General features: G+C 41.4%; 3 protein-coding genes across 9 annotated transcripts; 2 read left to right on the top strand and 1 right to left on the bottom strand.

The window, feature by feature from the left end:
- Window positions 1-11,982: 11,982 nt before the first annotated feature.
- LOC108619127 (uncharacterized) lies at window positions 11,983-45,069 on the top strand. 7 transcript variants are annotated; one of them, XM_089476179.1, is made up of 12 exons: window positions 12,121-12,527; window positions 12,804-13,183; window positions 31,408-31,584; window positions 35,845-36,057; window positions 37,418-38,236; window positions 38,312-38,491; window positions 38,588-38,983; window positions 39,057-39,537; window positions 40,857-41,369; window positions 42,353-42,454; window positions 42,525-42,683; window positions 43,738-45,069. In XM_089476179.1, exons 2-12 carry the CDS (start codon window positions 13,081-13,083, stop codon window positions 43,949-43,951), a joined length of 3,357 nt encoding a protein of 1,118 aa, XP_089332305.1. In that variant the 5' UTR covers window positions 12,121-12,527; window positions 12,804-13,080; the 3' UTR covers window positions 43,952-45,069. The 7 variants fall into 7 exon arrangements, 2 of the variants coding, with proteins under 2 accessions (XP_089332305.1, XP_017870975.1); XR_016271434.1 differs by lacking the exons at window positions 12,121-12,527; window positions 43,738-45,069 and adding an exon at window positions 11,983-12,114 and having other exon boundaries at window positions 40,857-41,666; window positions 42,525-42,541; XR_016271433.1 differs by lacking the exon at window positions 43,738-45,069 and having other exon boundaries at window positions 12,089-12,182; window positions 40,857-41,666; window positions 42,525-42,541.
- A 207-nt stretch (window positions 45,070-45,276) lies between these two features.
- On the top strand, window positions 45,277-46,090 carry RpL37a (ribosomal protein L37a). The gene is made up of 3 exons (XM_018015505.2): window positions 45,277-45,400; window positions 45,602-45,737; window positions 45,809-46,090. Exons 1-3 carry the CDS (start codon window positions 45,398-45,400, stop codon window positions 45,949-45,951), a joined length of 282 nt encoding a protein of 93 aa, XP_017870994.1. The 5' UTR covers window positions 45,277-45,397; the 3' UTR covers window positions 45,952-46,090.
- Window positions 46,091-47,766: 1,676 nt separating this feature from the next.
- On the bottom strand, window positions 47,767-59,022 carry drd (drop dead). Its single transcript, XM_018015489.2, has 9 exons — window positions 58,227-59,022; window positions 52,465-52,611; window positions 51,403-51,656; window positions 50,121-50,409; window positions 49,705-50,050; window positions 49,227-49,589; window positions 48,791-49,107; window positions 48,574-48,722; window positions 47,767-48,474 (listed from the first exon to the last, which is right to left on the bottom strand). The coding sequence occupies exons 1-9, from the start codon at window positions 58,714-58,716 to the stop codon at window positions 48,229-48,231; spliced, it is 2,601 nt and encodes an 866-aa protein (XP_017870978.1). The 5' UTR covers window positions 58,717-59,022; the 3' UTR covers window positions 47,767-48,228.
- Window positions 59,023-59,477: the final 455 nt, after the last annotated feature.

Genomic DNA, 59,477 nt, shown 5'->3' with positions numbered 1-59,477 from the left:
CGGAAACTAGTTTTGCGGTCGGCTCTGACAGTTAGTTTCACTTTTATTAAGTAATTTGAACGAACGGCAACCGCAGCAGCAGCAGCAGCGGCACTTGTCAATAGCTCAGAGAAACAGATAAATATGTATATTTATATACATATATATACACATATAATATGCTATGAAGCGATATATTAGATACGCGGATGCGGAATGCTGCCAAAGATACAGCAACAATTGAAGAAAGCACGCGGCAAATGGCAAATGAAACAATTAAGCATCGGCCACACTCGAAGGGGGCCGGTGCGTATGTGTGTGTGTGTGTTAGTCTTAAAGAACGTATGCCTCATGGCTGCACATTTGGCACACTAAAAAATGCCATCGCATTTGAATCAGGGCAGCAAAGCGCAGAGGCTGTGACAGGGCCAGGGGGAAGAAGGGTGGGGAGGGGGGGGGGAGTGCAGGCCCACGTGAGTCAGTGAGCTATACAGCTATTAAATGTACGTGCACTAGAGATAAATATCATCAGCATAGATTGAACCAATTTCAGGCCAGAGTAAATTTCTAAGTGTCTTGCCCCCGTGCACTTTGCCCCCCTCTCTCCAACCACCTCTCTCTCTCTCTCTCTCACATACACACACACGCACACACTCACGCGCTCTTTCTGTCCGCTCTTGTCACAGCTACTCTGCGAACCACATCAAAGTATTTTTGCCGTTATAAACTCTCGTTTTCCAGCACTTTCTTTCGCCGTCATCAAGAGCCCAATCTTAACTCTTCGATCTGCAATCGCATTTTTTGTTTTCGGTATTCTAAGCGAAAGTTTGTTTTGTTTATAATTTCTAAGGCCTGCTCCACTCATAATTTATAGAGCATAATGGAATCAGTTTTGCGCACATTATAAACAAAATATCTATATATTTGATCGTTAGTAAAATTACGCTCAACTCTTTCTTTTTACGGAATGGATGCTTGGCATTAATAGACATATATATAAGTCATGCTTAGGGAATTTCAGATGAACCTAGCCTAGGATATGCTCCTTTTTATTTGTAATTTAATACCTATAGTACTTGTTTATTATAGAGCTGAGACTCCACCTACATTCCACATGTTCCCATTTTCATCTCAAGTGCTTTATGGAATATAAATCATCTAGTGAGAGGTTCAGAAATTCCAATTTGGTGCCTCTATGCGAAAGAAAAATAAAAACTCGTAGACAAATTTCTTTTAGCTAATTGTGGACTTAGCTTTTCACCATTCCTTCATAATTTATGGAGCATATTACGTTGGGGACCCCACGAAAAACTTATTTTTCTCACGCATTTGTCATGATGATGATTTTTTCTTGTTGTTGTTGTTGTTGTGTTTGTTTTCGTTTTTTTTTTTTTTTGCTTTGCTGGGCTGTACTGTGCTCTGCTGTGCTCCCCCTTTCAGTTTTCCAGTTTCCAGTTGTTTCCACTTGTTCGGCTCGTTTTTGCCACAGTTTTAATGAGCGGGTCATCAAGGCGACATTTGGCCATGTCGTAAATTATATTTACTGCATTTCGCATATAAACACCAACACACACGCACACGGACACACGCATACACGCTTAGCAATTGTCACTTGCACAATGTTTTTTTTTTTCTTTTTCAGATTTCATTTTCAGTTTCATTTTTCACATGTGTATTTTGTGGCATTTGCCGCTTTTGTTTATCGCTCCACAGTTCCATCGAGCCCCTCAAAATCGGGCTAGTCCAAACTTCGCGTGCAGCTTGCAATGCCAAGGAGTTTGCCATATAAAAGTCAAATTTTAGCTAACAAAATATATATATATAGCAGCATTAAATTGAGGTCTTTTAGCTGGAGACTAGCCAGATGGATAAATTGACTATATAAATCAGCTATCTCATCCATGGATGTATCGTCTATGCATCGGCTATGATCTAGGAACGATATATGACATTGATCGATTTATTACTTTATCGATATTGATTGAATATCTATTGATGACGTCATCTTGTGAAAATATAGATCATTAGATAGATTGTTTTTCAGTTGTAAGGATTATAGGCTGTAGCTTTTCTAGTATCTGTGAATCAATATGTGTAGTTTGTTGATAAGCATTCAGCGATATACTAAGATGACATCGTATTGCTATGTAATAGACTGAAAGGCGCCATTAGCTTGTATGGCTATTATCATCTTCAAGGAATAATAATAAGTAATAGGTAGAATAAATAGAATGCTCGTTAGCAGTTTAAGCGATATTTTACTAAATATATGTGACAAATCGATTACTATTCGATAATAGTCGACAACTGATGTCGAAAGTCTCTGAATGTGTAATATCGATATATGACATTAATCGAATTCTACTCATGACTATTATAAATTTGCATTCTTTTGAATATTTAAGATTTAAATGACTTGATAATTATCGATACTGGCCGATAGTTGGCTAAAAGATAGATATATGATATATGAGATATGAAAAGAAGTGAATCAATTTATATATATGTATATGTATATGCTCTTACTCAGCTCCATTCGTATTCGAGGCACAGTTCTCAGAGATCATCAGCAGACATCTGAAGTAATTTGTGTAGAGCATCCACTGTGCGTTGCATTCGCATTGTTTCGTTTCTCATTTTCATCTCCATTTCGGCTGTTATTGATATTGCAATGATAAGAGTTGCAGCTAGTTAGTGCGATTGTTGGTGCCATAGCTGTTGCTGTTGCTGGTGCTGTTGGTGCATTGTTGTCGCTGTGTTGTCTGTGTTTGTCTTTCCCAGCATTTAGGGTCTTCGAGGCGAACGTATGCGCAATTGCCGAGCGGTGATTGCGGCTGGGAATGGCCTGGCTGTGGCAAGGGGCTAGGCGAGGCCAGGGCGGAGCTGGTCGAAAACACGTTGACATTTTGGCAACGGGATATTTTGCATCTGACCTTGCGGCCCATCTTCAGCTGCAGCTTTCACGGCTGCCGATGCGGAAATGTTGCAATCACAATTGCTGCTACTGCTGCTGCGGCTGCTGCTGCTGCTGCTGCTGCTGCTGCTACTGCTGCTCCTCCAGCTGGCTGCACTGGCTGCACTTCCAGGCCATTCGTCACACGTCTCGATTCGCTGACAACTTGCAATCCTCGGCGCAGCAACAGCAGCAGCTAATCATAATTTTAGCCAATTTAGCGACAAGCAACAAGTGCTTGCTGTTGTTGCTGCTGTTGCTGTTGTTGCTGTTGCTGTTGCTGCTGTGCAGTGACTTTCTCCCGACCTCGTTTAGTTCGACGCGATTCCAATTCCGATTCCTAAAATAAATTATTGACACACAAATTGTTGTCGCTGTCGCTGTCGCTGCTGATGTTGATGTTGCTTTTGCTGTTGCTGCTGTTGTTGCTGTTGTTGCTGTTGCTGTCGCTTGACGTGCGTCTATTGACCCGCAGCAACAACAGCGCCGAAAAAGCGGCTTTTAGAAACTCTGTGGCTTATGTTGTTGCTATTGCCTTTTGGCCAGGCCATAATCATAAGTTCCAAGTAGGCAGCAAGCAGCTAAGCTCGCCACGCACACACACACGCAATATCAAAATTATTTGCATATTTCTTTGTCTGCCCCCTTTTCATAAACATTTGAAATTTTACAGGGTATACTGATGCATATACAGATGCTCTCAGTTCCCTCCCAGCTATAAGCGCTCATTGCACTTCACCTACAGGGTACAACCTCGTCAGGAATTTGTACATGCCTTGGTACCTTTCTATAGGGTATGATGTAGTCGTACATATATAGAACTCAGTGTTTAGTCTATAAATAAATGAGCACTCAGTAGACACGCTCAACAACACAGTAATTAAAAGCTCATGCCCAATAAATAAATTATAGGGCATTGTTGAGTCGTGCACACCCTCTAAACAGGGTATTTCTTAGTCCGTCTCGTATTTTTCATTGAATTCATATACAAAGTGCTTGATTCATGTTATAGAAATGCTCTCAGTCTGTCATTCATGCATACAGGGTATGAGTTAGTCGTGCATACTCTGTCAGACACATATGTCTTGATGGACTATATATATAGACTATACTAGCTATAGATGGACTATATTCTTAACCTTATTAAAGCTGAAGCTCATTATAGGGTATTACCTAGTCAGGCAAACTTTATAAAACCAATATTTCTTATTTCTTGCCAGAGCTAAATTCATCCACAGTTACTCTCACTACATCTACCACCGATTGCCAGCTACAGGGTATCAGCCCGTCGTGCACACTCCGCAGAGTGCACTTGCTTTGATTTCATAGCGTTTTTAAGCAAATGCTGAGCGCTCAAGAGAAACATGGGCGGGGGGAGGCGTGCCGGGCAGCCATATGGGGGCACGGGTCACTGGGCAATGCGTGGAATGCGTTAATTGCCCGGCCAGTTGGCCAGAAACCAAGCCAGAAAAAAAGAAATATACCAAATAAAAAACGAAACGAAATGAAATGAAAAGAAATGAAAAAACAGAAAAAAAGAAATGAAAAACAAACAGTTAGGCTGCAGAGCTTGAAGCGCGGTCAGATCGCATCAGGTGTTGGCAGTCCAATAACTCAGCTCTGGGCCCAAGCACTTACCAGCCTAACGAACCATAAATTCTAACTAGGCACAGCAACAACAACAGCAACTACAACAACAACAACAACAATGGCTGTAACAACAGTTTGGCAACGAAAGTGCTTACAGAAATTGCACGAAAAATTTCTAAAATAAGTGAAAAATATTTTCATTCCACCAAATTGAATTAAACGAAATGAAAGTTTGGCCGCAAGTCGACCGATCCGCACGTAGCCAACATCAATAAAATTGTCAAATTGGCAACAGCCGTGGCGCACATAGGGGTTAAACGGTTAGCTGCCACTTTTTTGGGCGTGGCACACGTGCCCAGCATGAACAACCAGCTAGGCGCGTCACAAGGCAAAAAAAAATAAAAATCAAAGTATGAAAATAACAAAAGACTGAGGCAACGAACTTGCGCTGAACGAGCCTACGTCAAACTCAGCTGGCCAGTTTCCTGGCCAGCCAAAGAACCGCAGCAATGATTAAGGCCAGTGCCAGAGTTAAGGCCCGAGCCCAGGCCGAAGCCCATGCTGTGAGCAAATGCCTCAACATGTTGCAAGTAACGCGAGCTGCATCGATTTTGCAAGCTGAGTTACGAGTGAAATGTCAGAGAGATAGACGAACTGTACAAATAGTCCATATTTATATATACATAGAGAAGGACTATATAGTACATATATGCATGAATATATGGGAGTTGGTTGAATCATCGAAAAGAGCAAACATGACAGATTCAATATTGGGGAAGTTAAGAGAGTAAACTTTCGTTGCCAAGAGCAGCCCGGCTTTATCGATAACTTTCTTTAAATTTTATATTAAGCAGCTTTTCTAAGCACTAAGCGGTCCAAGTGTTAAGAACAAATTTGTAAGATCTGAAAAACACCAGTGATATATGGAGGAGAAGTCAATTATATAATAAGCCACGGAATGGGCACAGCTCATGTTTATCGATAAATTTAATAAGCAATAATCAGGAATTTATAATATAGTATTTATAATACAGTGTAACTGATATATGTAAGTATAAATGTATTTTCTTCCATTTTTAACTATCATTCAGGCTTATTGTATGACTATTTATCGATAACAGGAAACATAATTTTTAATGAGCCGAAGTCATGAATTTATAATATATTATGTGTATAACAATATAACTAAAATATATTATATTATATATTATAAATATACACACATCTTCACTTCTATATATTTTCATCTATTTCTCTCTTATAAAGGGCATACGCAGTGCGCTGTTTATCGATAACAAACATCAATTTCAATGAGCAAAAATCATGAAATTTTAATATTGTTTATATATAACTAAAATATTATTTAATTGGCATATGTATATATCTATGTATTTATTTCTGGGCTATACACAATGGCTATTTATCGATAGCAATCCTAAATTTTAATGGGCAAAAATCATGAATTTTTAATACATATAAATGAAATATATTTTTACATGTATTTCATCCCTTTCTATCTCTTACTTTCTGGGTTAGGGCATACACAATGCGCTGTCTGTGATTCTGAAATGTGATTTATGGTTTTTTTTTTCTTTCTTTTTCGTATTTGTGTAAGAAAAACAAAACCTAACAAAAACAGAAAAGAAGACTAAAAAAAATTGTCATCTTTTTGTTCGAAATGAAATGAGTTGCTGTTACAGTTGCTTGGCCCATTATTAACTATGACACAACCAACAACCAACAACTGCCAGCGACAGCAATAGCAACAACAAGCACTGCAAAATTTTAAGTCAATCTAGACTCCGACGCAAGTTGTGGATTTGTCCAGCCGGCCGGTGGCTCAGCACCACTCTGCACCACTTGTTGCCTACTTTATTTTATGATATTTTTGCAATGTTTTGTTTATTGTTGTCGCTGTCACACGCAATTGTTACTGCTGCTGCTGTTGTTGTTGCTGTTGCTGTTGCTGTGGTGGTTTATGTAACACTGTTGAATTCTGCGCTGGGCAGGCATTTCACTTGGGTGGTTTGCCTGCTCGAGTGCCGCTGTCCAAACGCTGAAAATGTTTGCAAATACTCACAGTTGTAACAGGCAGCTCGAGTGGTTCAGTGGTGCAGTGGTGGCTGCTGTTGCTGCTGTTTAGGGCCTAGGCAAAGGAAAACAAAAAAGCAAAAAGCAATAATAACATTTTTACTTTCGTTTCATTTCACTTGAATGTGCTTTGTGCAACAATTGCTCTTTAAAGTGCAGTCACTTTTTCGGGTTTTACCTACACTAGCCCCCCCCCCCCCCCCCCCCCCCCACACACACACATTTCATAAACTGTTTAAGTAATAACCAGTTGGCCCCACTTTAGCACACGCCCAGCCACCGGGAAGCTGTGGCTCTGAATTTCAATTTTCAATTTGGATTTTGGCATTTGGAATTTGGAAACGCAACCACAGTGCGGCCAAAACGCTTGCCACACATTGTGGGCGCACCGTGGTGCAAAAGCGAGAGTCCATAACAATTTACCAGATGCGTAGACTGTATAGAGTATAAATTAAGTCTTTCAGTTAAATTTGTGATTTTCTAATACAGTTCCAAGTAGATATAACCTGACAGATACCCTGTAACAGGCATAGCTTATGTGCAGCAACACCCATTTAATAGGCGGAGAAGGCGTGGTAGACACCCATATAGTATATAGATCAAGGCATTGCTCAGTGTCGTTCGATGTCCATCAGTTTGTCCGTCTGTCTTTCTACCTGTCTATATGTATATGTAGATCCACCAATCTCTTTGCTGTCGGTCTTTCTGTCCGTTTGTCCATTTGAGTGATAACTGTTCGCATGGTCTGCCTGTCTATCTTTCTCTTTATTTCTACAGGTCTGTTCTTCTGTTGTTCGTTCTCCCATTCGTCCTGCCGCCTAACCTTTTTTCCTATCCTTCCGCCTAGCCTTCCGTCCGTCTTTGTGTTTATCAGAACTTCTTACTGTTATTCTCTTTCTCTCTCTTTCTCTCCCTTAGAGGTCTCTCTCTCTCCTTCTCAGCCACTCTGTCTGTCTCTCTCTGTCTTTCTATCCCTTTCTTTCTTTACCAGTCTCTCACTATCTATCTAACTGTCTTCCTTTCTTTCTTTCTTTTCAGTTATTTACTCTCTCAGCCTATCCCTCATGCTTTCGTAGTAGCTTTAAGGGTATCGTCTAGTCGAGCATGCCTAACTATTTCGCTCTGCTTCTTATTGAGTAATTGACTTTAATAAAACTATTCGAAATGCATATTATTTTCTTTATCTTCTGGACACTGTCCATTCGGCATTGTTCAACACTAAGACTTCCATAGTAGATAGAGCTCGCTCTCTAAATATCTAATATATATACACCATATGTGCAGGAGTTCTTTCTTGTATTGTTCGCTATTTTAATAGCTATGATATAAGCTGCCTCGGGCATAAGCTACGATCTATTTGAAATGCACCACAAAACAATTCACAATAGTTTCGATGAGTGTTTTACCCCCTCCCCGGGAATGGAAATGTAAATGGAGCAGACATTGTAAGCCCATTTTTTGTTGTTTTTCTCCGAAAGCATTTGGCTCGTGGCAATGCAGCCAGTGGAGCTACAGGGCAGCTGCTGTTGCACATGCACACATGGGAGAAAGACAAGCTAACAGTCAAGAAGAGCTAGAAGGAGAAGCAGATCTAGTAGCAGAAGCAGTCGGAGTTGGGAGCTGTTAGGCAGCGACTCAGAACATTAATCTTCAGACTTTGCTCGAAATTAAAAATAATAAAGCACTAAATAGAAAATGAAGCGAGGATTGGTTGAAAGAGGGGGGACTCACTCTCTCTCTCTCTCTCCCGCTCTTGCTGTGCACAGAGAGAGAGAGGGAGAGAGAGGGATGGGTAGGGAGAGTTGTGAAGTCAAAAACGGGGCTTACTCTTAATTGAGCATCGTGAACGCAAATGCAGCAATTCGTTGTGCTTCGCCGGCTGCGGCAAAGTCGAGTGGCACAAGCTGGGGACGGGGCAGGGGCAGTGGCAGGGACTGGGGCAAAGGCATGGAGTGTGCTTGTAGTGGGCCTTGGTTAAAATTCTTAGCCAAAAGATGTTGCGTGCGCAGTTCACTTGATTTCCTGGGTGGGTGTCGATGGGCGCACTTGGTGGACTGCAGACAACCACAGTGGCCAACCACTGACCACTGACCACTGAGCGGCACCACCAGTACCAGCACCAGCACCAGCACCACCATCGACAGTATACCAAGCGTAACAATTGGGCGGTGGCACCACCAGCCCATCAACAGTGACCGCCCCTGCCCCCCCCAGTCACTTGACTGTTACCAAGACGTTTCCTCATTGTCTAATTAAATGGATCTGCAGTCATAGACACAGTTTGATTAGTTAACTGTTAACTGGGCACTCAGTGTGCCTAACCTCAACCTCAGCGGCCGACAACAGGTGGCGCCACGCACTAGAATCCGCCTAGAACTGCATGCAAATTTATTCCATTGTTTGATTCAATGAACAATCCTTGTTAAATGCCTAATAATCAGATTTTGAGCATAACAGAGTCAAGATAACGACGAAGAATGTGCCTCGTCTTCGTGTGTAAATGAGGTTAGCTACGACTGAAATTGAAATAATGTGATAAGTCGAGCAGTCTCTGTAAATTCTGAATGAACTTAGATATAAAGTTGTAGCTGGGAAAAGTTACAGCGCAGAATATGTGAGGTTAGAAACGATTGAAACGATATGTAATGCCATACAGCAGGAATGATGCGAGTTGATATATATGTGAAACGGATGAAGATGAAATGTGAATAGGAACATGGATAAACAATGTTTCCTAAGAGTTTGGTGGAGTTTATTGAAGTTAGGAATGATTTGAAATGAAACATTTTGTTGGAAAAGGTTATTTTAATATTCCATCGCATACCTTTTGTTTAGGTTAGGAATGCATGGATGAAATATGTGCAAACTGCTTCATTTTTCAAAAGAAACTTAAATTTGTATTTATTGGCACATGTCAGCCTTATCGCATAAAGTTCAGCATGTTGCACTACAGAGGGCGCCACTTACCAATTGAGGCTAGGATTGAATGGAACTGGGGAACTTATAGTATGGCCCACAAATCGATTGCCATGTTGCTAAAGCGAAAAAACTTAACCTTCTTCAGTATAGTTCAGCTTAATGTACAACAGGTAGCGCCACTGCGCAGAATGAGGCTGGAATCGAATGAAGAGCAGTTTTTTCTTTGTTTGCTGTTTTTTTTTCCGTCGAACTTTAACACTGAAATGGAGCAGCGACTGCGCCCAGTTCTATTGGCAGTCGGACAGCTTGATGAGTGGCTGCTGGCTAAACAAAATGTTGCAATCAACGAGGCGATTGTTGTTGTTGTTGTTGTCATCACTTGCGGCAACTTTGTCATTGTGTAGTTTTTTTTTTATGCTTGTCTCGCTGCAGCAGCAGCATTTTAAACTGGGTTAAAAGCACAAACGACACGCAAAAATGTGATGACAATTCGCCAAGCAAGCGACTCGAGAGCTCCAGGCCGAGAGCCGAGAGCCGAGAGCTGAGAGCTGAGACACATCCAAGCGGAGCAAAACTCACTTACTCAACTCAAATCATGATGTGGTTCATTCCTGTTATTAGAACAGATCCAGCAGCACAGAACAGAACAGAACAGAACAGCCCATAACATAAACACATTAGCACATTAGCTCAATCAAATGACAGATGATCTCTGAAGGGGGTATGAGTCGGCGCTTTGGCAGCACAAGAAGTTCTAGTACGTTTCAGAGTTGCTTATATGGAGTAGCCGGAGTTGTGTGTGTTCTCAATGCGTTGAAAAAGAAGCAGGTGAGGTAATTTACTGTAGCTTGCGAAGAAAGAGAAAAACGACCGTAGACACACATACATATATGCGACTTGTTTACTAAGTACCTGACAAACCTCATTGCAAATAAATCAAGCATTAGACTTGGATTTTTCTGACTTGAGAGCATATTATTTAATGGAAGGTTATGGGCAAATAAAATTTTAAAGCTAAGCATATAATTGCTACTTGCAAACTGACTGGTAAACTCCATTGCAAATAAGCTTAACAATATTTCAAATATTATAGACATTATAAGCTCTGGAAACTTTGGAAACGTAGAAGAAAGCAACAAGAAAATTTAATGTGTAGCATATCCCCCTGTAAACTGACTGGCAAACTTCATTGTAAAATAACTAATAGATTGATAATGAAATTACATCTCCTAAATAGATCCGCTGATTTTAATTGTATGTACATATACATATATGAATAAATGTGTATGCATATAAATTTTGTTTTATAGCCTTGGACTAAAAGACGAAGAAACGCTGCAGCTTGAATATAATTACACAAAACTTACATCTACATCTGCCTTGTAAGTTGTCTGGCTTAATTACAAATTATCTTGCCAATTTTTCAACCACTCGATGGTTTATACGCTTTAGCTGAGAGAAAACGAATCACTTAATTATTTAACTAAAAATAAAAAGGCAAAGGTTGTACTATGTAAACATATTAGTTAATTTTAATTTTTAATATAACTAAAATAACTACAATATTATTTTATTAACTGACAATTTATTTCCAAGCTCAAGTCCCAATCATGTATTTAGATATAAGAATATCTTATTAAAGCAATGGAGTAAAGACTCATATTCTCCTGTTCCTTGAGTTTAAAAGAAAAATGCTCTGCTGAGGCAGCGAGGTAATTAATGGAAGTGTTTCAGATCTATCTAACCTGTACTTGTCTTATATCTTAATCAGTTCGCTTAAAGTTCTAAGCAGCTGCTATTGCCACACTTGAGCCCCAAAAGGCGCTACAAATGCAAGCAACCAAAATCAGTTTATATATGGCCATGCAACATGTTTGGCAACATGTTTTGGTTTTTCGACTGCGAGGCGGGCGCATCCATATTAGCAGAGGGCGAATGGGCGAGGGGGCAGCTGGCCCACATACGACGAAAATTGTGCGTCGGTTGAAGCGGGATTTGTGGCACGATCCACTTTGTGGCATCGACGGCTGCTGCTCCAATTTGCTGACCATTTGGCATACTTAAAGCCGTTGTTGTGGCATGCAAATGCTTGTGCAACGGCATCACAGCATGCAGCATGCAGCATGCGGCATGCGGCATGCGGCGGGCAGCATCTGCTAGAGTCCAAGAATTATTTGAGCTGCAACTGCAATTTGGTGCACTTGGCGAGCCGCAGCCACAGTTGCCACAGTTGCCACAGTTGCCACAGTTGCATAACCTGTATTAGTTGTTATTACCGTTTTGTGGCATCCACGGCAACTTTCTTGGCCAGCGAATTGCCAACGATTTGCCATTGATCGATAGACCAAACGCATCGAAAGCCCTAAGCTTCGTGCTCGCAAGCTTTGCCACTTGCCAAAAAAAAAACAAAAACACACACACACACAGAGACAAGACAAGAAAAAAGCGCAGCAAGTGGCTGCGCAGCTGGCAGCGCAGCGCCTGCAGTCAGTGCGACGCTTAGAGCTCACAGCTTACAGCTTACAAGACGCACAACGCGACGGCGCAAACTTTCAGTTGCTTTCGAGCTGCACAAGACGACGGTTGGCTTTTTTTCTACCAAGCACTAGTTGCCAAACTATATAGAGAGAGCAAGCGAGCGAGCGAGAGAGTGAGAGAGTCGAGAGAGCGTAACGTGAAAAGTGAAAGAAATCGTCTTCGTCTTCGTCTTTAACTTCGGCTTCGGCTTAGCTGCGGTTGCGCGTGCGTCGCTTCGTCTTAGGCGCGTGAAAGAGAGGGAGGGAGAGCTTGAGCCGAGAGCTGCGGCGAAGTCGCTTTAAGCTCAACTTCGACTTCGAGTTCGACTTCGGCTTCGACCACGAATTCAGTTGCCGTGCAGAACGCGAAGCGAACGGAACATCGCGGCTGTTCGATCACAAATTCCATTAATTTTTTTCTTGTTTGCTCATTTTGAACACGAATTTCAATCGCGTCTAACGGTCTGACGCGCCTAACGGTACGCGCCTGGTGATCTACAAATTGTGCTCATTTAATTGCCAATTCTTTTTGTTTTATTTTTTTTTTTTTATATATATATATAAATGAAAACATCAATATATAAATATATATATTTTTAATTTTTTGTTTTTGTTTTTGTTGAGTGCCAAGGATAAACGAGTTGAGCGCGAACTGACACACTTTCCAGGTGCGCGCGCACACCTGTTTTCCCCAAATTGTACTCGATTTCGACTTATTCCTGTGTTTCTTCCATTTACCAATTCTCTCTACCCAGGCATGTTGAAACATTTATAACATTTGCACATTTAACAACGAGTTTCGTGTAAACAAAGTCAGCGAAAAGCAAAGCAAATTAAATTCTGCAAAAAAAAAATACAACAACAATAACAACAAATTCATGTGAAAACAAATTGCAAATTCTAAGAAGGAGAAAAGTTTCCCAAAAAAAAATAAATAAACAAAAAAAAAACAACGAAACTAAAACAAACGTCAGAAGAAGAAGAAGAGGAGGTCGCAGCAACAGCTGAAGATCAAGTGAAGTGAGCGACAAAATGCAACGCACGCAGTCGCGGTCGCTGCCGCTGCTGCTGCTGCTGCTGCTGCTAACGACAGCACAGACGCAGACGCAGGCGCAGGCGCAGGCGCAGAATATAGGTGAGTGTGTCAAGCGAAAGACGAAAAGACGAAAAGACGAAAGCCGAGAAGCGGCGAGACCAAGAAGCAGCTGCCTAGACGCAAAATAACAAAAACAAAATAAGCAAAAACTAACAACAACAACAGCAACAAAAATACCAAACAAATTTTCTCTTACGGCTGCTGCTGCTGCTGCTGCTTTGGCTGCTTCTGCTGCTTTCGGCTTCATCTTTCTGTTCATTTTTGGGAAGGGGGACTTAAAAAAGTCAATTTTTTTGCATACACTTTTGTCGCCGAGTTTTTTTGGATTTCCGGTTCTGGTCGAAACAAAAGCTTGTGCACCTTTTTTCCCACGTTCATAAACCGAGCAGCAGCAACAATAATAACAACAACAACACCAAGAGTCCAGTCAAGTGCCGGCGACTGGTCAACTTGTTGTTGCTGCTATTGTTGCCGCTCGCTTTATATCGGTCAGCTTTTGTGCTCGTTAATTGTTTCGTGGGATACGCGCGACAAATGAAACGGAGAAACGGCCAAAACTGCCCCGAGACTCATATGCATATTGCAAGCACAGTGGGCACACGCTAGCCTCAACAAACTTTAAAGAGTATCACTATGAGGGAGAGAGAAGGAGCATTCCATTTGGTATATGCGTACAGTAAATATATTGTATAATGTAAACATCCTGTAAAAGTCAATGGATCTCTTAAGAAAAATGTTTTTAGATATATATTTAGTTATTAACTGTTTTCTGTACAGTTTATACTCACTCAAAACATGCCAGCAAGTGAGGGACATATTATTCCAATTTGAACTTTTCTTTATTTGTTTTATAATATTTCTTGAGTAAACTTTTTATTTAATTTACTACACAATTTAATCGAAATCCAATCACAAAAAAAAATTGTAAAATTAGAATATATAGATACATTATCTAAAAAACTGAAACTGTGGAGCTTCTAAAGATAGTTCAGATGAGACAATCTTTTATATACAATATCAATTCATATATAATATCAATTGAATCATTTGAAAGTATTTTTTCCATATATAGTATCTCTCTATATAGTCTATAGTCTATATCATATATAGTCTCAATTGAAGCAATTGCTCTTTCTTCATCTCTCTCTTTCTTTCCCTCTCTCTCTCTCTCTCTCTTTCTGCCTCGCTCGCTCTATTTCTAGTCCATTGCATATATAGTTTCAATTGAAATGATCGTTAGCTCTCCTTGCATTACTTTCATCATTTTGTCATTGATATTATGAGTCTCTTGACTGGCTTCTCCTGCCTGCACCAATTCACTTGTTTGTCATAGCCAGTGTATACTGTGCATACTACGTAAGCGCAGTCTGTTTGGCTAGTGGGCGTGCCCGGCAATGTTGACCGCAGGAAACGGATGTTTGTTTGGGTCAACAAGCAGAAATAACAGAAATAGCTGCAACAGCAACGGCTGAGAGCTGGACAACCAAATGTGTCACAAGCGAAAGAGAAGGAAAAAACAAAAGACTTAGGCAACAAACTTGCTGCTGCTGCTGTCGTTGCTGTTGGTGCTGTTGGTGCTGTTGCTGCTGCACGTGGCAGCGTCACCTGACTGAAAGGCAAGCAGCGCAACCTGTTGTGCCGTTCTTGTCTCCAATTACCAAACCGAGCTGCTGCACGTGGCAACAGATCGAGTTACAGTTAAACGTGCTGCGCGACAGGCAGGGTGGGCGGGGCGCAGGGCCGACGCCTTGAACTTGAGAACAAAGAACAACTTACGATCGTCTCAACTTTTACTGTTATCCACAAAAAAAAAGCCTTTTGTTTTCCTCTGTTTTGTTGGGGAGGCTCGTAACGAGTTCATTAAGCCATAACTCAATAGCCGTGGCATCATAAAAGGAAATCAAAGGAACGCTAAGCATACCTCGAGCTGGAACAAAACTGTCCCAAAAAATTAAATGTTATCAGTGAGGCTGAATTACCGTTAGGGGCAGGGAAACGCACAAAAACTAAAACGGTGGGAAATGCTTTGTAAGAGATTAATTTAAATTACAAATCAAAAACAAGAGACGGAAAAGCCCGCAAGAAAATGCTAAAGCAATCAAGAAGAAACAAAAAGAGGTAGAAATGAAAAATACGCTGAGCGTTAATAGCAACAACAGCAACAATAACAAATTGTACAAGATATTAAAATAAAATTTACGACCAGCCAAAAAATTTCACAACAACAGAAAAACAGAAGGAGAGAAAAAAAGCTTCGGGTTTGTTGTTGTTGTTTTTGTATTTGCCTCAAATGGGAAAGTTTTTAATATATATGATATATACTTTTACAGTGATATATATATATATATATATATATATATATATATGTGTATATCTAGTTTTTTTTCTCAGCACAATTGTATTTCATATTGTGTTGACAATAAGAAAAGTAAAAGTGCAAACAGAGTGAAGTGAAAAGTCGAAAAAAAAAATGAAACAAACGAGGGGGAAAAAACATTGTGGAAGAAGCTGCAGTCGAGGCGGCGCATTACGTACCCTCCACATTAGATGATGGGATGACTGGGCTGCGATGGGTCTGCCTATACGATAATGGCCAGGGCTGATGTACAACAGCTCATGCTGATCATTAACGTAATGATCATTAAATTGCATTGCGGAAGCTGTGCGATTTTAATTGCAATGCGAAAAGCGAAGCTCGCATCTAACCAATGCAAAGATACATAACTCACAAGAGCTATTATGTTGATGCTCCATGTCGATGCCACGGCTCATTTGTGCAACACACACCACACACACACACACTCATACACACATATATCGTCATCATCTATTTGGAGGCGTGGCACATTGTGCGCGCATGCGTGCAAGCATCAGCCTTTTGCTTTTCATCATATTATTAATATTATTTTTGTGGTCTGAGGCTAAAAACTCTCCCAAACGAGGCGGCGGCTGCCCGTTTGCCCTTACATAAGCGCGGCCAAACAACAAACTGGCCCAACGAGGAAGTCAAAATAAACAGAGTTGAGGAAGCCAAAAAGGCGGCAACCGTAGGCGTGTATCACGCACTTCAGCGAGACAAACCGCACTTGCGTCTCTCTCTCTCTCGCCCTCTCTCTCAGTCTATGTCTCTGTCTCTGTCTCAGTCTCTCTGGCGGCCACCGCAACCCAGACTAGAGCTGGGGATAAGCCTCAGACCAGATGTTAGAGTATCCTTTACCTCTCATCCATTACCAACTAGTTGCTTGCATAAGCCATCTCTTATGCAATGCACAAATAAACATACGCAAAAGTATTAACTATCTGCTTACCATGTTCATAAATTACTATTTGCCAAGCTATAAAAGCCTCAACAGTTTTCGCATACCGAATTACATGGCTATAACTCACAATATTCTTTCGTTCACTGATCACGATTAAATAATTGAATCTGATAGAAAAACTTTCAAATTGCACTTAGTATGCATTGATATATCAATATTCAAAACTCTAAACTACAACAGTTTCTTGGAAACACAAACTTTTTATTATTAAAATTACAGTTATTATCAGTTTTTCTTCAAATTATCGTAAAAGTTAACTTAAATATTGGAATGGTACGTCCTACTTTAATTTCCATAGCTTTAGCTCCGACATATGCAGAGTTTCTTGAGAACATTAACAGCTTCAACTGAAAATCTTAAGCAAAATGCAAAAGCATCTCCACATCGTATTCACATAAAAAATTTGATAGCTCCAGCTCGAATAGATGCTGAGTTCTTTGAGAACATTAATTATAATCTCGTGTATTATCACCTGTTCAATAATTTTACAGCACTAGCTATTAACCAATCTTTATACATTACTCACATTCCTAATTTCTTAGCTCTAGCTCAAGCAGATCCCGAGTTCATTAAAAATATTATTGAAAATCATTATATTATCAGTTTTCCAATAAGTTGCCTAACTACATCTCTTTATACGCTATTTAAGTACCAATTTTGATAGCTGTAACTTTAATAGATCCTCGGTTCCATGAGAACGAACTTGCGTTTAACTCACTTTGCTCCATCGTTAACCTTGCACAAGACTTCAGTGTTTTATTTGGGGGAGTTACGTTAATCAGCGCTTAATGAATTTGATTAGTGTTTTCATTGATAATGAGCTCATTTGGGGAGTGCGACAAAGTGTCGAGGGCACAAGCATTGCGCAATTGTCGCGCACTTGCTCCATGGAATGGCTCTCAATAGTCGCGCATGTTCGACATCACAACTTTACGCAATTCGAGTTCATTTTTGTTATTTTTCGGCTTTTGAATAAATTTCAGGTGCAATCATCAGACGCCTTGGCACGTAGCGAGGGAGTGGGGCACGCTCTCTGCTGTGTGTGTATGTGTGTGTAGAGCATGGAGTGTGGAGTGGGGCAAGTGTTGAATGAAAATGGAAATGAGACACTGCACAACTTGCGCAAGCTGCAAAGTGGCCTTGCCAGAGACTCCACACCAGGGAAACAAGACGTCACTTATTTAGCTGACAGTCTGTGTGGGTCGCTGATTGAGACGAGCTCTTAGAGGGAGAGAGCGAGTGGGATTAGTCTTATGGAGGCTTACAGATCAATGCATGAGATGGCAGCAGGAAAACACTCTAGTTCAATCAAATAAATGTCAGGCTAGACTCTTCTATGAGAAGCCGATCGATCGAAAAATCAAAGATCAGCAGATTCGAAGATCAAAAGATCGACATAAAGATCACATTGCTTTTTCGTAGTATTCTCTTTTCACACCTGAGCTCATACGAGAAACAAACAAATACAAGTTAGACAATCAACGATGAAAGCCTATAAAAACCAAAGCTGGACATAATGAAACATTGATCACCGATCAAAAGAATCACGATCAGTCTGTCAGTTCGACAAAAGCTATGCATAGAAATGGGTTAATAAATGAAAACTCGAGCAGTTATACAAATGTAGTCTTTGTTCATGCAGATCAAAGATCACACTAGCTATCACTCTTACGTCACGATCCTCAACGGGCCTTTAGAAGATTATATAAACATAATATGTTAGTATAGTAAAACTAAATATATACATATATGTGCATAATTTATAGAATGTAGAAAATTTTTAAATTGAGCTCAAGAAACTTTAATAAAATTGTAATTATAATTTCCCATAAACATTGGAAGAAGAGTATTAAAGATAAACACATCCCGATTGCAAATTTGCTAAACATATATAGATATTTAAGATATCTATAGACTGACTTAATGATTATGGAATATTTATAAATAGATTTTCATAGAAATTTCTGGCTTTCATATAATATATATAAATTATTTGCCAGATTATCAGACAGAAATTTTCTACAAAGCTGCAGTTACGTCAACTCTTTAGAGAAGAAGCTTTAATGCATATATATTACTTATATACATATATATTAAATCTGAATACATATAGACATACATTTACACATTTATATACATGAGTTAATGCATTTGCATTCCATCGAGTTTTAGGTTTTTTATTTGTTATTTTGCTTTGTATTTTTGTGAGGTGCAGCTCATTTGTATGGAATGCTCATTATAGCCATATGAAATATCAGCTGCAGTTGAATATTTATTTCGATGAGCACACACATATGCACACACGCACACCTGCACACAGAGCCAGTGACATGTACACACGCATGCATAGTAAAACTTTCGCGTTCGTTGCCTAAGTCATTCGAAGAAATTGTAATGTGTGTCGCAGTGAAATGCGCGGAAAGTGAAACTAAGCATCTAATAAATAAATGAAATTGTTTGCTATTAGTAGCGCATTTAAATGACAACAACAACAACAACTACAGCAACAGCAACAACAACAAGCAGCCATGCCAGCAACATGAAAGCTGAAAGGCAAAAAAGGTGTAGCTAATGTCTGGACGACAGAATTTATGCGCTTTTTAATTTAATTAATTGTAATGAATGTGAGTGTTGCTGTTGTTGCCGTTGCTGTTGCCTTTGTTGCTGTTGTTGGCATTTTGAAATAAGCTGGCAACAATTGGCCCGCTGGCTGAGTGGCACCTGATTCATGACTCGTTTCGCAGCCATCAATGCCACAAGGCGAACGCCATCGAAATTGTTATAAATAATTGCCTTTTGTTAATAACTTTAAATGCTCGCTGTGCGTGTGTGTGAGTGTGTGCGTTTGTGTGTGTGCGTTTCGTCACTGGCCCACTAAAAACTAAAAACTAAAAAATAAAAAATAAATAAAAACAAAGCAAAGCAAAGCTGTTGCAATTGCCATAAAATCGACTGCCAAATGCGTTGCAGCTGAAAATTGAACTTGAAGTTGAGGTTGAAGCACAGCAGCTGCCTACAATTATCGATATTTATCGATTGCAATGAATGCATGCACTTGAAGTAAAAGAAATCTTGCTTCAATTACCAGCAGAAATTTGAGTCTAAGCTTTTTAATTTTTTTTCTTAACTTAATTTTAATTTTAACTAAAATCACATATTTGGTTTGCTGTCAACTTTCGCCTATAGCTCAGTCTCCATTCATTGCCTTCATCTCAGCTTTGTGGAGTTCAGCTGAATTCGAAAAAATAATTTATATTTAAATCAAATTTTCCCAACCTTCATATTTATTAATGCAATTTTCTAGTATGTCAAAATTAGTATAAAAATAAAGCTTTGAGGCCTCTAATTAAAAAAATGTAGTTTAGCAAGATCCCGCTTGCCACAGAGCTTAGATCTTCAGCGTAAACGTTTATATCTCTGTTTATAATTTTAAGATAAATAGCTGTATCTAAATGGCCTTCTCTCTAGTTGAATACTAGTTCTACCTTTTGTTTACCTTTGTAGAAACAATCAAAACCTATTTCATTCAAAAAGCATTCAATTTCGAATTCAGCAAGAGCTGAACTCGCCGTTTGTTTTTTTTTTTTCGCATTGCTCAAGATTTTTCGATATCGCAACTTTCACAGCAACAGGTAGCAAAAAAAAAAAACAAAAAATCAAATAAAAACAAAAATTATATATTTATATATAAGCACATATATACACAGAAACAATGCGAAGGCAGCGCCCACACTCACACACACACACACACATGCCAGAAGAATGTTGGGCCGCACTTGTTGTGGGAGAAAGCCAAGCCCATGCCACAGAGCCACACAAACACACACTCACACACACAGAGAGTCGCACACATGGGACTATTATAGACATGGCCATAACTTGATCAAGCATAAGCCAATTGATTTTGCACCACTGTGCAACAACAGCAGCAGCAACAGCTGCTGCTTGAGCAACTCGGGCTATAACAATAACAATTGCCATAGATTAGCGCCCGAATAGGACGTTGCCTTAAGAAGTGCATTACAGTATATATCTATGGGTATGTGTATAGGTGTGTGTGTGTGTGTGTGTGTGTGTGTATGCATATATGCCCATGCATGTGCCCGACTAATTGCATAGATGCTCTTGCACTTGGACTCTAGCTAATGCATGGCTAATGCTGAGCAATGGCTCTTGCACTGCAACATCATCATGATCGTCATCATCATCGTCATCACGATCATGATGATTGCTTTTGTTCATTATGTTAGCAAGTTCAATGGCCGTTGGCTTATCCACAGCAATCGGAAGTGTGGATGACGCTGCGCTTCCAATCAATAAACGCGGCAACAACACTTGCCACACATGAGCAATTGTTGCTGCTGTTGTGGGGCGTTTATGCTGTTGTCTGTTCAGCTGCAGTCAGCCAACAGCAGCGTGTTGTTGTTGATTTCATAATGTTTGCTCTTGTTGCTGCTGCTGCTGCTGCTGTTGCTGTTGCTGTTGCTGCCAGCGGCAACTGTCTAGCGGTAAATAGCGAACGATTGGAATGCCAGCAACAGCATGTGGACACAGAAACTGAAGCGCCAGCAACAACAACAACAACAACAACAATAACAACAACAACAGCAGCAACAATGAAGGCAGCGAAATAACATTTGTTTTATAATCAAAGCACGCCAGCAACACAAGAACAGCAACAACAACAACAACAACAACAGCAACAGCGACTAAAGTGAAATTTTCATAATAATTCGAAACGCTGTCCGCTGACTGCTAAACTGCTTCTAATTTTCACTCCAAGGCGTTGCCAGTTGTTGCTGTTGCTGTTGTTGTTGCTGTTGCTGTAAATGATATTGCTGTTGTTCATTTGCATAGCGCGCGTTGACAAAAAGTTTTTACTTTATGAACTTTGCCGAGGAGAAAGGCCAACAGCAGCAACAACAAAAATACATTTGTTATATTTATGTTGCTGTTGTGGTTGCTGCTGCTGCTGTTGTTGTTGTTGTTGCTGCCCTTTTTTTCTATTGTAATTCTTAATGCCTTTTGCTTGGCTCTTATGCAAATGATTTGAGCCAAGCTAAGCCAGTTCTACAGCCAAATTCATATATGTTGTTGCTGCTGCTCATTCCCACATTTAAGAAGAAAAAAAAAAAATTTGTGCGGCGGCTGCCAAAACAAAACCACAAAAATGCCAGGAAAAAAAACAACAAAAAATCAAGAGTTAACCAAAAAAGTATCCGAGCGACAACAACAACAACAAAGCGCAAAAAATCTTTGCGGCGTGTGCAACAAATTAGGCACAAACCAAAAATAAATGCAAAAAAAAACAAGTAAGAAAACTCTAGTCGAGAGTGCTCGACTAGATACTACCCTGAACCCAACAAATAAAAATGCTCATTTAGTATGGCTGAAATTTAAATTTCGATGTATTTAAAAATATAAATAAAATACCAAACTCATTTAATAAAATATAAAAATATTTTGAAACAATTAAAAAAGTTAACATCAGTTGCACCGATCGGGATTCGAACCGCGACTTCTCGATCGAGCGTCATGCAGCTAACACACTAGGCCACCTCACTCCTGCTAGTGGCGCTGGCAAAACTCAAATAGATTCACTGCTGCAGCGCCATCTACCAAAACTAAACGAAACTAACTGCTGATGTGATTCTAAGAATCTGCTAGAATAAACAAACTATTAAAAATGCACATAAGGTATAGTTAAAATTTCAATTTCGGTGTATTTAAAAATATAAATTAAATAGAAAACTCATTTATGAAAATATAAAAATATTTTGAAACAATTAAAAAAAATTAACAACAGTTGCATCGATCGGGATTCGAACCGCGACTTCTCGATCGAGCGTCATGCAGCTAACACACTAGGCCACCCCACTCCTTCTAGTGGCGCTGGCAAAACTCAAATAGATTCACTGTTGCTGCGCCATCTACCAAAACTAAACGAAACTAACAGCTGATGTGATTCAACGAATGTTTTTGTTGTAGCTGCTGCACGTGCGTTTGTTAATTGCCAAATATTTGATTATTTTTTATTAATTTTTGACTGAACGGAATTTAATGAAACTTTCAGTATATGATCTACGTATTATATTGAATATTTGAGAAATTTAAAAAAAAGAAAAATCATTCACAATTAGCTATAGTGGCATCTGATTTGAACTTGAATGTTTTTACTCGATAAAAACATAACGGGATGATTTATATAATTTTAAAAGCAAACTCGACGTCCGCGCTGTATATACGGTCATTTAAAAAAAAAATTCAAGTCTCTAGCTCTTATATCTTCGGAAATCGACGCGTTCAAACATACGGACAGACGGACAGACGGACAGACGGACGGACGGACAGACGGACAGACGGACAGACGGACAGACAGACAGACGGACAGGGCCAAATCGACTCAGCTCGTCGCCCTGATCAAGAATATATATACTTTGTGGGGTCTGCCACGCCTCCTTCTGCCTGTTACATACATTTCAACAAAACCATTATACCCTGATTTCCCATTTTCAATGGGTTCAGGGTATAAAAAGACAGCAACATCTAATGATATATTGCTAGCGCGCAGCAGCAACAACAATGCGGCACACACAGCAACTGCAACGAGAACGATTCTCAACAACAACAACAGCAACGTCACACACACATATACACACACACACGCAGAGCACGAGCCGTGAAGTGAGCTGAGCTTAGATATTGCTGCTTTGCTTGCACCGCATGTTGCTGCTGCTGCCTGGCTGCAATTGCAGGTGTTTTCGCAGCTGCTGCTGTCAGACACACACACACACACACACACACACAACAACACACATACGCGTGCATTTGGGCTCGTCTTGACCCAGTTTGTGTCAGAGAAGGACGAGTGCAGGCAGCAGTCGCAGCCACAGCCGCAGCCGCAGCAACAGTTGCTGCTGCCAACACCTTTCTTTCCGCGCTTGCACATTGATTTGTTGGCTTGACTTGGAATGCGGTCAACTGGCAAACGGCTGCGAGCAGAACCAACAACATCAGCAACAACAGCAGCAGCAGCAGCAGCAATCGAGCTTTGGTCAATGTCGTAGCCAATTGTTGCCGTTGCTTGGCCTTGCTTTGCTGCTTTAGCGGCAATCAAGCGTTTCCTTTGGCGGCAAAAGTGCCGCAAAATCGTATCGAACCTGTTATATGCCCATATCCCCATCTCTCTCGCTCTCTCCCCGCCAATCTTTCTCTATGCCTGTTAGTCTCTCTCTCTCTCTCTCTCTCTCTGTCTATCTCTCTCGTATTCTGTCTGGGCTCTACTTTCGAGCGAGACCTTGTCAACAGTTGTGGCACAGGTGAAAGATGTTGCTGCTGTGCTCGATGCTGTCATTGTCTATTGCTATTGCTATTGCTGTTGTTGTGGCTGTTGCTGGTTCTTAGTCTGTGCGTTTTATATAACTGTTTAAGCATGAAAAGTTTATTGTTGTTGTCTGCGTCTGGCCGCCTATGTTGCTGTTGTTGTTGTGCGTACCGTTACATAAATGCCTAGAGCCAGCAGCAGCAGCAGCAGCAACAACAATGAAGAAGAAGACGGCTAGAAGTCAAGACAAGTCAGCGCATGTTTATTTAATGCGCTTAACAGCTTTTAGCCGGACAACGACTCTTAGACATGCTACAAAGTGACTAGCTAGCCCTCTCTCTCTCTCTCTCTCTCTCGCTCTCTTTCTGTGCGCTGTTCTCGATTGATGTCTCAATTCTGAACTTGAGCGGAAGTACAAATCAAAAGACTTAGGCAACGAACTTGCAATTACTAGCACACACACACACACACACAAAGAGAAACAAAAGCCAATTGCGAAATGGTTTTTTAACGAGCTGCTGCTAATTTTTTTGCCCGCCAGCAACCAAATGCAGCTGCAACAGCAACAGCAACAGTAACAGCAGCAGCAGCACCACCAACCACCAACAACTTCTACTAACTGGGTCAGGCAGCGTCTGCTTCAAGAAGCAACTTAAATGAAATTCTCGAAAACCGGCCAAGTGAAGCAACGCGCCAATTTATGTAAATCCAAAACCAATCAGCCTCAAACAGGCAACAACAGCAACTGCGGCAACAGCATCGTCATCATTATCATCATTATGAGCGCTGATAGTCTAACGGTTTAAACCGTTTCTGATTTGACAAACAACAACAGCAGCCGCATTCGAAGTGGAATGAATACACAAAGCTGAAGCGCGTAGCTAGCATTGCCTAGGAAAATTATTTTCCATATACCCTATAGACTAGTTCTAGAAGGTCTATGCGTGACAGCAGCCGTGCCAAACTAACTTTGTGATATTCGACTCGTTATTCAGTTCGAGTTAACTTAATTCGCTCAGAGCTCATTGACACAATGTTCTTATATAACTCGTAGCAGTTAATAGAGAGCTTCCAGTGTTAACTGTCGTGGCAAGCTAAGAAGAAGAGTTGGCTTAGCTGCCCGAATAATTAGGCCAATGAAAAAGGAGCAACCGGTTCGCCAGACTGCCTCATGGATGTAGTATTATATAAACTGAAAGCTAGGGGCAATAATTTGGATGATAATGAAATTAGCAATGATGATGATAATCTCAATGGAGCTAACAATGAGAATGATAATGAAATTGACTATGAGAAGCACAAGGATATGATATGGATATTGACAATGACAATGACAATGATACTGATAGATAATAATAATGATTAAATTAATGGTAATTATGACTTTGATAATTGTCAATATAATAATGATAAACATATTGATAATTACCAATTATGATAATAATGATAATGATAGTGAAATCCAGTCTGAGACCATAATAGATTGAAATTGACTATGATAATGACGCTGATGATAATGCCAATGCAAACTATAATGAATTTGGAATTAATTATAAAAATATTAATGATTATGATAATGACTATAATAATGAAATTGACAATGACAATGATGATAATGAAATTTATACTGATAATGAAATAGCCAATGATATATTACAAAGCTGATGATTTTTAATGCTAATTAATCCTTTTCGTAGTTCTCCTAGGGCATCCGCTAGTCAGGCATGCCTCATGCCAAGCTGCGCGCGCAGCTCAGCACGATATCTTAAAAATTAGTTGGCCCATGAATCATTGCGGCTTACAAGCAAAGCTCCCCCTGTTCCCTGGCCCGAATTCGTAGCTGGCCCCAACTAAGCAGAGAGCCGACTGTGGGCAGCCCAGAAAAGAAAAGGGAAAACCTTTGTAATGGGCGCATCTTTTTGGACATGCTGCGCTTTTCACTTGCCGCCGCCGTTGCTGTTGCTGCTGCTGCTGTGTGTTGCTGTTGCTGTGTGTTGCTGTTGTCGTTTGGCTGTTGCTGCTGAACTATCTCAATTAGGTCATCAGCCAAGGCAAATGTTTGCTTTCCTTTGGCCGCACTTGCACTTTTCAATTTCGTAATTGAAGCCAGCAGAGAAGAAACTGAAGCACACAGCAAAGAAAACGATAACAGAGAGACGCAGAAGACGATGAAGCTGAGGCAGCGGAACTGAAACTTTGTGCTGCTTCTGCAGCAGCAACCGAAGCGTGGGCGTTGAGCAATCAGCGCATGACGCGACCTACTGCAAGTCGCACAGCAGTTGCCCTCAGTTCGACACACACCCCTTCTCTCTCTCTCTCTGTCTAAGTGGGTCCCCTATCTTATTAGCCCGCGAGCAGTATGTTGAGGTGGGCGTGGTCAAGCGAGTTGACAATTTCACACGCTAACCGAAGACAGCGGCCAGAAAAGCTGCTAATTGCAAAGCAGAGACAGCTCCACTTACGCCTAGCCCTCCAACCACTGCCCCTTCCCCGCCCCCGCCCATTATGCACTCTGCAGGCAATTAGGCTGCATTTCTCTTATTGCTGTTGCTGCTGTTGTTGTTGTTGTTGGAATTTAGCGACCCATACGCAAATTGTTGTCGTCGTCGCACGGAATGCGAATTGTTTTGTGCATCTCTGCCACAAGTTGCATTGCCCATTTGGCTGCAAATAGAAAGCGTCGTGCAGCCAGCAATTAGCTTATGAAGTGGTTGCTATAGCAGGGGAGGAGGAAGGGGGGCAAAGAAATTGGGGGATAAATGGCTCTAACCACACAGCTGCTTATTAAAGTTAAGCGTTCAGTGCTCAGAAAATGCTTAAAAATGCAAGCTGAGGAGTGGCTGTTGCCTAGTCAGCTTGAGATAAAAGCTCAAATGAACTAGTTCATCTGCTCAATTTGCTGTTTTCTGAGCACACAATTACACTAAATTGCTTATATTTCTTAGACAGATTCGTTTTGCTCTAAAGTCGAACTGGAACTAGCTCATTATAGTTAGTTAGTGATAGAACTAGTTCATTAGTTACATATCCAAGCTTAGAAAGATCATGAACAACTTCATTTGCATAAATTTTGGTTCTTTTGCCCAAACCAGTAAAGCTGCCAAGTTTTAATCTTTGGCTCATATGAACTAGTTCATTTGCAGATATTCTTGGCAAACTAACTGTGTGGAAAACTTGTGACTCTTCCGCTAAAACCTTTTGCCTAAACTAACTAGTATGCGAAATATCATATTGTTCAACTAAACTAGTTCTTTGTTCTAGCTCCGTTTTTGCTAGTCTGAACTTGGAGTGAGCTTAAGACATTTCATTGCATAGACTGACTGAGTGAGTCATCATACAACTGGTTGTGTTTCACACAGTTGGGCGCATAGTTCATTGAACTAGTTCCACAGTTCACACTAATTGACTGCCTGATCAACGTGCAATTCAATTCACATGCAATTAACATTTCACCTGCGAAAAGAGCAACAGCAACAGCAACAACAACAACAACAACAACAACAACAACAACAACAACAACAACAACAATGGCAACAGCTATAGCTATACACACTAACAACACACCCTTTGCGCCCCTTTGGCCACTCCCCCCTTGCGGCCCCATGTTCTGCTGCATTGTTTGTGGCCTTGCTGACCCGGCTGGCCGGTGTGCGAAGCTTTCGCTTTTTATTGGTGCTTCTCTAGCTCGATGAATGCTTTTTATCTGTAATTTGTTTAACTGACTGCCCAGTGCCCACCCCCCCCCCTCCTCCTATGCCCTCCCTCCCTGCCTGAACACTCACACACACACACGCACAACTTACTTTGGGCTTGTGCAAACAATTTGATAATTCAAAGCAACTGTTGCTGATGGCCAATTTGTAGCAACAACAACAACAACAACAACAGCAGCCACAGCTGCCTCTAACTGTTATATTTTGATGGCTCATTATTATTGTTAGCATGATTAACATTATTATGACGTTTATTGTGTTTATTATGAATAATATGCGTTGATTTTTATTGCATTTATGAAAAACTCGAAAGAAAAACGTGGAAAAAGAAAAAAAACGTTGTTGCTGCGTCTTTTGTTTTCTACAAATTGCTCTTGTTGTCACTGCCCACTAGTGTGTGTGTGTGTGTGTTTGCTTGTTTATATACGTATATATTTATATATAGCTATAGCTTTATATGCGGGGTATCACTTTCACTAGGCTGGCGCACGTAGAAAGCCAAATGAAAGCAAAGGCAACAAACGAAAACCAAACAAAAAGCTGACAACAAAACGTTGCACGTTGCGGCAGGTAACAACAGCAACAACAACAGCTAGCCCTATGAAGCACGTATATATATATATGTGGAGATGTATTTATAAGTATGTATAGGTATACATATATCTCTTCACAATTTCCATGCTTGGCTGACGCCTTGGCTCAACCTTTTTCCTAGCTCACATCGGGAAGCAGTTCACCGGCTCCAGCTTCAGTTCCAGTTCCAATTTCTTTGGGCTTTTTTGTTGTGTGTGTGTATTCGGCTCGTTTGAGCGCACAGCGTGGGAGTTACAGTGAAGCCTGGCTGTGTAACTGAAACTGAAATTGAAAATTAATTCATGAACTTGATTTCTTAATTTTGTTGTTGCTTTTGCTCAGTTTCTGCCTCCCTCTCTCTCTCTCTTTCTCTCTCTCTCTCTGTCCCTCTTTCGCTTTATTTTCCGCTATATTTGGTTTTGTTTTGTTTCATGAATTTAAATTTAGCTGCACTGATTTGATTAGTGCCGCCAGCAACAAGCAACAAGCAACGGGCAACAGCAACAGACAACTTGCAACAGCAACAGGCTGCATTGGGTAAGGGGCAGGCAACGGGCAATAGGCAACCGTTATGATGAAATTGCTCGACATTGATTGTATAAGCAGCGGCTGTCTGCCACTTGCAACTGGCCATAACACGCCAGCAACAATTGCTGCTGCAGCCGCAGTCGCAGCCGCAGCTGCTTGGAAAGTTGCATTGGTCAAATGATGCTGCAGTTATTCGAGCATTTATGGCATGACTGAATGCCCAAGACTGTGCACAGTCCATAAAGCAAGCGCTGCCTAATGAGCTGCCAGCTGTGTGCAGCATGAAATGACATACACAGCAGCAACTGCAACAACAGCAGCAGCAACAACAACTGCTCAGAACTTCAGCTCACTGTCTGCATCGGTTGAATGATAATGTTTAGCTTGGAATTTGCAGTCGACACGACAGCAACATCTAACTGACTCACATATGGAGCAGCAGCAGTAACAGCAACAGCAACAGCAACAGCAACAACAGCAACAACATCATGATCTATGGCCAGCGGTCAGCAACAATTCAAAGCCGAATGATGAACAGACGCCTCAGACGTCATGACATGCAAATGCGCCTGGGAACTAACTAAATTGAAAATATAATCACTGAATAGCAATAGCAACAACAACAACACCAGCCACAACAACAGCAACAATTGTTAGATATTTTGCATACGTTACGTTGCTGGCAAATCTCACAGCTTTTAAGTTATTCAGTCTGGTTGCTGGCTGCTGCTTGCTAATGAAGTAAGAAAGTTTTTTATTTGTTAAAAACAGCAACAGCAACAACAACACTAGCCATGCAATTTTAGCTTATAACACTTGATAAGACGCTAAGATTAATTGTCATTCAGCATTAAAATTTACAATTTGCCAACAATAAAATTTGCTGAGATCAAAACTCTCTTGGACTTGTCGAACTTCCACTTAAAAGCGTGGAATTCGAATGGAATTTATTACAATAATTTGAAAAAAATTTTAATAGATATTAGAGATACCCTATATCTCTTACCAAAGGTCTTAGTAAATAAATGATTAGTATAATTTATTATTGGAACTCTCTTAGAATATTCTTCCTGAATTTGAAGTGGAATTGAAGTAAAAATGAAAGTTTAAAAATCCATTCAATTCCAGGTCCTTAAAAAAAACCCTTCGAAGCTTAGCAAAAATGTTTTAAGATACTACAAGCTAAGCACTAACTATACGTTTAACTAACTAAAGCTACAGCTAAAGCTTCAGCTGAAACTATCGATTATCTGTTCTCTTTGAACTTCTAAGACAGATGTGAAACTCGAAATAAATTTCAATAAATACTTTATCACAGTACGGCATTCCGTCACAACAATTCCAGTTGATCTCTCTTATTTTTACAGGGTGTATTTAGCTTAGATCATTTCAGTCACTCTCAAGTATCGTTGGATATGTGAATATGTTCAATGAAGTGAATCGAGCACGAATATTTAATGTTTCTAATGTATGCATTCATAATTCGCTCCAGCCACGCCCACACAGCAGCCCTATTCATATGGTGTCTAACAGAGTACTGCACTGTTGGAAGCTTTCGCCTTGTGCTTGACAATTGTTGTTGTCACTGTTGTTGTTGTTGTTGTTGTTGTTGCAGCTATATTCTCACGCTTTGCATTGACAGCAGTTGCAAGCGGACAGACAGCAACGGCGAGCTGAGAACATTTTGCAATGCTGAATTGTTGGCATTTTTGAGGCGTTTCGCTAACGCCAGCGAGTCGGGCTACAAAATGCCCAGCAACAACAGCAACAACAATAACAACAACAAGAAGAACAGCCAAACTGGAACGGAACTTGCTTAATTGCCCAGCGCAAAGCCATTGGGGAGCTCTGGCCACAGTTAGCCAGTTAGCTTGGCCAGCTTGGCCAGCTTGGCTAGCTTGGCCAGCTTGGGAATTTGACAGGTTGTTGGCCGACAAATGTCGACATCGTCGCATTTTATGAATTACCCACAGCTAAACTAAGCCCGTAGGATCTGCATTGGAAATGCATTTGAATGCCGAACACCTGTTGAAATAATATCCGCCATGAAATTAGCTTCGCACAACTTGGGTTTTTGTTTGCTCGGCAACTGAAAAGTGTTAATTGATCTGCAGTTAAGACTTTATGCAGCTGAGCGGTCCAAGCAGCAGCTGAATGGCATACGCGATGCAGTTTCCATTGAGCTGATTCTCATTTTGCATTTCAAATAACGAAGCTTTGTGAGGGTAGAGGCAGCTCCACTGTGCTATTGTCTGAGATCGAAGTTTTCCTCGAAGATCTGGCAATGGAATGTTAAATCATCCATGTGAAATATGCTTGAACAGGCTGAGGTCTAGATTAGCTAATCAACTTGATGAGCTAACCTGAGGGTCAAGTTTAATGCCTGGCTTATCACATCAATCGCCCATCTAGATTAAAGATTTATATAAGAGGGATCTTATCTAGATGTGCTCTAGGCTGCCTAAAATGCATGACCCTTGGGTCAACCCATCAATAATATCTGTTAAAATTGAGCTCCCATAAGTCTTCCCTATGATTCCCATAGTAATTTTAATATAAATTCCAATTTAAAATTAGGTTAAAGCATCAACTAATCAGCTAAATTAAGAAATCAATCAGAGACCACTAAATGAAACTGTATAAAGATCCCAAGGCCCGAAGACCTTTTTGTTATTGATGAACTTTTAATATGCGAGCCGAAGTTCTCTTGCATAAATGAATATTAATGCCTAATCAAATATTATCAAAATATGCTTCAGCTTAACTAAGATCCCCCTCTCTACCTCACTCTCTCTCTCTTTCTAGATGAAGGCTGCAGTTTCCCGGGCTCTCCGGCGCACAGCAGCGTTGTCTTCACGAACGCGAATCTAACGCAGGGCACCGTCGCCTCCTACAGCTGTGAGCGTGGCTTTGAGCTGTTGGGACCCGCCAGACGTGTCTGCGACAAGGGTCAATGGGTGCCAGAGGGTATACCGTTCTGTGGTAAGTACAGCTAGACTAACAGTTACCCTGCAAAAACTCACAAAGCAACTCAAATAATATTGACTAGCAGATATTATAAAGCGCCAAAAGCTCTAAGACTAATGCAATAAGCCTTCAGCTCTAGGCTACAAATTTAAACTTTTTACCTAACAACAAGACAAGATAATCACTTACCCCTTAAGCATAAAGACCCATCAAACAACTAGCCAAGGGTAGACTGTATGATATTACCCCAAATACCTCTAACTTATTGATAATACGGCTGCACAGTCGAGCATAGCCACGTATGCAAATTATACAGGGTATGCAGGAGCCTGCAACACGCTTACGTGACCCCACCCTCTAGGCCTCTTCAATTTTGTTAAAGGCTATTGTGAAGTGCCTGCTGTAAACAAAAGACTTAAGACACAAACTTGCCGCAGTCAATTGGCCCGTTGAGCATTTTGTAGCTTCAATTAGCACCTTCTGCTTCATCATCAACATCTTCTTCGACATCTTCAGCTTAGCTGACTGCCCAAAACGAAGGCACATGTGCTCTCCATATGTGCACACAACTTTCACCAACGACAACGACAACGACAACGTTCTCAATGATACACGCGCCATCGGAATTCCAATTTCCAAAAAAAAAGCAAAAAAAAAAAAAAAACAAATACCGAAATCCAATTCCAAATGCAAAGTGAAACATGATTAACACGACGCACAATTTGGCCTGTATATGAGTGTGTGTGTATGTGTGTGCGCATGTGTGTGTTCTCGATGAAAGGCGGAACATACGGCAACAGCAACATGTCCGATCGAAATGCGAGTTGAACATTGAACGTAACGATTTGACCCACATTTTCAGTAGTTCGTTTGTTGATCTTTTTTCCATTTTAACTCGTCTCAAACACCACGAAAAATATGTATAGAAAAAAAAAAACGAAATACAACAAAACTAATGTTCTAAGTGAATTAGACTAGACTGCAACTTCCGCCCGTTAGGCAAACAACGTGAAAATTGATTGACAGCAGCAACGGCTCACGCAAGTCGTGCTCGAATCGAAATTGAAATGGAATACAAAATAGAAATTTCAATTTAAGTCAAACTAGTTTCAAAAGTAGCTTAAGATCGATTAAATTTTGATCGAAATGAAAGCTGCAAGTGAAACAGAGTTGAACTGAAATTGAATACAAATTTAATTCAAATTCAAGTCTAGTGCAAATTGAATGAAATCTAAAAGCAGATTGTAAGAAAATCTAATGATGAAAAATAAATGAAAATAGAATATGAGACAAATTCTCATCGATTAATGAAATTTAATTATTTAGATTGACGAATTGGACTTAAAAATTCAATTCAATTCAATTCAACTGAATAGAAATGTGATTTAATTGAATGGTCGTTGAATATAAAATAAAAAAAATAAAAATAAATAAAATAAAAACAAAACAAACAAATAATATAAGCTTAAAAGGAAATTAAAATTATGAAAATTAAATTGAAACTAAACGAATGTCGAATAGGAATGGAATTTAAACGTAAATCTAATTAAAAATTTATTGAAATTAAGTTTTTATTGCAATGCGACTTAAAATTTCATTAACGCTTCATTTCAAAAATCGATTTATATTACTACAGACTCACTAATTTAAGTGAGATACGAATTGAGTTCAATTTCAATGGAGCAATTGTCTCTCAGCCTTGGCCCTTTCTATAGCTACTTAAGCAGCCCATCTGCTCCAAGCATGGGCTCTGACAAATGGTTCTTCACAGAGCATCGTTTAGCTACCGACGCCCACGCAACGTGAAACTAGTTTTTCATTTCCTCATGAATAGTTTACATAACTGTTTAGAGGCATATTTTTGGTCGTCGTTGGGCGAACCTGTTTGGCGTCGCGCTGCAGCTGAATGAAAAGCAAGGCAGGCAGATGATGCCGATGCTAGAGCTTAGAAAAACGAGGGGAAATTCTTTTGGATATCTGGATATATCTCAGCCACAAACATTCACATGTTTAGTCAAGTCAATATCAAGTTGTGTCTATCGATCATCAACTGAGTTGATTGCTAATAGAGGCGATTGGATTCGGTTTTCAGTGAGCTCAAAGTTCGATTTGGTCGGTATGTCATATGTTGTCATTACGTTTCCCAGATTTGTAAGACTTGAGCGTTAACGGTTTTTTTTTTCTTTTCGTTGCGTTTTGTTGACTTACGGCTGTCACTGATTTTCGAGTGGTAAATTGCGCCCTGCAGACAAATTGGCGTTGCTTGCGGCAGCTGGCTGAATGATGGCAGCCCACAGCCGCCGGTACGAATCGTCGGTTTCATTGATTAATTGAACAATGGCTGGATTGAATGGGAATTGAAAGAGCATAGCGCCAAATTGAATGTGAGCGCAATGATTGGGAACCTGATGACACAGCAGGCGGTGCTGCAAAACTCCAAAGCTAAGAGCCCAACATCAAATTGGAAATTGTGGTTAATTGAAAATTGAAATTGAAGCAGAAGTAGGGCGCACTTCCACAGGCATTTGTCACAGTTGGAAAGTGTTGAAAAGTGAGTTTAAAGTTGAAAGAGTAGCTGAAGAGGTTAAGTCTTTAAAATCGAACTAGGTCAAAGAATATAAAAGTAAATTTAATTGAAGATTGCCGAAAAATCGAAGTGAAAATTAATTGAAATCAAATTAGTTCCAAATCTAAATTGAAATGTGAATTAGGCGTCGACTAGCACGATGAGTAAATTAAATTGAATTTAAATTGCTTACAAATTTGCGATTGAAATTGAATAAACATATAATTGAATCAGCAAATTTAAATCAGAAGAAAACTAAATCAAATTCAATTTAAATTGATACTAAATTGAAACTGAAAGTCAATTAAAATGAAATTATTAAAAATGCAAACTAATTGCGTGAGCCACAATAATTTTTAAAGTACTCAAATCACAATGAAATTGAAACGAAATAGTTCAACCAAAACGAATGCATTTGTCAACAACAAACAACTCGCTTCAACTGGGCACTTAATTAACGCTGAAACTTGAACTTGAAGTTGAGGCTGAAGCTGACACTGAAAATGGAGATAGAGATGGAAATGGCAATGGAAATGGAGCTGGAAGTGCCACCAAGAGCGGCACCTGCCAGCCAGATAAGCGTAGATAACTCGAAGCAGTTGCTGCTCACTGTAGAAAGTCTGTTGAAATAAAATACAAAAAAAAGAAAGAAAAAAATAACTACAGAAGATTTTTACGATCTGCGATCTGAGAGCGCGTCATGAGCCGCTGCCTGCCTAGCTGTGGAGCCAAGTGAGCCGGTGTGCCTTCTTTATCCGACAGATGCATCTGATTAATGAATCTCTCACTGCTGCCACACACATACTGACTCACACACACACACGCACACACACACTCGCACTCAGTGCGTAGCAATGTAATTAAGACCAAGCAACAACAATTACAACAAAAAGCAGTTGAAAGAAAAAGTTGGTAAAAAAAAGACCAAATTTCACTTTTGCTTAAATAAGTGTGATACCCTGTAACTAATGAAACCAACGGATAAACTGCATTTGAGCAGATGATTTGCCAGGGATTGAGGGCAGCCAAGCAGCGATAAGGAATACAGAAAGGGTAGCTCAATAGAAACGAGATTCACACAACTTGATATATCTCTTCCTCTTTGATCATAAGAAAAGCCTATCGATATGCTCGCATCTTTACACTATCGATAAATAACAATTATCAAAGAATATGTTCTAGCAATGAGATATTATCGATGCATAAGTCAACCCACTAAATGTGATAGACAAAAGCCTATTTACCCCCTAGATCTTACGGCTCTTGCCCCAAACTCCATTCGATTCGATTCGAGGGTATTTTTATCGTTTGTTAATCTCTTACACACACACACAGGCAATTAGTTTTGGGCCTTGTAACACTCGCTGGGTTCTAACCACTAATTGGTTACTAGCCAGCTAGAAGGTCTGTCGAGTTTGTGACTTTAACTTGACAAATTTTGCAGTTAGAGAGAACTTTTTTATTTATTTTTTTTTTTTTTGTTTTGTATAGGTCTTTGGCTTTTGTTGCCGTCCCGTAAGCGTGTCAGGGCCATGCACAGAGCTAGCCCTGGCCAAACTTCTATGGACCTTGTCTGGGTCTGGGAAATGACAACAATAAGACAAAAGCCTTTGATTTGAGTGCCCAACGCACTCTTCGAAGAACCTATGAAATCTTAATTCGCCATCGCTTTAATCTCAACTATCTTGAACTATTTCTCATCTCGTTAGTGCTAAACGTGGCCGCGGGCAAGGCGCCAATGCAGATATCAACTGAGGGCGCCGGTGCACCACAGAAGGCCATCGATGGCTCCACCTCCGCCTTCTTCACGCCGGAGACCTGTTCGCTAACCAAGCCGGAGCGCTCGCCCTGGTGGTATGTCAATCTGCTGGAGCCCTATATGGTGCAGCTGGTGCGTCTGGACTTTGGCAAATCCTGTTGCGGTAAGTTGTCTGCAAAAAAAATAAATAGATTTTACAGATGCGACATTCGAATGAAACAGTTATCTAGAGCTTTAAGCTTGTGCTAGAGACATATAGAAATTTCAGCTTAGGCAATCTAAATGTCATAGAATGATATCTAAATAAAGTTCTTAAGTGAAAGGATAAATCTAATGGTTGAATATATGATTAAAGCTTTTACTTTTAGCTGAGCTTTTAGTTATAAGCTTTAATGTACTTTGGAAGCTTTTATATTTCTGTAGAAATAGCTATAGAATAAGAGATTATAATTATATAAATATATTATTTGCTGATGGGCATTGGGATTCTATAGCAGAAAGCTATGAAAGTAGATGAATCTATTTAATGAATTGTTGATAAAGCCAAGCAACATATTATTATTATTAATTACTATATTTATTTGAGAGCTTAAAGCATGCTCAAGACTTGAATGGGTTTTAAACCTATAAAGTAGAAGTAGCTTATAAAGCAATGGGAATTGAGCTTAGAATTGGAGTTGGGGCTATTAAGAAAAAAAGAAAGAAGAAAATCTATATGTATTTTATAGATAGATCATTCATCATGGTAGAAGTATATAATAGAGTAAGAAGTCCAGAAGTCTCAGCACTCTTTACAGAAGTAAAATGAGTTCCTTGGCAGAGAAGTATTATGTCTATTGCCACGATTACTGTAAGTATTCTAATTTGAATTCAAGGCGAAATTGAATCAACTTCAAGTGGAGCACAGCCAGGCAGATTGAGTGCTCACTTAGCTGTCCGATTTCAGTTGGTTTTTTAGCCAAATGGCGAATGCGAAGGCGAAGGCGAAGGCGAATGCGGCACGAAGTCGCCTGACGGGTTCGCAGGTTCCACAAAGGGTAGCCCCCAAAACTCACGGCTAAGGCAAACAACTGTCAGAGGTAGAAGAGATAGAAGCAGAGAGCGAGAGGTGGAGGGGCAGAAAGAGTGCCAGGGAGAAAGGGTAGACAAACAAGTCAGGCAAATGCTTTCACTTGGCTGCAACAAGTTGTGGCAGCCGCCGAGAAGACGAAGAAGAAGAAGACGAAAAAATGTGTTATGTGATTTTGCAATGGCTCAGTGGTGCAGCTGGCTGGCAGGGCCTGGCTGTGACGTAGGTAGGTGAGGGGAGGGGAGGGAGGGAGGCAGGGGGGGAGGGCAAATGCAAGCCGAATATTTATGATTACTTTCACTGCGCACTGAACTTGGCTGACCCGCCACATGCTCTATGCTGTATGCCGCATGCTGTATGCCACATGCCGCATGCTGCATGCTGCATGCTGCTTGCTGCATGCCACACACTTGCCCATCTGATTGTGTCTGCTGCTCTGCTCTCATTGCCACAGGCAACAAACCGGCTACGATTGTGGTGCGCGTTGGCAACAATCGTCCCGACCTGGGCACGAATCCCATATGCAATCGCTTCACCGGCCTCCTCGAGGCCGGCCAGCCGCTCTTCCTGCCCTGCAATCCGCCCATGCCGGGCGCCTTTGTCAGCGTGCATCTGGAGAACAACACACCGAATCCGCTGTCCATATGCGAGGCATTCGTCTACACGGATCAGGCGCTGCCCATCGAGCGCTGTCCCACGTTCCGGGATCAGCCGCCCGGCGCCCTGGCCTCGTACAACGGCAAGTGCTACATCTTCTACAATCGGCAGCCATTGAATTTCCTCGATGCGCTGTCCTTCTGTCGGTCGCGCGGCGGCACCCTGATCAGCGAGAGCAACCCAGCCCTGCAGGGCTTCATCAGCTGGGAGCTGTGGCGTCGCCATCGCAGCGACGTCAGCTCCCAGTACTGGATGGGCGCTGTGCGCGATGGCAGCGACCGCAGCAGCTGGAAGTGGGTCAACGGCGATGAGCTGACCGTCTCCTTCTGGAATCATCCGGGCGGCGACGAGGACTGCGCCCGCTTCGATGGCTCCAAGGGCTGGCTCTGGAGCGACACCAATTGCAACACTCTGCTCAATTTTATCTGCCAGCACCAGCCCAAGACCTGCGGCCGGCCCGAGCAGCCGCCCAACTCGACGATGATCGCCCTCAACGGCTACGAGGTGGGCGCCCAGATCAAATACAGCTGCGATCCGAACCACTTGCTGGTGGGACCGGCGACACGCACCTGCCTCGAAACGGGCTTCTACAACGAGTTTCCACCCGTCTGCAAATGTAAGTAGAGCCCTTCGCTGGTCCTGGTCGATCATGCCCGCTATACCCTATACTCTAACACCGTTCACTTTGCAGACATTGAATGCGGTCTGCCCGCCAGCATTGCCCATGGCTCGTATGGACTGCTCAATGGCACCGTCGGCTACCTCAGCCTGGTGAAATATGCCTGCGACGAAGGCTACGAGATGATTGGACGCGCGCTGCTGACCTGCGACTTTGACGAGCGCTGGAACGGACCGCCGCCACGCTGCGAGAGTAAGACTCACCTCTACCGCTACCTCGATCTCCCACTCACTCACTCACTCTCTCCCTCTCCCACTCTCTCCTTCTCTCCCTCTCTCTCTCTCTCAGTTGTCGAGTGTGATACGCTGCCGGGCAACTATTACAACACGATCATTAGCGCTCCGAACGGCACCTACTACGGCTCCAAGGCGGAGATCAGCTGCCCGCCTGGCTATCGCATGGAGGGACCGCGTGTGCTCAGCTGCTTGGCCACGGGCCAGTGGAGCAGCGCTTTGCCGCGTTGCATCAAACTGGAGCCCTCCACGCTGGCCACGCCACCCGCACCGCCCTCGACGGCCTCGACGTCCTCGCTGCCGCCGTTTAGGCCCAAGATCACGGCCAGCACGAGTCGCACGCCCGCCTATCGTCCGCCCATCAGCACCAGCAGCAGCAGCAGCAGTGCCACGCCCAGCACAGTCGCCAGCTATCCACACAGCACGCCACAGGTGGAGATCAATGGCGAAGGTGAGTGAGAGCAGAGAGCCAGAGAAAGAGAGAGATAGAGGTAGCATCATCTGTGTTTCTCCTCCCATTGCAGTCGACTCCGATGAGGACATTGTCAATGTGCCGGTGCCGGGTACTGTGCGCGAAGAGTTTCCGCCCCGGCGCACCATTCGACCCGTGCTCATACCCAAGAAGCCCAGCAGCACGCCACCCACCAGCTACAGCACCAGCAGCTCCAGCTCGAGCAGCAGCAGCACCACCCAACATGCGCCTGGACCCGTGTCCACCTACGCCCCGACGCCGGCGCGTACTCGACCCACGCTGGAGACGACCACGCGGAATACGCAGCAGATCATCCTCAACTCGCATCCGCAGGACAATGAGATTGCCGATAGCGTCAACATTCGCCAGAATCAATCGCCCAATGTCAACGTGCCGTTTGCCGTCGACAATCCCGATCGCAAGGAGACCAAAGAGGCCAAGCTCAATCTTGGAGCGATTGTGGCTCTGGGTGCCTTTGGTGGCTTCGTTTTCCTGGCTGCTGTCATCACGACGATCGTCATCCTGGTCAGAAGGTGAGTGCCAAGACAGTCCATTGAAACTTGATTGAAATTCGAATTCGAGCAGAAAAAGCAGTCGAAATTGAAGGCGAAATTGAATAGATATTCAAGTTGAAAGCGGAAAGGAGACATTGAAGAGCAGAAACTAAAATACGAATTTTCATTTTGCAGCTCGAATTTTAAAGTCGAAATGGAAATTGAAAGCAGATACTAAATATAGATATTGAATGCGGAAATTCAATACAGATATTGAAAGCTGAAATAGAATGCATAAATTGTAATGTACATTGAGAGCAGATATTGAATATAGATATTGAAACTGAGAGTAGATATTGAATGCAGAAATTGAATGAAGAAATGAAAGGCCGAAGCTGCATTTTTAAATTTAAATTTAAATTGAAATTGGATATAGATATTGAATGCAGATATGATAAGCATAAATTGAAAATAGAGATTCAAATATTCACTTTTCAGTTAAAGAGACTTAAGTTTAAATTGAAATATAAATTGAATGAAAAGCTGAATATTAAAATGAAAATTAATTCAAATTTTAATTGAATTGAATTAAAGTATTAACCAGCTATTGAAATTCTACTTTTTTGAGATATATATGAAGAAATCTTGAGTCAGGTCTTGAGACAGGTCTTACATAACCAATAGAGAGGCTAATAGACTGCGCTTTGCTAAGATTTTAGATTAGTTTTATTAATATTTTAAGTTCCCTTTTTAAAAAATAAAATAAGAAACACACAAAAATTGACACCAAACTATATACCCCATTTCCAACTGTATACCCTGTAATTGTAACTGCTTCCACTCCAGTGTTGTTCGCTCACAAACTCAAAATGCGATTTGTTGTTGTTGTCGTTGATGTTGATGTTGTTGTCTTCTCCACCTACTATAACTGGCCTTGCTCTCTCTCTCTCTCTCTCTCTCTCTCTCTCTCTCTATCTCTCACTCTGGCTGTCTGTCCCTTTTTCTCTCGCTATCATTCTCTATCTCATCCAGCTTTTAAGCTCTCCCTCTTTCCTGCACTCTCTCTCATTTGTATATCTCCCATTTTTGTACATATTCACAGTGTAGAGCAGAGTTCCCTCTCTCACTCGCTCACTCTCTCTCTCTCTCCTTCTGTCTCTCTCTCTCTCTCTCTCTTTCTGCCTCTCAGTCCAACGCACACTTGCACCACTCACACACACACATTCACACACACTCACTCACACACACACACACACACACATACATCGATACGCTTTCTCTTTCTTTTGTTGTACAACTCTCTTTTTTCGTTTTCGTTTTCGTTCTCTTCTGTCTCTTCGGCAAATATCATTCGTCAGCACCCCGAACAGCAAACGGCGCCACCTCGCCAAACATTTTACCAATTACAATCAACACAACCACCATCACCACCAGCGGCACCATCAGCTCCACCCGCATCATCAGCAGCAGTCGAGATCCCATCCGCACCACAAACGTCAACAACAGCCGCAGTCGCAGTCGCAGTCGCACCACCGTGCTGCACCACCCAACCGTTTGCCCAGCTATGCGACAGCCACAGCCACCAGCGCCACCAGCTATGCCTCGACAGCGCAGCTGACGCGCTGCAGCAGCAAGGGTGGTGCAGGTGGTGCAGGTGGTGCCGGTGGCGGCCTGCTCGGCGGCTACCACATGCGACTCTTCGGCGATGGCTATGGCAGCATTAGCTCCAGCACGCGCGGCGAGGCGCCAGCGTCGCTGTGGTACAGCGTCCTCGCGCTCCCCTTCGAGGACCAGAAGCTGGCGAGGCGGGAGCTGAGCACCTATGGGCGTGGCTATAGGGCGCGAGCGGGTCTCTTTAGCAGCAATCACATGTGAAAGAGACAGAGCGACACAGAGAAAGAAAGAAACAACCTAAGAACAACGAGCGAGAGGAGACTAGCTCAAACCAAAGAAGTGAAATGATGAAATAGAAATGAAACGAAACGATGTGAAACGAAACGAAACGATGTGAAATGAAGCAACCAAAACCGAAGACTACCTGCGAACGTAATGTGAACGTGTGCCAAAGACGAGCTACAATCAATCAAAGCAATTCAATCAAAGCAATTCAATCAATCAACTCAGTCAATCGAAACGAAACCGCAACACGGCCATATTAACACACAAATGTAAGCAGCCAACAACAAGAACAACAAGAACACACATACTCTCCACACAATATACAAAACACGCTCAGTCAACAGGCTCAATCAATCAGTCAATCAACAATAGCAAGCATATTTGGAGCTTCGGAAATGAATGCTGTGAGGGCTGCCCGCTATCAATCAATCATTAATCAATCAAGCAATCAATCAATCAGTCAATCAAACTCAAGCTGTTGTCGGGCCACACCCACATATATACACACACACTCATACACACTCATACAGTCGCCTGCACTTTCTCTCTCTCTATATATATCTCTGTCTCTCTCTGTCTCTTCCCTTTCTATTTCTCTCTTCGTCTGTCTATCTCTCTCTTTCATACACTGCACGCACTTTCCGTCGTTCTCTTTCATTTCATTTGTATTGCTCACTTTGTTGTATGTTATTTGTATCTAATCTCCTGCACACTCTATTTACCTCTCTCTCTCTCTCTCTCTATCTCACCTACTATCTCTCTGTCTCTCTCTCTTGCTCTGTCTTTGTGTGTTCTATTTTTCCTTGTCTGTTTTGTGTAACTAACATCCTTTAGTTTTGTTCCTCGTAGTGTCCTCTGCACTTGTCGCTCTAACTCTGAAAGTTAACTAATCTAAATATTTCTTCTCTTCTCTCGTTTTTTTGTCTCTCGCTCTCTCTCTATCTCGCTCTCTTAGAAACCGCACCACACAGCATTATCGCCATCGCGCCTCACCCGACTGCAACACGGTCGCCAGCTTCGATAGCTCCACCTCCGGCTCCCGCAATGGCCTCAATAGGTTTGTTATTCAATCAAACCCACTCGAAATACTCACCGCTAAAGCGTTTGCCATCTCTCTCCCTCTCTAGATACTATCGCCAGGCGTGGGAAAACCTGCACGAATCCGCCTCAAAGAACAGCTCACACAATGCGCTGCGCCGCAAGGAGACGCTCGATCCGCCCAGCATGACGCGCTCTCGCGACAATTTGCGCGACAATATGCAACGCTCCCGCGAGAATCTGGATAGGTGAGTAGACTAACCAGAGCATGGCAGGTGGAAAAACTGTCAAGACAGCTTATGCTCAGTGCTCTGGAAGTGAGCGTTATAGAAGTACTTGCTAAAGTGTTAAATGTTAAATTTAAATTGAGGAAGATCTGTCAAAATGCAAAAAAGTATATGTCAAAGTACTTGCCAAAGTGCATATTAAATTTAAATTGAGGAAGATATATGATTACATATTTAACTATCTGTCAAAATGCAAAAAAGTATATGTCAAAGTACTTGCCAAAGTGCATGTTAAATTTAAATTGAGGATATGATTATATATTTAACTATCTGTCAAAATGCAAAAAAAAGTATATGTCAAAGTACTTGCTAAAGTGCATGTTAAATTTAAATTGAGGAAGATATATGATTATATATTTAACTATCTGTCAAAATGCAAAAAAGTATATGTCAAAGTACTTGCTAAAGTGCATGTTAAATTTAAATTGAGGATATGATTATATATTTAACTATCTGTCAAAATGCAAAAAAGTATATGTCAAAGTACTTGCTAAAGTGCATGGTAATTTTAAATTCAAGCAGGTAGATGATATAAAGCTCTCCTACTGGTTTAACTATTTGTCAAATTTATTTTCAAAGTGATTTTTTTTCCAAAGTATATATCAAGACACTTGCTAAAGCTCATGGTAAGTTCAAAATCAAGCATATTGATGATATAATGCTTTACTACATGTTTAACTGTCTGGTAGTACTTCCTGCACATCCTGTAATTCCTATACTACCTCTAACTGCAGATTAAATGTGAATTCCAAAACTATCTATATTAAATTCCAAATTATCAGCTAAATGACATATACTGCTGTATATTAAACTTCATGTTAAAATAGATGTCAAAGTACATGCTCAGCTTTCAGTCAAGAACTAAATAATACTATCTAAAATAAACAGTGACAGACCGACAAATAGTTAAACTGAATGTCAAACTGTATGTCAAAGTTCATGTTAAGCTCAAGGCTACGATTCACACTCATTCACAAAAATTCAAAACTAAATATGTATAACTTATCATTGACAGATGCGGCCGGGACAACTACGGCATGCGCGACAACTCGGAGATGGTCGTCTCGGATGTGTGCCTGAAGGGCGAGAAGAAGCGCCATCATCACCATCATCACAAGAGCAGCTCACGCAACGGCGACTATCGCGATAGGGATCAGTCCGCCGGGCGGCGCGAGCACCACAGGCACAGCGGCGGGGGCGGTGCCGGCGGTGGTGGCGGACACTATTGACCAACCATGATCATCACCATCAGCGTGGAGGAGCAATAGAAGCGATCGCAACTATCGAAGCTATCGTAGCAATCGCAATAATCGAAGCGAACGGAGCCTGAACAAATTTCTATTAATATAATTTTTTTTTTGCTTGCAATTTTCTGTCGGATTTCGAATTGAGCTTTAGATTGTAGTTCAAAACTTTCTGTTTATAGCAAAAAAAAGAAAAGAAAAAAAAACAAAAAAAGAGAAGGAAAAAGAAGAAAAGCAGAAGTGGGAGATGCATATTAGAGCCTAAGGAATTCTTGAAACTTTTGCAAAAGTCAATAGCTACTATATATATACATATTTATATCTATATATATATATATGTACTCGAAAATCCCTATATATAATCATAACTAGTTTTCGATTGAGTGCCCCCCCCCCCCCCTCGTTTTTAGTTAAAATTTTTTATGAATTAGTTGATAAAAAGAAACAGAAGAAGCGAAGGTACATGAAGGCGAGGCGAGACGTGGCGCGGTTTTTTATATAACTTAGTATTTAGTCGAAGAGCAGAGTAAGAAGAAGCACCATAAATAATATACCGAATTCAACCGATCCTTAAACCACAGCAGGAATTATGTGCAACTTGGTTTAGCCTAAAGCGCGAAAGCAATTAGGCCAAATCGACTTGCGCATAGTCGCAACTTCTTACTTAGTTACGTAGCATACCCTATATAGATGCATATCCTATAAAACCCCAACCATAGCTCACAAATCACAAGATGAATAAATAATATTGTAGTACGCGTGCCATTGAAGGCAAGAAAAGCAAACGACAAAAAAAAATTTTTCACTAAAAGATATTCAAAATCAATTTACATTTATCTCTGCACTTAGTTCCATTTTACACGCACACACATACATTTTCTTTATATAGTTTACTTTTTTCATATATGTAATTAACGTGTTTTGTTTTGAGTGTGTAAATCTTTTTTTTTTTTTGGATTAGGCGAAAGATTTGTATTTTTTTTTATATATATTGAATGCAAAAACCCGCTGAGTATACAATATTATTTGTATTTCGTGCATTATTTCCAATGTAAATAATAATAATTTATTTCATAAATAAAACAATGATCATTTTAACTAAATTGTCTGCTTGTTTGATTTCTTTTTTTTTATTTTGAATTGCGCGCTAGAAGCCATTTATCGACAAACAAGCAAATTTGAATTGCGCGCCATGGTAAATAATACGCCACCTATTGTTCAGGAACTCAAAAATGCGTTGTGTGCTCCAACTAGACTACGCGCACTCATGCGTGCGCACTATCGATAAAAAAAATATATGGCCGATAGGTGCCGCTCTCACGCTTGCAACCCTGTCAGCACGCCATGTTTGTGCGACAGCTGCTGTCAAATTGACATTCGCTTGATTCGCCTCTCTTTCGCTCTTTCTTCTACGAGCGTTCGCCACACAAGATGGTGCGTCAACGAAAATTTATCCACGTTCAAAGCCAAAATATAATCGTCAATTTCTTTATGCATCCGCGGATATTTTTTAACGAAACCCAACTATATATTTGGTGCAAAATTCGCTTCAAGTGTTTCTATTGAAATTGACGAATTGGCTCAATTAATAATGAAGTGCTGCAACATACTAATTCAACTCATCTTTGTTTACAGACGAAAGGTACCTCGAGTTTTGGTAAACGCCACAATAAGACGCACACCCTGTGCCGTCGTTGTGGCCGATCCTCCTACCACATCCAGAAATCCACTTGCGCCCAATGTGGCTACCCCGCAGCCAAGTTGCGTTCATGTAAGTCGCACCCGCATCCCAACTCCCCCCACTCTCATATGCCAATACTAATTATGTGTTCATCTTATTAGACAACTGGTCCGTGAAGGCCAAGAGGAGGAAGACCACTGGCACCGGCCGCATGAGCTATCTGAAGGTTGTGCGTCGTCGTTTCCGCAACGGATTCCGCGAAGGCACCCAGGCTAAGCCCAAGAAGGCGCAGTCCGGCAAATAGGCGCCAAGCTAATTGGGCCACCCGCAAGCGCTCTATATAACTACAACAAATTAGCAGCAACAGCTGCTGCAACAAGAGCAAACAAAATTCTTACTCCAATCATCGGTTGGAGTTAATAAATTTACTTTTTTTTCATTAAGTGAACAAATAGATGTGCTTATTTTTTTCTGTGGATTTGTGTAAAAAAAAAAAAAATGAAATATATCAGGCTCAAAAGGCGCCGCAACAACAAGTGAAAACAGCTAAAGACTATATAAATGTGCTAATTTTATTTGATTAGTTTTTTCTTTTGTTTTTTTTTTTTTTTTTTGTTTATATCGATTTGTTTTTTTTTTTATTGTGTTTTTTTTTTTTTTTTTTTGTACTGTGAACTGCAATTGGGAATCGTGGCTGGCTTTACGCTGGCCGTGCACTGTTGTTGCGGCACCCTTTTTCTTACCATGCTACGTTTTAAGGGGGCGCAACCTTCTCTGGTTTACAGCTGCACTGGATTAGCTGTCAGAGCTTAAGGGCATGCAAGTTGTGACACGTTTAATAGGAAATCATTTGGGCTATCTTCCCCAACTGTTGCTATGCTTGGAATGATCCAATTGGAGGCATAAACACATTGCGACAAACTCTGCTTAAATGTATGTGTGAGCATGTTGTGGAAAGCGATGTTGCTTTCTCGCTCGCACTGCTTTGGCGCTTGGATTGCCTCGATTCACTAGGATAACGCCGACGAGTGTTAGAGGAGTGCAGAACGAACTTTGACAGCATTTACTATACTTCAGTTTGTGCCTTTGCATTCTGATTCGTTGACAATATCCAGTTGGCCAATTGACACCGGATTTAGTGATTCCCTGGTACTTACTTTGTAATAAGAGTTAACCTAGTTGGGCAAATCAAACATACTGCTTGTTGCCATAAACTGGAATCAAAATGTTATCTATTTAGTGAGCGTATGCCAATATGATGAGAGCAGATAGACGATATAATAATAGGCTGTTTCCTAATACTATATTAAATAATATATGTATTTGAGTGTTATGCATTTCTATTCTGTCTAATTACCTATAAACGTTCATGTTTCGATGTAGGTGACTATAACGTATAACTCATGTGTATATCGTAATTTAAATTTGATAATAGACGTGTTGCGTATGGTTTAGTTTTCTAGCTAGGAGATCTTTGAGGTATTCTTTGCCGAGCTCCAGGCTTGTAGGAACATTGAGATCTCGTTCTATATCCCTTATGTTCATGTACCAGTAGAACCCAGGCTTTTTACTTGTAGCACACGCAGTTTTTTCAAGTGGGTGTTGGCAGCAATACGAAACATTTGGATGAATTTATCTAGTATCAGTTTGTTTGTTCAATTTGGAATTGACTTATAGCGTCAAGCTGAATTTCTAGACCTCATTTGATTGTTTTCTTGTTGTATTTATATGTAAGTTCAATGTTATTATTATTTTCAGTTCAAATGCTACAGAAAATTTTATATTAGATGAGGTGTAATTACCAATATAATATGAAGCTGTTGAACCACTTGATAACGAATGTGCCTTGGTTCCGAGACAATAATAGCAGATTCAGAATCAGCATAGATATAAATTGATACTTTTATGTATATGTATCGTAGCTTCTCAGGTAGCACAAAAAGCAGTTTTGCCATATAAAAAAAACGAGTGATGAACCTTCAGCTTTACTTGAGAAATAAAGCAGATAAACGACTGCTTGCAAGCAGTGCAAAGTAATATATGTATATATGTGCGTAAATATCAGAAGGCGATTTATAAAACTCGCCCAAAAGTAGACTCCATAGAAAAGATCTCTCGCTTATAGTTAAAAGTACAGTATATGTACGTGCTGCACGATTTTATTAGAGTAGGAGAAACAAAAAAAAGTAAAAATTAAGGTACAAATAAAATAAAGCGCTTTCGACCTGGCTTACAATTAGGTATATCGTACATATATATATATAGAGACTTTATAGCAAAGCAGGATGATGGTAAAACAATAAAAAAGCAGCGATCGGTTAATTTATGACTATGAAAAAAAAAGAACAACAATCTATTGCTATCTCTCTCGTTCTCTCTCTTTTCGGAATGACTAAAAGTACAATTTACAACGTATAAAGCGTTTCACTATGACTAAGGGTAGGGTATTCGGGCAGTGGGTGTATGCGCACAGGAATGGGCGGTAGGGTGTACGGGCGTCGGCTTAGGCGAATTAAATACATTGCGACTAAATGCTAAGACAAATTTACAAAATACAAACACACGCAGATCGATTAGCTGGCTAATCGGCATGCGGATGCGGATGCGAATGCGACTGCGGATCTGTTGACGGACGCTCCTGCGATTGTGGGGTATCCGTTAGCTGGGAGGCAGTGCTGGACGTCGTCGCCGGCGCCTTCGACTTGATCGCCGGGCTGCTTGATGGGCGCTTGATGAGCAGCTTCTTGAGGTTCTGGAAGGGCGCATCGAAGAGCACCGTTAGCGCTACGGAGGCCAGAAAGATCGAGATAAATTCGTTGGTATCGAGCTGGAAGCATGGAAATAGATGAAGAGGTTAGTGATTTTCTGATTTTGAATAGAGAGTTAAGTTCGACTAGATAAATAAATCGATATAGCATATACTCACAATAATCGAGACAAAGTTGTAATAGTGATGTATGTGACGCCTTCGTCCGACGTTGAAGAAGAAGACGGGGAATTGCGTGAGGTAAATGGCGTAGGACAGCTTCGTGGATACCTGAAAGCCGCGCCAGCTGAACAGTCTGGTTAGTTTATCTGTAATACGAGAGGCAGGGTATTGTTTAGTCGAGCAATGTGAGGTGGCTGCATGTCAATTCACTCACTCTTGTAGCCATTGTGTGAGACGAAGACGATCCAGGAGAAGAACAGGCACCAGGCAATCGGCGCAAAGGCTGCATAGATCGCCGCATGGGTCGAGTTGTAGACGTAGCTAATATGCCCCATCGGAGCGGGTCCCAACAGGGAGGCGAGCACACAGACGGTCGCTGCCAGCCAGCCCAGGCGCAACTGCAGACGACTCAGCTGGACGCCTTGGTACTTGCGCAGCGCATAGCCCAGCAGGATGCCCATGATGTAGACCGTCGAGCGGTGCGGGGGGAACGAGTACATGTAGTCCGCGGTGCGGAACAGACGCTGAATGCTGACGTAGGCAAAGAGGCAAATGGACAGAAAGGGAGAGAGAGAGAGAGAAAAATCAATATATATAGAGCATAGGAAGGGAAATGATCAGCAATATATATAGGGTTAACCGTTACTCACTTGGTGCCAAAGTATATGTAGTTGGAGAGCTGATTCACAATGGTCGTATAGTAGCGTGCCGCCGTGCCTATCGTGCAGAGGAACAGCAGGGCGAGCAGGCCGCGACGTGGCCAGCGCCAGAGCACAAAGATGAAGAGCGGCGCCACGGCGAACAGTTCCGTATCGATGCCCAGATGGTGGGTGTGGGTGAGACACATCTCGCTGAAGCCGAAGTAGTTGTGGATGAAGAGCAGGTTGCGCCACCAATGCTGCTTGCAAATGTCCGCATGGTGCCCCACCACCAGGTTCCACTGCGGCCCGGAGCCCCACAGGGGCAGGACGTAGGTGCAGAAGAGTATCAAAGCAGCCAGAGGCGGCACGATGCTGGAGAGGTAACAGAATTACAATAATATGAAAATAAGCATGAGTAGTCGACTAGCAAACACCCTGCCATGCTGAGTACTTGTAATACCCTGTAAATCTAGTCTGCCCAACTTACCGCATCAGGCGACTGATGTACTCGTTCTTCAAGCGTATCGGCTGCTGCTTCATCAGTCGTCCGAACAGCGAATACGACGTCAACATGCCGCTGAAGAGTAGGAACGGGTCCGTGTAGAGGGAGGCGGCGCGTCCGATGACCGTCCAGGGCTGGCCCAGGCTCTCCGACATGGCCGTGCGATTATTGTACGGATTGAAGAACATGGCCATCGATTTGTGCGAGAAGATGAGCATCATGGCGTTCAGGAATCGAATGCCATGCACGGCTTCGATGTCGCCTGGCGAACTGTTCGTGCTGAACAGCCAGCGCAGATTCTTGTCCAGCGAGAAGGCCGTACACCACTCATCTTTACGGGTATACGGGGGCAGTTTATATAGTATCGATGCGAATAGGATAGGACGGCTTGCTGCACTTACTCTGCTTTGGCTGCGTCTTGGTGCTGCGATCGTACACCGTGGAGAGAACGGCCACGCAGAGCACCAGCACAAAGAAGCGCACCGCCCAGGTGGTGTTGCGGTCCCAGGGCTGGGGATCGCGCACCTGGCACATCTTCGGCTCGACGCGCACTTGGAACGTGATGCCCGTGGCGGTGGTCTGGTTGCGCAAATACTCGGCCACACTGTACTCAACATCGCGATGCGTGCAGCCCGATGGCACGCAGATGCCCCAATTGACCAATGAATAGCGAGGCACGCGATGTCCAGGCTGAGAGAAAGAGAAAGAGAATGAAAGAGACGGATAGTGAGTGGGTCTAGTTACATCCTGTTCACGATATCCAATTAATCTCGTTTTAAAATCGAAATATTTGCTAATAAGAATGCAAGAGAGAGACAGACATATAGAATATATGTAATAAATTATCATATATGTGTATCATTAAGTTTATTGCCCAAGAATTTTTGGATTCCGCTGCTAGATTTACAAGAATTTCCTACAACGCAGATCTGCAAAACCGTCATCAAATCTGGCTTAGTAAAAAATAGAAACCGCTCTATGAGGTTCACTGAACCTAAGCCGTTTGGCTGGTCGCTGATTAACATATTATGACAATCAGCGTTTTCTCTACTCTGTTTCTATTTAGCTTTTTTGTGTGGCGAAATCAAATCGAACATTTCGCTTTGCTCGTACTTTTCGCCAAGTTCAATGTCGAACTTGCCGCAAAGCTGTTGCCATCTCGCTCACGCCAACGATGCGGCGAAATTATTTGAACGAAAGCGCAACTAACTTTCCTGAGGTAATTTCTACCTACCTACATGCATACATATAAATGTCGCCGCACCTAGGCACACACATATGTATGTATATACAAGTAAACATACAAATGAATGTGTGTATGTGTGCAACTGAGTATAGTCGCCATTAATGGCTTTAATCCAATTGCAATCGCAGTCACGTGCTAAGCGCGCAACTTCGAATGCATCAATTGGCCAACGAACTTGAGCGCTGCACATAAAAGGCATACAAAATATGTATGTATGTATATGTATGTAAGTAGTTATAAGTACTAATAAAAGCCTAGGTTAAGTCCAGATAAGCCGAGATTCTGTAAATGACTGTCATGCCAATATTAAATTGAAATGAGCGTGCGCGCGCAACACTGATCTGTCGCTTTCACTCGCTCAACTGCCGCCAGTCATTTGCATATGTCCCATATACATACATACATATGTATGTATTGTTCCCGCTTGCTTTACTTACGTCATTGAATTCGCTGCGGAAGGGCCCGTGCGATTGCAGTAGCTCGAAGAACGCTTGCAGTCGCTTCGATTTGTGTGGCAGCACTGGCTGTGCATACGCCAAGCAGTATTGGCCGCGCAGCTGTGAATTCGCCGGGCTGCCATCGGTGCCGTCATCGAATGTTTGCTGTATGCCCATGCACTGATCGAAGTCGCCCGGCTGGTTGATGTTGCCATTGAGAATGCCCGAGTTCAATTTGCCGCTAGCGTCGTGCACTGCAAGAAAGAGCTTATTAGTTGAGACTGCCCCCATCATCACGGGCAACAATAACAACAGCAGCAACAAAGCAGCGACCTTGACTGTGATTTCAATGAGAGCGCGCGAGCGCATCGCGTTCTGATTGGAGATGGACAGCAACACGCACGAGCCGATAGCACGCACGCAAGCAAATAAATAATTAAATAACTAATATATAAATTTAATTAAATATAAAGATGTTAATATAGAATCAATATTAGTATATCGAATTAGTAAGTTATTATTTAGTTGTTTTTTTTTTTTTTTTTCATTTTGTTGCATTCTGCAACTACGCGATCATTCGTGCCTTTCACGTGTCACGCGCTCAGCTCTAGTTCTATGCAGCCAGCTGGTCGCAGTTTGGGGCCAAGTTCGCACAGTCTTTGTTGTTGTTATGTTACAGTCGTCGTTGTTGTTGTTGCTGCTGCTACTGCAATTTGCTGCAGTTGGCTTAAATTCAGCTGTTGCGTTTGACATTGTTGCGGCTGTCGCTGCTTGATTCGCGCAAATGTGGGTAAAGTTCGACGCTTGACCTTCACTTTAGCCGCACGACACACACACACACATGAATATGTGCACATATGTGTGTGTTTACAATTTCAGAACTTGATTATTTGATTCATTTGACTTTGCACTCTTTCAATTCATGTCGTCGCGTCTGCGATTCTCGCCAGCCTCTTAGCCCGGTTGGCAATGACTCGAATTCTGAGTCGAGTTGCCACAAAACACACACATACACACACACACACACACACACACTCATTCACAGCGCACTCGGATACTTACTTTTCAAGGCCCACAGATCAAAATTGTTTAACGCCTGCATATAGCGTCGCATGTGGGCGCGACAAAGGGGCGAGGCATTCGGATTACGAGCGGCATCGAAAGGCTGCGAAAAGGCCAAGAAGCGTTGGCCAATGTTGTACAAATAAACTGTAAAAAAAAAAAAAATAAAAGTATAACATTTCAAATGAATTCCAAGCTAATTCAAATTTGCCGCCCTCTAGCGGCGGGCATTGCAACTGACTGACACTTGCAGCATTCAAGGAGCTGCCAACTTTATCACAGCGCGCCAAAGGAGTTCAAATTTGAATTCAAAAGTTAAATAAATGAATAAACTAATGGCAATTTGCGATTGAAAAAGCATTTATTACTTCTTTTATGATTCTCTTATATGCGTTACGCTTAGTTCATTGATAAATTTATTGATTGATCGTTAACAGCCTTTTTGGTTAATGCGACGCGTGCCCGCAAACAGGAAGCGAACTGATGTCAGCCGCAGTTGGCAACGCGACGCAGAGCTGCTGCAGGCCAACAGCTGTTGACTGCATAGAAATTGTTGCTAATGAGGCGCCACGCAATTTGGCTGCCATTAAACTTATTCTTCTTCTGCTTCGGCTGCTGACTTCATTAATATTTTGTGTGTTTCATTATTATTATTATTTATTATCTATGGCATGCGTGCGTGCCAACGCTAAACAGATACCCCAGCCCAATTTCTATTCCAATTGAAATCGAATTCCAGTTGGATTGCGATCAGCATGCTGTGCGCAATTGTTGAGCTTTGTTCTTATTAGCATTATCATTATCATTACTGAACTGTCGTCTGTCGATGTCGCTGCTGCTGCTGCTGCTTCTTCTTCTTCTTCTTCTCATTCAGCACAGTTTTTGCTGTTGCTGCTGTTGTTTTTATGCTCTAAGCTTAAAATCTTCAGCGTGCTACTCATTTGCCATTCCATGCGAGTCGCTTCGACAAATCTGTCAGCTATTTTGCCCGCCTGCATCCGTCTTGGGGCTGTCGAAGTCGCCAGGCGTGGCAGCCAACAGAGGGTCTGGGGAGGTGGCAGGCTGGCGGTGGCATTGTTGCTCAACTGGGCAGTCCCCAAACAGTGAAAATGCGTCAGACACGCGACGACAAGCGAAGACTGCGGAATCTTATTAAGCCCCTGTCGTCATATTCTATATGCATATGCGATAATCCGCAATGAAATCTAAAATAGCAGCTGTGAGCCAGACAGACGAATGGACAGACATCCGAGCACTAGGCGACTGCAGTATGCCCTGATCCATGGTGATCGATAGCTATATAGCTATCGATCATTTTATCGAAATATTATAGTTTTAACTAGTTTTGAAATTTAGTAGACCTTAGCTCGGCAAATAAACGCAGTTTTTTTTAAACTGTGCCAAACAAATTACCGATAAACTGTGTATCTAGAAATAATTTTTACAATTCTTAGAAATTTTGTAAAGCTGTGATATAGTTCGATATCTAAGCATATATTAATTGAAGTATTATTTCTGTTTTCATTTAATTTTATAATTAATTCAAAGCCCTAGAAATCTGAATTATGCAAACAGTGTAGACATTATGCATGCTCACATTTGTATAATCATTCCCGACTATTTATATGTATGTACATCTATATAGACTTTTAGACAAGGAAGAATTGAGTATTCTATGGCCAATCGGTACTCGTAAATCTTTAGTTTGGGCTGACCGCATGATGTGCCTTGCATGACAAATGCGATCGCTGCTATCGTAGCAAGATGTTAAACCAGCTATTTCTGCCTTTTCGTCATCCTCATCTGTCGTCTAGTCAGTTGAAAATCCAGGCGAAACAAAAGTACTTAAAGAAATGCTAATTAGCTGAGTATAGCAGAGCTTGCGTAATACAGCATCGATGGATTATTATTAAAAGTATTATATTAAGGAATTTGAATAATCTTAGCAAAATAATGGCATATTTATTTTGGGTCTATATCGATCGATATTTTATAGGCATACATTCAGAATTTCAAACGTAGCATAAAAAGCAATCGCCCTCTCGTTCTCAGCCTCTCTCTATATGTTAGTGACTTTGTTCCTCTCTCTCTCTTTCTCTCTCTCTCTCTCTCTCTCTCTCTCTCTCTACCTCTGTCTCTCTCATATTTTTATCATCTCTTGATTCTTACATTATTTGATTTATGATACAAGAATTGCAAATTCTTTTTAGCAACGGATCATGACAACGCATCTTTGTTTGTTTATCGATCTTCGGACTTATCGAATGAATGAATTTTGTTTTTTTTTCTCTCTCTGTTTCTTTTTTATTTGGTCTTTTCTTGTGTTTTTGTTATGTTGGCTGCCAATTAGCATTACTCCCAAACAGCATGTTTACTAAAGAAATTTGCAGTTTAACTGATATACCCTATAAATGGAATATTTAAAAAATATATGTACCTATGTCATTCATTTATATTTATTACGGTCATATGAACTGCAATTAAAAGATGTATTCAGTCGAAATTTCGTATATAGATCAAGTAATACTGATCTTGTTAAGCAGAAATCCTAAATACCACATGGTAAACTTGTGCAGGGTGTGCTCTATCTTTAGCAATGCTCAATTACGATCACCATTTAATATGAATGGGCATTCTGAGTACTCTATTTGCAATATCTAAACGCTGATTGATATGGTTAATAAACGCTGCAGTTGATGAGCTCCTGAGTGTTGAGCAACCATTCTGCCAGATCATCATTGCCATCATCATCATGAACAAAATGTTAATTGTCATCATAAACAATAATCAAAGAGTCGGAGACGAAGTGCTCTTGAGGCTTTATGACCCGATGCCTGGGCATGCGAATCGAGCGAATCGAGTTTTCAGCTCAAAAGCCCAAAGTCACGATGGCAGTTGCGAGGCTGAGCGTGTGGCTAGCTGCATGTAATGTTTGTCCAGTGTTGTTTAACGCCAAACAGACCAAAAACTGTTTGCCTGCAATTAGTTGACCATTTGCGTGACTCACAGCGTTTTGTCAATAGCTGAGCATAGAGATTCGCATGTAACATGAGTTTGTTCTTTCAATCTAGTGTTGATTAACGCCAAAAGAGTGGGTAGTGTTTACAAATGCATATTGTGTTTACATATGGATTGAAGTGAGACTTAGAGACTTAGAGAGAGAGAGAGAGAGAGAGAGAGAAAGAGAGAGAGAGAGCGAGAGAAATATAGATGTATATAGAGACTGAAAGAAAGAGACGCAGAGAGAACTACCGACTGAAAGAAGGCTAGATAGCGAGAGACACAAAGACAGAGAGAAACTGACAAGCAAAGAGAGAGAGAGAGACAGAGAGATACCGAAAAATATGATCGCTATAACGTCTAAGAAGACAGAATGACTTTGTCTTCTGTTATATATTTACAGTGAAAGAGAGAGGCAGTGATACAGAGAGAAAGAGAGGCAGAGAGACACACACAGAGAGAGAGAGAGAGAGAGAGAGAGAGAGAGAAAGAGAGCTGGCAGTTAGTTCATTGTCCATTTAAGAATTTCTTAGATGATTCCCAAAAGTTGAGCTACACATTTAAAGCGGGGATCTACATGTGGACATATGGACAGATAAATATCTAGAATAAACTAAATCCAATTCGGGTCCGATGCACAATGCTTCTTTCCACTGCGCTTATTTGACTTAGGACTTAACAGCGAGGCCGAACCTTTTAGCAAGAATTCGTTGGCAACAATTGAAGCTGAGTGAGACGAGGTTGGAGAGACCCAGCCAATTGGAGATGTTAAGTGAGTGGAGAGCCGTGACGCATCGAGCCGGAAGTTGAGGCCAAACAAGTGGCTCGGCCTACGTACAAGCGTACCTACGTACATCAGCATTTTATCGCGCTTGTGCCCTTTATCATAAACGCCATATCATCTTATTGACAATTTTCGTATATTATGTGGTCTGCCCACAAAGTTATTAAAAAAAAAAAAAAAAAAAAACGAATTTTTTTATTGTGGCTTCTCGTTTATAGCTCGTTAACATCAAGAGCTCGAGCCCTGAAAATTGGTATGCAAATTCTCAAGTACTCTACAAGCATGAAAATACTTGTATGTATATGTATATGTATGTATAGATATCTTGATATATTTATTATGAAGAAAAGAATAAATAATACGTTTTTTTTTTTTTTTAATTATTATTTACAACAGAAAGACATGAAGAGCTGTGATTTCTGAAGTTCCTTCTGTATATAAATACATAGGTACAAACTTGCTCTAACTATTTATAACTAAGAGTCTTAGATTTGAAATTCGGTATGCCTGTACATGGGTACCTTAGATGAAAATAAAAACAATTCAAACCCAACTCTTTAATACATTCTGAGTATAGACATCAATAATCTCAGTATAATTTATCTACGAAACTTGATTACATCATATGAACTTGTGAAATAAGTGCAAGAATTTACGACCTAAAAAGCGAAATAGCAGAGTTCTCAAGAAATGAACTTGATGATGGTTGCATTTGGCTAACTTCGATTCGCGTAACTCCGATTCATATGACGACGACGAGCTCAGTGTAATTGGACTGTGGGCGGCTCTTGTTCAAGGGTTCGATTTGATCACGTACAGCTGACCCTGGAGGTCTTTGTGACCATTAAACTTGCTTGATGGCGGACGTGTTAGGTCTCTGGTGTGACAAAGACTCAAACAACAAATGGTCAAGCAAAGAGCTGTTGTCTTTCCGACTATCGCTAGCTCTCTTGGATATACGTCCATATATATAATCGAGCAATTGATTTTATTTGACGCACGCGCAACTTTTATGCAACATTTGCGTTGTGCAAAAATACGCAAAGGGACAGCTGAACTCCGTTGATAGCTTTGTCCACTTGAAGTCTGGGCCTATCTCTCTCCTCCTCTTCCTCTCTCTCTCCCCCTCTCTCTCTCTCTCTCTCTGTTTGTGTAATAACATTAACAGCTACAAATGACAATTGTAACTGAAACCGAATCGCAAACTTCGCCCGCGGCTTGTTGCGTGAAGTGCGACGTGGGTGGCGTGAGAAAGTCCCAACTTTTAGTCATACGAAATATGTTTTTTTTTTTTTTTAGTTGTAAATCAAAGTGGCAAATGCTGTGCGTAAAGTTACCCTGGGATATGTGAGAGGTGAAATGTAGCTAAAACTGAAGTCAGCTTCAGTCATGAGCTCCATAAATATAGCCCTATATGTATGCACAGATATATTCCCATTTCCTATTCAAGTCTTATACACAATTTGCATAGAATGATATCACTTGTTCTATAAAAAAAATATGTTAAAAAAATAAAAAAATAAAATAGAAAAAACCCATATACCAAATTCTAACAATACTCTTTCCTGAGTTACTTGGGATTGTCAGAAATTTAACGATTGCATTGCTGGCTGAGGCTGGCGTCATTTAATAAGGTTTAACTAAAAACAACTTTGCTCTATAAGAAATGGAATGGAATTTGAGTTTTCATTTAAAAAAATATTAAAGACTTTATCTAAAGTATATTACAATATAAATATAAATATATATAAATTTAAAATATGTTTATAAATAAATATAAATATCGACCATTTCCTAAGAATCTCTATTTAATCAGTAAAACTACCTCATAATATCATAAATTTCTCAGGCTTTCAGCTTACAGCTCCCTCGCTCTATCTACCCCCCTCTCTCTCTCTCTCTCTCTCTCTCTCTCTCTCTCTCTCTGTCTCTCTGTCGCCCTCTCTCTCTCTCTTCTAGTTTTGCTTCCATCACTTACCGCGCTCCTCCTCCTCCACCTGATCCTGCTCCTCCTCACGCCTGTCACTCAACTGCCGCAGCGTGTAGTTGCTGATGGCGTGATGATGCAGCTCACTGAGATTGCCCGCAGCGAGCGCATCGTGCAGCACGTCCAGCACCGTTGTTGTTGTGGCGCTGTTGCTGGATGTTGTTGTCGTTGTGGCCGCATTGGCATCATCCGCAAACAGTTTGAGGCTATAGTTGACCTTATCCTCGAAAATGGAGGCAATGTGCGTCTCAACGGGATCACCATCGCCGGCCACCGTTAGAAGATTTTCGCCCAAATTGCAATTATCCTTCAGATTGCACGTGGGGTGCGTGACAGCGGCGGCAGCGCCACCTAGTGCCCAGCAGCCGCAACGCGTGCCCAGGCAGCTGCACAGCAGCGCCAGTAGCGCCAGCATTTGGCAGCGCATCCCAGCAGGAAACGAGGCACCGAATATAGCGCTGCAAATGTGTTCCTTGCGCATGCAATCAGCCAATCAGCTGCACATAACACGAAAACTAATAATATTAAAGTAGATAAAAAAAAAATATAAACAAAAATTGAATTGAACACACGCGGCGAGAACACAGACGGAAAAGAAAATCCACAGAATTTGCCACACAAAACTAAATTGGAATTTCTTTAGCCAAATTCTTCGTCGATTTGAAATTGATATATATTTAATTTTGTTCGTTCGATGCGGCGCGCTAGTTGTGGTTGCTGCTGTTTGCCAGCGAATAATTCAGCGACCGCCAAGACCTAACATTCAACGTTAACTGATTGTCCAAGTGCCGCGAAGCGTACGAAGACCGCTCAGCCAAGCGCTTTCGGCGGCTCAACAGGTGTCTTTGTGTGTGTGTGTGTGTGTGTGTCTCCCTCTCTCTCTCTCGCACTCTCTGTCTGTTTGTCTCTGTCTGTGTGTTTTCGCGTTGGTCTTTTTTAGCCGCCAACCGAAAAACATTTCAAAACCAAATGCAAACCGAATTTTGAGCGACTGCACATCTCGTCAAGAATCGTCGCCGTCGTCGATTGCATTGTGCTTCGTGACGCGAATGCGAAATTCGTGCTTTTTGTTTATTTTCGTCAAAGCTTCCCCAACTAACCAACTACTCGACTGGCCAGCTACAGCCCATTCAGCCAGCTGCCCCCAACCCTTGCTCAATGCAATTTTGCATTGATTTCGCTTCATTCTCACAGATCGAGCAGTGATAATCCCGCAGCTATTTTAATATATGTGTGTGTGTG

Source organism: Drosophila arizonae, chromosome X (genome assembly GCF_054131065.1).
Source record: "Drosophila arizonae isolate 15081-1271.41 chromosome X, UAZ_ARI_1.0, whole genome shotgun sequence".
Lineage (NCBI taxonomy): Eukaryota > Metazoa > Arthropoda > Insecta > Diptera > Drosophilidae > Drosophila > Drosophila arizonae.
The sequence above is the reverse complement of the archived record's forward strand: the minus strand, read 5'-3'. Positions and strand labels throughout refer to the sequence as shown.

What these genes read in the sequence shown, in the direction of transcription:
- LOC108619127 (XM_089476179.1), top strand. Translation starts at nt 13,081, where the DNA reads ATGCAACGCACGCAGTCGCGGTCGCTGCCGCTGCTGCTGCTGCTGCTG. An exon ending in AGAGGGTATACCGTTCTGTG is followed by an intron (nt 31,585 to 35,844) that starts GTAAGTACAGCT and finishes TCATCTCGTTAG; the next exon opens with TGCTAAACGTGGCCGCGGGC. An exon ending in ATCGTCATCCTGGTCAGAAG is followed by an intron (nt 39,538 to 40,856) that starts GTGAGTGCCAAG and finishes ATCATTCGTCAG; the next exon opens with CACCCCGAACAGCAAACGGC.
- RpL37a (XM_018015505.2), top strand. An exon ending in CGCAGCCAAGTTGCGTTCAT is followed by an intron (nt 45,738 to 45,808) that starts GTAAGTCGCACC and finishes TCATCTTATTAG; the next exon opens with ACAACTGGTCCGTGAAGGCC.
- drd (XM_018015489.2), bottom strand. Translation starts at nt 58,716, where the DNA reads ATGCGCAAGGAACACATTTGCAGCGCTATATTCGGTGCCTCGTTTCCT. An exon ending in GGTGGAGGAGGAGGAGCGCG is followed by an intron (nt 52,612 to 58,226) that starts GTAAGTGATGGA and finishes TTTTTTTTACAG; the next exon opens with TTTATTTGTACAACATTGGC. An exon ending in CAAGACGCAGCCAAAGCAGA is followed by an intron (nt 50,051 to 50,120) that starts GTAAGTGCAGCA and finishes ATACCCGTAAAG; the next exon opens with ATGAGTGGTGTACGGCCTTC.